At 41.3% G+C, this 72,089-nt stretch overlaps 1 protein-coding gene and 1 pseudogene across 4 annotated transcripts; both read right to left on the bottom strand.

Annotated features, from left to right (window-relative positions):
• Nucleotides 1–24,627: 24,627 nt before the first annotated feature.
• LOC308253586 (ribonuclease 4-like) lies at nucleotides 24,628–46,002 on the bottom strand. Of its 3 annotated transcripts, none has more exons than XM_080679204.1 (2): nucleotides 42,294–42,376; nucleotides 24,628–26,136 (listed from the first exon to the last, which is right to left on the bottom strand). In XM_080679204.1, exon 2 carries the CDS (start codon nucleotides 26,117–26,119, stop codon nucleotides 25,682–25,684), a length of 438 nt encoding a protein of 145 aa, XP_080535330.1. In that variant the 5' UTR covers nucleotides 26,120–26,136; nucleotides 42,294–42,376; the 3' UTR covers nucleotides 24,628–25,681. The 3 variants fall into 3 exon arrangements, with proteins under 3 accessions (XP_080535330.1, XP_080535331.1, XP_080535332.1); XM_080679205.1 differs by having other exon boundaries at nucleotides 25,468–26,136; nucleotides 42,275–42,363; XM_080679206.1 differs by lacking the exon at nucleotides 42,294–42,376 and adding an exon at nucleotides 45,971–46,002 and having other exon boundaries at nucleotides 25,469–26,136.
• A 4,075-nt stretch (nucleotides 46,003–50,077) lies between these two features.
• Nucleotides 50,078–50,847, bottom strand: LOC308253605 (UBX domain-containing protein 2A-like; annotated as a pseudogene). The gene has a single exon. The product of its transcript is annotated as a UBX domain-containing protein 2A-like (transcript).
• Between the last annotated feature and the right edge of the window lie 21,242 nt (nucleotides 50,848–72,089).

Raw genomic sequence — 72,089 nt, 5'->3', positions numbered from 1 at the left:
TTTGCATGTTGACCTTTCTCTCTGTAAATGAAGGCCTGCTCCCAATCCCCACACTTGCCTCCTTAGTCTGAGTCAGACCTCATAGAGCAAGTGGGATCACTAGGGGCTCTGAACCTAGTCAGTCATGCCAGAAAGCACTTTAATATTGTTTTTGGGAATTGATCATGAATGTGAGACAGCTCTCCACATGCACAACTCGTGATTTATGATGCTGGTCCTACCTAGAAGATATGTTATCAGTACAAGGTATGTGTTCCCAATACTTTAAAAAAAAAAAAAGACCAATATTTAAAACTTTCATTTAAAGTAAGTGAAAGATTCATTGACCAAGAAGATCCAGTTCAAGAAGATAGGGTGGTGAAGGGATGTTGAAGAGTGCCTTATAGCTTCTGTGAATCCATGTTAAGAGAACCCAGAATTCAGATGTCTATGTCAAGGAAAGGGAAGAATGGCAGTTGGGTGAGGGTCTTAGACAGTTAGGCATGACAGGGATCCAAGAAAAAGCAAGAACTTTCTAAATTCTTTTGTTCCCATCAGTCCGCTGACCCCCAGCTGAACTGAGCCTGGCCTGGAGATTCCTGTAAATCTTTGATAAACTGTCATTACTTTGTATATATTTCCTCTCCTCTTTGAAAAAGTCTCCTTCTGACAAGTGGCTGCTCTTATAAAAACTCAAACCTTAAGCAGAATTCCTCCAGTTAATTAGCATATCTATAGTGGGAGATATTAGCCTGAAGGCCATGGGAGAAATGCAGATTAGAATTAAGATAGAGAGAGAGCAAGCATTTCACTGTTTCAGGTACAAAATGGAAGTGTATCTCTTGAAGACTAGACAGTGGCACACTGGCAGCATATCAGCACTGTTTCCTAGGAGCCACTTCCTGGGGTACACTTCTTGGGGGACAAATCCCAGAAGGTCTGCAAATCATTCAGTGAATTCACATGTACTTTGGGTTTCTTTGTGGTTTGCTGGTTTGCAGTAAGTATAGGTAGTAAGGTGTTTTTTCACCTTCCCCCCTCCATGCTTATCTTCTTTCTCATTCCCTTAAGGTCTTCTTAATTAACAATTAACAACAAATAAGGCATCATTCATCTGAATGATCATACCTTAAACACCAGGTCCTTGAGTCTCCATGTCATAGAAATAAGCACTGTATTCTGTACAAGATCAGGCATATTGATTTTTTGCAGACAGTTTGTATACAAGGGAGGGACCAGTAAAGAGAAGTTGAGCTCTCTGAGGGGTTCTTGTGGATGGCTTATATAGGGGCCTTGGTGTGGATATAGGACTTGGGAATGAGGATGAGATCAGTTATCCCATGATCAATAGTCACTTGGTAGTAGTTGATCCCGGGAACCACAAAAAGTTTTCCATGGTCAGTGGCCACTTGGAGGGCCTGTAAAATAATGTTTGCACAAATATTCTAGTTACTGATGCAGGTTTTGGGTCCAAGGACCTGAGAGTCCGAGACCCACTGTGGGTTCTTGACTTCACACAAGAAAGAATTCAAATACAAGCCAGCACAGAGTTTAAAGTGAAAGTGAGTTTACTGGTGAAGCCTAGAGACAGAATGAGTACTCCACAGACAGAACAGCTTCCTTTAGAAGAATTGCTTCCTGTATTGATGTTCATTTAATCAGGGATTGGGTATTCAATAAGAGAGGGAATATTGCCAAAACCGGTTTGGCTCAGTGGATAGAGCGTCGGCCTGCGGACTGAGGGGTCCTGGGTTCGATTCCGGTCAAGGGCATGTACCTTGGTTGCGGGCACATCCCCAGTGGGAGGTGTGCAGGAGGCAGCTGATCGATGTTTCTCTCTCATTGATGTTTCTAGCTCTCTATCCCTCTCCCTTCCTCTCTGCAAAATATCAATAAAATATATTAAAAAAAAAAAAAAAAAGAGAGAGAGAGAGAGGGAATATTCAGGATCTTCCAGGGAAAGGGGTGGAAATTTCTCAGAGGAGCTTTGTCTGACATTTTGTGTTCTTTTATGGAATGATCAGGGCAGCTCAGGTGTGTTGTTTAGTATGCTAATGTGTTTTTTTAATATATTTTATTGATTTTTTTATAGAGAGGAAGGGAGAGGAATAGAGAGCTAGAAACATCGATGAGAGAGAAACATCGATCAGCTGCCTCCTACACACCTCCTACTGGAGATGTGCCCACAACCAAGGTACCTGTCCTTGACCGGAATTGAACCTGGGACCTTTCAGTCCGCAGGCTGATGCTCTATCCACTGAGCCAAACCAGTTAGGACAAGTATGCTAATGTATTAAAATGATTGCATTATGAGGGTAGGGATTACCCTTAGGTGAAACTAATCACCATGTTGTGATACCCTTGTCATAATCTGGTTATTAGGTAATAGAAAAGGAGTAAAGGGAAGACTAGATAATGTAGGCATGCCCTTTATACAGCCTTACTAAATAGCTGTAATTTAACATTCTCCAAGTCTGTTCCCAAAAGATCAATGGGGGAAGGGACTGGACAAAGGCAGTTTGGACACATGCCCAGTAAGGTCTGAGTGACATGGGAAGGTGCTTATCTGTCAGTCACACCTGGGAACAAGTTAGTGGCCAGAACAGGTTTGGCCACTGCAAATTTGAGAAACCTGAATATTTAAACTCCTGGACAAAGAAGCCCTCTCTCTTGGCCCTTGGTCCTTGGCCCTTGGCACTCGAGCTTTCTTGGGACTCCTGTTGCACGGGGTGCATTCTCCTGCATTCCCCCATGTGGTCATGGCCATGTTGTCTCTACACATTAGATTAATAGACTGAATCTGCTTGATCCTGAACTGTGCCTGGCTGCAACATGGAACAGAGGCTCTGGACACTGGCCCTGCTTTTGGCTCTGCTGGACCCCCAGCTACACCTCTTTCAGGACTGTGTTAAGTACTTTCATGGTACTTTGCAACCTGAGACATATAATTCCAATAAAAACAACTCATTCTTCTGTGGGAGTTTTAGAAAATTCATTTTCTGAAGTTGTAGTAAGAACCACACCATACCCACTAGTGTCGGGGAAAACTTACTCACTCATTTCTCCCACAACAGTTGGAATAAGCTGTTCTCTGCTGGTTTTAAGCCATAAATCTGATGGAAGGTGGTCTTACTATCTTCTTGACAGTTCCTGTAGCTTTTATCAATTATAGTTATTTTGCCACAAACTCTATCTTATTACCATTTAATTTTGTAGAACATGACATTAAAAAAGAATGTATAGTTTTTGTACATTCTTTCTTTTTGTTATAGAGCCAAAGTTCATGTACTTGATGCTTCAAAAGAAAAGCCAATATTCAAGACTTCAGAGTTTGGAGTGAGGAAAGATTTATTGATCAAGAAAGTCTACCTCCAGAACTTACTATCAAATTCATCTTAAAAGAGTCTGAAATCCAGGCGGCTTTTACTGTCAAGGTAAGGAAGGAAGGGTGACACAAGGGTGGGTGCTGGTCTTAGACAGGTAGCCATCTAAAAGGATTCTAGGAGGAATGTGAAATTTCTCAGTCCCTTTGTTCCTGGTCCCTCTGCTGACCCACTGATCTGAGTCTAGTTATGGATACTCCTGTGAATCTCTGAAAAACAGTCATTACTTTGTGCATATTTCCTCACCTCTACTGACAAAGGGATTATTTAAACCTCAAGCAGAATTCCTCTAATCAATTGAGATATCTATAGAGGGAGCTATCAGCCTGCAGACCATCAGAGAGAAGCAGCATTTCATTCTGTTACTTGGTAAGGATGTGGTTAGGTTAATTTCAACTGTGGAATTTTACTGAAAGCAAGGAGTTACAGTCAGGCCTCTCAGTGGGAGTCCTTTCAGTCAAGATGGAGCCTAGATGTTACTCCTATACTGTCTCATCACTAGGCATGTTTTACAAGTGAGTGTGGTGACTGCCCTTTAAAGCTCATTACTTCTATGGTCATTCTCTAGTTTCTTCTTGTTATATGTCTGGGCAAAGTGACTCTGAAGGCCAATTTCCTTCCTCTTCTGCATTCCCTGACTATGTGGCTGGGTAGATTATTGTTCAATATTTTTATTGTGGTGATTGTTTTTATGAGTGTTTATATATGTGGATGAAAGGGCCACATGCAGCCCTACCCGGTTTGGTTCAGTGGATAGAGAGTCGGCCTGCGGACTGAAGGGTCCCAGGTTTGATTCCGATCAAGGGTATGTACCTTGGTTGCGGGTACATCCCCAGTAGGAGGTGTGCAGGAGGCAGCTGATCGATGTTTCTCTCTCATCGATGTTTCTAACTCTCTATCCCTCTCCCTTCCTCTCTGTAAGAAATCAATAAAATATATTTTTTTAAAAAAAAGAAAGGGCCACATGCTAACCTGACAAGCTCAGGGAAGGCGTGCATGGCGGTCTTGCAAACTCATAGACCTAAAGTAACCACAAAGGATTGTCTGAAATCAAACTTTAACTAAAAGCAGTTATCGTTGTCAATTGTGAATTTGGTTGACACTTCTATTATAGAGAAAGGGCAAATAGTGATATTAAAATATTTCTTCTAATTAATTTCCTTTCAATGTGCACAAATCTGTGCACCAGGCCACTAGTGTATAAATATAGATGTAACCAGCCATTCTCCAGAACATCTTCTCAGTTCGTTGAGGTTCTACTTCCTGCCATTTGTCGACAGTTTGGCTCAAATAAACTCACAAAAATTCTTTACAGGTTTGAATGTCTTTATGTTAACATATATATGTCAAAACTCATCAGATTGCTCAATTTAAATATGTATGTTTTAAAATATGCAATTATATCTCAATAAATCTATTTGTGAAATGTGCTTTTGATACCACCATCCCATCCCCTCCTCCACCAAGGAAAAAATAGTTTCCTCTATGCATATCTAGACTTTTCATAGTTGCCCAGAATGCAAGATTAGGCTTGGTAATAAATAAGAGAAAACCAAGAGAAAAAAATTACTTAGAGGAACTTATTAAACACCCTTGGTTACCACAGCAGTTTTTGTAAAGGCAAACTTGCTCAATCCCTGGGGGACAGAGGGATCCATGACTACAGACTGTAGGGAAAACCCTGAGTCTCTCCACTTCCCTCCTTCCAGATGATTTTGGCTGGCTCCTCACTCAGGCTCCTTGCCTGCCACACCAGAATCCAGTGTTGTCATCCTTCAACTCTCAGTCTGAATACAGTGCAGCAATGGCTGTGGCACTGCCCACATGCCACAAAGCACACTGGCTCCAGGCCAGCCCCAGGGCTCTGACTGCTCTCTGATCCCTTTAGAGGGGTGTTAAGCAATGTTTGCAACATTAATATTTAACACAATCTACAAAATGACTGCTGTTGCAAGTCACTGTCCCAGGGTGAAAGACAGGAAATTGGGAGCTGGCTAGAAAGTGAGCTATTTGAGAATGTCTTGTTTTAGAGGAATAAAATAACTCCCCTCAAAGTTTATAATCATTCAAGGGGACATGGAACTAACTTTATGCTGTATCCGGAATTTTATTAAGCCCATTTTATATCTATATTTGTTTATTTAGGTCTATGAGAGCTGCATCTTTTGTACTCTCTTTGGGTAAGCCTTTCTGCTTCCTTGGTTAAGCTGTAAAAGACTTACTGCTATTAAAATCCTACTATCATTGAGTAGATGTTGATGTTTTGAATTGAAGAACTTTTAAATGAAAAATTTTAGAGAGCTCTCATATTGGTATAATAACTAGCGATTAAGAGACCCTTAATAAGATGGAAGAACAGAAATTAGAATAAAATTCAAATTCCACTCAGATCCCTTTCTAATTACTTCCAGAAATTTGTAGATATTATAAAAATTAGGTCACTGGAAGCACAATTGCCTAGCACTTTAGAAGAAAAAAGATTGATACACAGAAATATAACTTGAGACTTTTGAATTAGCTATTTAGCTTTTTGGGTGTTACAGGTGCTAATTAGGTTAATTAACAAGATCGTTTTTTTTTTTTTTCAAATGTAGAAGGAAAAGTTAGAGACTGCCCAATAAGGTGGAAATTTTTAAAAGGTTATTGAGATAAAAAGATTATGAGAATATATTGAACAGGTTTTAAAGGATTCAATAACTGACCAGAAACTTAACAAAGTTGGAAGCTAATTTTTCAAAGACTAATAGGAATATTTTGAAAGTTTCAACAGGTCTTCCTGCTGGGTAATCAGAAATGTGAACACAGCTCACTAGGGCCTGAGGCTGAGGTAACCAAAGTGGGGGGAAAAAACGGGCACTTTTAAAAACAAGTGGCATTTGACATGGTGCAATATAGAGATCTTGTAACATAGAAACCTACATGTTCATGCTGACCAAGGTCACCTCAATAAATTTAAGAAAGATAAAAAGTAAACACAAGTGGCTAAAGTTACCATACCTGATACTCCCCCTCCCATGTCCAGGTTCTTTAAAAGTTATCGAGGGCAAATGAGAAATCTTGTCTTCTTACAGTTATTCGTAATTCTGTTTATGTGTATGATCTGTTGGTGATATTTGTGTTTATATATGGTGTACTTTCTGTCTTCAGCTGATATTATTAGGTTGTAATAATTTATTGGCTTAAAGGAATTAAATACTTACCTAAATTAAGAAATAGAAGTGCCCTAATAGGTTTGTCTCAGTGGATAGAGGTAGGCCCATGGACTGAAGGTCCCAGGTTCCATTCCAATCTTGGGCATGTACCTTGGTTGCAGGCTCAATCTCAGGCCCCGGTCTGGGCACCTGGGGGAGGTAACCAATGGATGTGTTTCTCTCACATGAATGTTTCTTTCTCATTGTCTCTTCTCCACCATCCCACTATTTATAAAAATCAATGGAGAAAAAGGAACCCTCAGGCACTGTTGGTGGGAATGCAGACTGGTGCAGCCTCTGTGGAGAACAGTATGGAATTTCCTCAAAAAACTAAAAATGGAGTTCCCATTTGACTCCGTGATTCCACTTCTAGGAATATATCCCAAGCTAGAAACACCAGTCAGAAAGGATATATGCACCCCTATGTTCATAGCGGCACAATTCACCATAACTAAGATTTGGAAACAGCCTAAGTGCCCGTCAGCAGATGAGTAGATTAAAAAACTGTGGTACATATACACAATGGAATACTATGCTACTGTAAAAAAGAAGGAATTCTTACCATTTGCAGCAGCATGGATGGAACTGGAGAGCATTATTGCTAAGTGAAATAAGCCAGTCAGTGAAAGAAAAATACCACATGATCTCTATCATTTATGGATAATAAAGAACATTATAATCTGATGAACAAAAAGATAGATACAGAGGCAGAGAAGCATCGAACAGACTGTCAAATTACAGCAGGAAGGTTGGGGAGGGGGTGAGGAGGTAAGAGATCAACCAAAAGACTTGTATGCATGCATATAACATAACCAATGGACGCAAGACACTGGGGAGTGAGGGCATGTATGGGAGTGGGGTGGGGGGGCAGGCAATGGGGAGATATGGACACATGTAGTACCTTAATCAATAAAAAAAATTGAAAAAAAAATCAATGGAAAAATATCCTGGGGAGAGGAATAACAACAACAAAAAATAAAAAATAAATTAAAAAAAAATAGAAGCCATCCCACGTATTTTTTAGAATCTTGTAATCTAAAAAGAAGTATTTGGAGACACAGGGAGAGTGAAAGGGTAAGAGAGAGTCCTGCCGGGTCTGCTCCAAAGGGAGGGTTATCCTCAAAAGGGGGGCGTTTTGAATCCTGGTTTCTTAAATTCTACCTTCACCTCTGACTGAGGACCCCTGGACTTTGAAGAAACTCTTTGCTCTTAATTTCCACACTGATTTGTCAACAGTGGAAAATCTGAAGAGATGCGAGCAGGAAGAAGAAACTAAACCAGAGTAACAGTGTGGACAACTGCGGCACCCCAGGAACAGCTGCGAGCCCCAGAACAACGCTCCCCAACTGGCGCAAGCACACGGGTTCAGAGGAGCTCTACACTCCACCACGGAAAGGTCAGATTTCGCCTGGGATAAGGAGAGAGAGAACTACATAACCAGACACCCAGAGAAGAGAGACCATGGGGAGACAAAGAAGCAGCCCGCATATGAAAGAAAAGCAGGCATCACCAGAAAAGGAAGTAAACGAAATGGAGGCAAGCAACCTTCCAGAAAAAGAATTCAGAGAAATGGTCATAAGGTGGCTGAAAAGAATGGAAGACAAATTCGACAATATGAGCAAGAACCAAGAGGAAATGAAGAAGAACCAAGAAGAAATGAAAAATGACATCGCTGCTGTAAAGAACTCAATAGAAAGCATCAAGAGTAGACTAGAAGAAGCAGAGGACCGCATCAGTGAGCTAGAAGACAAGATGGAAAAAAATACCCAAGAAAAGCAACTTCTAGAAAAAAAAATTAAAAGGCAGGAGGAGAGTCTAAGGGAACTTTGGGACAACACGAAACAAAACAACATCCGCATAATAGGGGTTCCAGAAGGAAAGGAAGCTGAGCAAGGAATAGAAAACCTCTTTGAAGAAATAATGACAGAAAATTTCCCAGATATAGGGAAGAAAAAACCCACACAAATCCAAGAAGCTCACAGAGTCCCAAGCAAAATGAACCCCAAAAGACCGACGCCAAGGCACATTATAATTAAATTGGCAAACACCAACGACAAAGTAAGAATCTTAAAAGCAGCAAGAGAGAGACAGAAAGTTACATACAAAGGAACCCCCATCAGACTAGCAACTGATTTCTCAACAGAAACTCATCAGGCCAGAAGGGAATGGAATGAAATATACAAAGTCATGCAAAGGAAGGGGCTGAATCCAAGAATACTGTACCCAGCAAGGCTGTCAATCAAAATTGAAGGTGAAATCAGGAGCTTCACAGACAAAAAAGGACTAAGGGAATTTATTACCACCAAACCAGCAATGCAAGAAATGCTAAAGGGTCTACTGTAAAAAAAAAAAAAAGAAAGAAAGAAACAGGAAGCGAAGAAGTAACACAGGGGTAAAGAATAGGAATGGCGACAAATAAGTACCTATCAATAATAACTTTAAATGTAAATGGATTAAATGCCCCAATCAAAAGACATAGGGTAACAGATTGGATAAGAAAACACGACCCATATATCTGCTGTCTACAAGAAACCCACCTCAGAAAAAAAGACGCACACAGACTGAGGGTGAAGGGATGGAAAAAGGTTTTCCAGGCAAATGGAACTGAAAAAAAAGCTGGGGTAGCAATACTTATTTCTGACAAATTAGATCTCAAACTGAAGGACATAACAAGAGATAAGGAAGGCCATTTCATAATACTAAAGGGAGCAATCCAACAAGAAGAAATAACTCTGGTAAACATATATGCACCCAATACAGGAGCACCCAAATACATAAAAAAACTCCTGGAGGACATTAAGGGAGACATTGACAGCAATACAATCATAGTAGGAGACTTTAATACCCCACTATCACCATTGGACAAATCCTCTAAACAAAACATCAGCAAAGAAACATCAATCCTAAATGACTCACTAGACCAGATGGAATTAATTGACATCTTCAGAACATTTCACCCCAAAGCCACAGAATATACATTCTTCTCAAGCGCACATGGGTCATTTTCAAAGATAGACCATATGTTGGGACATAGGCAAAGTCTCTTCAAATTCAAGAAGATAGAAATCATATCAAGCATCTTCTCAGACCACAGTGGCATAAAACTGGAAATCAACTACAATAAAAACAACCCAAAGAAATCAAACACATGGAGACTAAACAGCATGCTATTAAACCATGACTGGGTTACCAGAGAGATCAAAGAAGAAATAAAAAACATCATGACAACAAATGACAATGAAAACACTACAATCCAAAATCTATGGGACACAGCGAAAGCAGTCTTGAGAGGGAAGTTCATAGCTCTACAAGCCTACTGCAAAAAACAAGAAACAGGGGTAATAAATTACCTAACCCAACAACTCAAAGAGTTAGAAAAAGAGCAACAAGAAAAGCCCAGTGTAAGCAGAAGGAAGGAAATAATAAAGATCAGAGCACAGATAAACGACATAGAGACCAAAGAAACAATACAAAAGATCAACAAAACCAAGAGCTGGTTCTTTGAAAGGATAAACAAGATTGATGAACCTCTAGCCAGGCTCACCAAGAAGCAAAGGGAGAGGACCCAAATAAACAAGATCAGAAATGAAAGAGGTGAAATAACAACAGATCCCGCCGAAATACAAAGGATTGTTAAAAAATACTACGAACAACTCTATTCCAACAAACTGGACAACCTGGAGGAAATGGACATATTCCTAGAAAAATATAACCTTCCAAAACTCAATCAGGAAGAATCTAAACAGCTCAACATGCCAGTAACTATGGAAGAAATTGAAGCAGTCATCAAAGAGCTTCCGGCAAACAAAAGCCTGGGGCCAGACGGCTTCACAGGAGAGTTCTACCAAACATTCAAGGAAGAACTAAAACCTATCCTCCTCAGACTATTCCAAAAAATTCAAGAGGAAGGAACACTTCCCAGCTCCTTCTATGAAGCCAGCATCACCCTAATACAAAAACCAGATAAAGACAACACAATGAAGGAGAATTACAGGCCAATATCCCTCATGAATGTAGATGCCAAAATCCTCAATAAAATTCTAGCAAATAGGATCCAGCAGTACATCAGAAAGATCATACACCATGACCAAGTAGGATTTATCCCAGGAATGCAAGGATGGTTCAATATCCGCAAATCAATAAATGTGATACATCACATAAACAAATTGAGAGATAAAAATCACATAGTCATATCAATTGATGCAGAAAAAGCATTTGACAAAATCCAACACCCTTTCTTGATAAAAACTCTCAACAAGGTGGGAATAGAAGGATCATACCTCAACATCATAAAAGCTATATATGATAAACCCACAGCTAACATCATACTCAATGGGCAAAAACTAAAACCATTTCCCCTAAGAACAGGAACAAGACAGGGATGCCCACTCTCACCACTCCTGTTTGACATAGTACTGGAAGTATTAGCCACTGCAATTAGACAAGAAGAAGAAATAAAAGGCATCCAAATTGGAAAAGAAGAAGTAAAGCTGTCCTTATTTGCAGATGACATGATATTGTACATAAAAAACCCGAAAGACTCCATCAAAAAACTAACAGACTTAATAAATGAATTCGGCAATGTAGCAGGATACAAAATTAACACCAAGAAATCTATGGCATTTCTATACACCAACAATGAACTTACAGAAAGAGAGACTAAAAAAGCAATCCCATTTTCCATCGCACCAAAAAAATTAAGATACTTAGGAATAAACCTAACCAAGGAGGTAAAAGACCTATATGCGGAAAACTACAGGACACTGAAAAAAGAGATAGAGGAAGATGTAAACAGATGGAAGAACATACCATGTTCATGGATTGGTAGAATCAACATCATTAAAATGTCCATACTACCCAAAGCAATCTATAGATTCAATGCACTCCCCATTAAAATACCAACGGCGTATTTCACAGACCTAGAAAGAACTCTCCAAAAATTCATCTGGAATAAAAAAAGACCCCGAATAGCCACAGCAATCCTGAGAAAGAAGAATAAAGTAGGAGGGATCTCAATACCAGATTTCAAGCTGTATTACAAAGCCACTGTCATCAAAACAGCCTGGTACTGGCACAAGAACAGACATATAGATCAATGGAACAGAATAGAGAATCCAGATATCGACCCAAACCAATATGCGCATTTAATATTTGACAAAGGAGGCATGAGCATACAATGGAGTCAAGACAGTCTCTTTAATAAATGGTGTTGGGAAAATTGGACAGATACATGCAAAAAAATGAAACTAGATCACCAACTTACACCATACACAAAAATAAACTCAAAATGGGTACAGGACTTAAATATAAGACGGGAAACCATAAAAATACTAGAGGAATCCACAGGCAGCAAAATCTCAGACGTATGCCAAAAGAACTTTTTCAGTGATACTGCCCCTAGGGTAATGGAAGCCAAACAGAAAATAAACAAATGGGACTACATCAAAATAAAAAGCTTTTGCACAGCAAAAGAAACCATCAACAAAACAACAAGAAACCCCACTGTATGGGAGAACATATTTGCAAATGGTATCACTGATAAAGGTTTAATTTCCAACATCTACAGGCAGCTTATACAACTTAATAAAAGGAAGATAAATGATCCAATAAAAAAATGGGCAACGGACCTAAATAGAAGCTTTTCGAAAGAAGACAGAAGGAAGGCCAAGAGACACATGAAAACATGCTCAAAGTCACTAATTATCCGAGAGATGCAAATCAAAACAACAATGCGATACCATCTCACACCTGTCAGAATGGCTATCATCAACAAATCAACAAACGACAAGTGTTGGCGAGGATGCGGAGAAAAAGGAACCCTCGTGCACTGCTGGTGGGAATGCAGACTGGTGCAGCCACTGTGGAGAACAGTATGGAGTTTCCTCAAAAAACTGAAAATGGAACTCCCATTTGACCCAGTAATCCCACTCCTAGGAATATATCCTAAGAAACCAGAAACACCAATCAGAAAGGATATATGCACCCCTATGTTCATAGCAGCACAATTTACAATAGCTAAGATTTGGAAACAGCCTAAATGCCCATCAGCAGATGACTGGATCAGAAAACTATGGTACATCTACACAATGGAATACTATGCTGCCGTAAAAAAGAAGGAATTACTACCATTTGTAGGCACTTGGATGGAATTAGAGAACATTATGCTAAGTGAAATAAGCCAGTCAATGAAAGAAAAATACCACATGATCCCACTCATTTGGGGATAATGAAAAACATTATAAACTGATGAACAAAAAGATAGTTACAGAGGCAGTAAAGCATCAAACAGACTGTCAAATTACAGTGGTAAGGTTAGGGAGAGGTGGGGGAAATAAGAGATCAACTGAAGGACTTATATGCATGTATATAAGAGTAACCAACGGATGCAAAACATTGGGGGGTGAGGGCATATATGGGAGTGGGGTGGGGGTCGGGGGCAATGATAAGATATGTACACATATAATACCTTAATAAAAATTTGAAAAATAAATAAATAAATAAATAAATAAAAAAAAAATAAAAATAAAAAAAAAAAAAAAAAAAGAAGTATTTGATATTAAAGCTAATTTAAGGTTGGTTTAATTAAATAGACATGTATTTTAGTTATTAATATTGAATACGGTATTTTTGTTTTACCTGGGTTTACAAAAATAAGTTCATATTTGTTACATAATTTGTCAAGAAAATAGCTTGGGTGATAATTAATTTTGAAATCACATAGGGTTGTTAAGAACTAATAAGTAGATATAAATAAAATAAAAATATTTTAGGTAAAACGTTTTAGTAATAATGTATACTTATGTAAAAATAGTGTTCTAGCTCTGGCTGGTGTGGCTCAGTTGGTTAGCCTGTTGTCCCATGCACTGAAGGGTCATTGGTTTGATTATTTAAGGGAGGATTAAAAATAATAATAATAGGAAAGGATCCAAGATGGCGGCATAGGTAAACACCTAAACTGCTGCCTCGCACAACAATTTCAAAACTACAACTAAAAGACAAAACGTCTATCACCCAGAACCAAGGGAAAGCTGGCTGAGTGGAACTTCTACAACTAGAAGGAAAGAGAAAACAGCATTGAGAGGTGCACAAGCGCTGCAAAACTGAGGTACGGAGGCACGCGAATCAGGCTGGCAATGGGCGACTGGGAGCCCTGCTTTTTTCAACCTGAAGGGAGACAAGCTCTCAATTACTCTGAACTCCAGTTTCTGGGGAGACACGGGGGACCCAAACTCCTATGGGGAGAAGCTGGACTGTCTGCCATCGGGTCGGAAAGTGAGGGAGGCTTGCTTGCAGGGCTGCACACAGGAATAATTGTTTACTGTGCTGGGGCGTGGGCGGGGGGTTGCGGTTGGAGACACAGAGCTGGCTAACTGGCAGCCATCGCTGTTTGCCACGCCCTAGCCTAGTGATGCCCTGAGACCCCGCCCCGCACAATCTACAAACCCACCCAAGCTCCAAGCAGTGGCTTTAGCATATGAATGGCCTGCCCTATCGCAGCTTAACCTAGCAAACTTGCAGCCTGGGTCAGACAGTTCCAAAACCTCCAAACCCCAAGCAAAGAGGAGAAAACTGTAGATCTCGCTGTAGCTCCTGCTGGGTGACCTCAGAGAGTAGCTGACCTGCACCCCATTGGAGATCCAGAAGCCAGTGTACCTAATGGTCAGTGTGAGACACCAGATTTCAACTCTCACATCCATAAGTGACACATTCAAGAGGCAGACTCAGTGAGCACCAAAGCCCCACTGAAACAAGTCCTGCACCATAAGCGTGTCTCCAGCGTAGCAGTTCTTCCATTATAGACACAGCGGGTCCTCACAGCCAATTGGCCTGGAGGTCAATTCCTCCCAGTGTACCAACGGCAATCAAGGCTTAACTACACCAAGACTTTGCACTCAGCCCACAAAGGGGTATACCAAGAGCGTCCACCTCAGGTGATTGGGGAGGCTGAGCTACTGGCCCATATAGGTCACCTACCACACAAAGCCACTCCATCAACACAGGGAAGCAGCAAAATGAGGAGACAAAGAAACATGTCACTAATGAAAGAAATGGAGGAAAGCAAACTACTGGACGACATAGAGTTCAGAACCACATTTATAAGGTTACTCAAGAATCTTCTAAAAACCGCCGAGAAACTTGATGAGACCTCCGAGGAGCTTAGTGAGACCTTCAAGGACCTTAATGAGAATGCCAAAAAAATGGAAAAGGACCTGTCAGAAATTAAGCATACACTGTCTAAAATAATGAATATACAGAAACTCAACTGTAGATCAACGTACCCCAAGAATCAAACCAAAGATCTGAAATATGAGAAAACAAAAAACACCCAACCAGAAAAACAAAAAGAAAAAAGAATCCAAAAATATGAAGATAGTGTAAGGAGCCTCTGGGACAACTTTAAGCGTACCAACATCCAAATTTTTGGGGTGCCAGAAGAAGACAGAGAGCAAAATATTGAAAACCTATTAGAAGAAATAATGTCAGAAAACTTTCCCTACCTGGTGAAAGAAATAGACTTACAAGTTCAGGAAGCACACAGAACCCCGTACAAGAGGAATCCAAAGAGGACCACACCAAGACACATCATAATTAAAATGCCAAGGGCAAAAGACAAAGAGAGAATCTTGAAAGCAGCAAGAGAAAAATGGTTAGTTACCTACAAGGGAGCACCCATATGACTGTCAGATGATTTCTCGGCAGAAACTATGCAGGCCAGAAGGGAGTGGCAAGAAATATTCAAAGTGATGAACAGCAAGAACCTACAACCAAGATTACTCTACCCAGCAAAGCTATCATTCAGAGATGACAGTCAGATAAAGAGCTTCACAGACAAGAAAAAGCTAAAGAAGTTCATCACCACCAAACCAGTATTATATGAAATGCTGAAGGGTGTTCTTTAAGAAGAGGAAGAAGAAGACAAAGGTAAAGATAAAAATTATGAACAACAAAATGACATCAAATACATACCTACCAACAAGTGAATCTAAAAATCAAGTGAATAAAAAATCTGAAGAATAGAATGGACTGGTGAATATAACAGAATCAGGGACATAGAAAGGGAGTGGACTGACAATTCTCAGGGGGAAGGGGGTGTTAGGGGTGCAGGAAGAGATTGGACAAAAATCTTACACCTATGGATGAAGACAGTGAAGGAGGGTAAGGGCATGGGGTGGGGTGGGGAATCAGGTGGAGGGGAGCTATGGGGGGGAAAAAAGAGGAACACCTGTAATAATCTGAACAATAAAGATTTATTTTAAAAAAATAAAATAAAATAAAAATAATAACAATAGCTCTGGCCTGTTTGGCTTGATGGATATAGTGTCAGCCCATGGAATGAAGGGTACTGTGTTCCATCCTCATCTAAGGATTTTTTTTCCATTGAGTCTAGAGAGAGAAGGGGAGGGAGAGCAAGAGAAACATCTATCAGTCGCCTACCATACATGCCCCAACCAGGGATTGAACCCAAAACCTGGCTATGTGCCCTGATCAGGAATCAAACCCAAGAGATTCAGGCAGAGAAAGCTACTTCAGGAAGGAGATCTTAGGATGTTCACCCTAGCCTAATTTGAATTAAAGATGATAAACAAGAGGGCTTCAGGCAGGTGCTCTAGTCACTTAGGACTTTTTAAGGCTTTTAGGAGCCTTGTGCCAGAAATGGGGATGGGGGCAGAAACCAATATATATATATATATATTTATCTCACAGGGATCTAGTCATTGATGTTTTTCTAAAAGCCCCCAGGTGAATTTAATATGAAAGCAGAGTTGAGAGCTGCTGGAACATTTGCTGAATTTGTTCCTAAGCTTTCCCTACTTTTGGGATTATTCTATAATGTATGTCAGTTTATTTAATCTGCTTTATGGATACAGCTAAATGAACTTCAAATTTAGTCAATTATCTTGACTCTCCCACAATGCATAATTGCATGTAGAAAAGAAAACAAATCTGGGAGAGTCTCCATCTCAGTCTGGTTCATTTTTCTAAAACTAACACCTTCTAAGAGTTTGGCATGAAAGATAGTCTCAGTTACCCTCATTCTTACTCCCTCCCTTATCAGAAACAAAAAGTGACTACAACAGTGGGAGGAGGGAGAAGTTGGAGAAGAGTATTAGGTATTGTTGAAGTGTCTAAAAGATGGCACTCATATTTTTGTTTTTAATTTTTTCTTGGAAAATATTTGCAGTGATTTTTAAGGACACATAAAAAGATGAAATAGAATGTAAATCTCACACTTAATTTTGCTATTTTAAAGTAATATTTTATGTTCTTTAATGTTGTTAACAATTCAAAACTTCTATAGTACATATTTCTTCAATCCTTTTAATGTATAAGTAACAAGAATCTGATTGAATTGTTTGATTAAAGGAAATTCGGTCTTTCACCAGATTACTTTCTCTAAGAATGTCAGGAAATGTCCAATGCTTATATAGTACACGAGAGGCCTGATGCACGAAATTCATGCAAGGGGCTCGGCCCTCACAGCTGCAGTGGCTTGCCCCAGCCCTCACATTTGTATACCTTTTATTTCTTCTTCTTGTCTGATTGTTATGGTAAACACTTCCAATACTATGTCAAACAGGAATGGTGAAAGTGGGCATCCATATTTTTTTCCTGTTCTTAGGGGAAATGGTTTTAGAATTTGCCCATTGAGTGTGATGTTGGCTGTTGATTTGTCAGATAAGGATTTTATTATGTTGAGGTATGATCCCTCTATTTCCACTTTGCTGAGAGTTTTTATCAAAAAGGGGTGTTAGGAAGAAACCAAGATGGCGGCATAGGTAAACACCTAAACGGCTGCCTCGCACAACAATTTCAAAACTACAACTAAAAGACAAAACAGACATCATCCAGAACCACAGGAAGGCTGGCTGAGTTGAAATTCTACAACTAGAAGGAAAGAGAAAAGCACACTGAGACTCAGAGGAGCTGCAGGAGGCAGAGGTGCTGAGATGCACATGTGGAGGGGACTGGCAACTGAGTGCGCGGCTGGCTTTCTCAAGCGGGTGGGAGACAAAAGCTCCCAATTGCGCTGAACTCCAATTCGGGTGAGACTCTGGGGACCCCAACTCATACGGGGTGAAACTGGACTGTCAGGAAAGAGAAAAGCACACTGAGACTCAGAGGAACTGCGGAAGGCAGAGGTACCGAGGCGCGCACCCGAAGAGGGCAGGCAACTAAGTGCGTGGCTGGCTTTCTCAAGCGGGAGCGAGTAAATAGCTCCAGACTGCACTGAACTCCAGTTCTGGGCGAGACACTGGGGACCCAGACTCATTCGGGGAGAAACTGGACTATCTGGCAGCTGGCGAAACTTGAGGGCAGCTTTCTCTCAGAGGTGTTTGCAGCGATTACCACGGGACACTGAGACACAGGGGCCTATTAGGGCAGGGCTGATGGGAAACCAATGCTGTCTGCTCAGCCCTGAGTCTTCGCCCCATCCAAGTTGAGCACAGAGGCTTTTGCAAGTCATCTCCCATAAGGGTGTCTCCAGCACAGAAGTTCTCCCAGCGTAGACACAGCTGATCCTCACAGCCAGTTGGCCTGGAGGTCAATTCCTCCCAGTGATACCAACAACAATCAAGGCTTAACTACAACAAGACTGTGCACACAGCCCACAAAAGGGTGCACCAAGAGTGTCCACCTCAGGTAAATGGGGAGGCTGAGCCACTGGGCCTTATAGGACACCTAGCACACAAAGCCACTCTATTAACACAGGGAAGCAGCCAAAATGCAGAGACAAAGAAACAGATCACAAAAGAAAGAAATGGAGGAAAGCAAATGACTGGATATAGAGTGCAAAACCACAGTTATAAGGTTTTTCAAGAATTTTCTAGAAAAAGCCGATAAATTTAGTGAGACCCTCAAGGATATGAAAAAGAACCAACTAGAAATTAAGCACACACTGACTGAAATAAAAAATAGTATACAGAGATCTAAGAGCAAACTAGAGGATTGCAAGAATCAAGTCAAAGATTTGAAATACAAAGAAGCAAAAAACACTCAACCGGAAAAGCAAAAAGGAAAAAGAATCCAAAAATATGAAGATAGTGTAAGGAGCCTCTGGGACAACTTCAAGCATACCAACATCAGAAATATGGGGGTGCCAGAAGAAGAGAGAGAGCAAGATACTGAAAACCTTTTGAAGAAATAATGACCGAAAACTTCCCCCACCTGGTGAAAGAAATAGACCTGCAAGTCCAGGAAGTGTAGAGAACCCCAAACAAAAGGAATCCAAAGAGGACCACACCAAGACACATCATAATTAAAATGCCAAGAGCAAAAGACAAAGAGAGAATACTAAAAGCAGCAAGAGAAAAACAGTTAGTTACCTACAAGGGAGCACCCATATGACTGTCAGATGATTTCTCAACAGAAACTATGCAGGTCAGACGGGAGTGGCAAGAAATATTCAAAGTGATGAATAGCAAGAACCTACAACCAAGATTACTCTACCCAGCAAAGCTATCATTTAGAATTGAAGGTCAGATAAAGAGCTTCACAGATAAGAAAAAGCTGAAGGAGTTCATCACCACCAAACCAGTATTATATGAAATGCTGTAAGGTATTCTTTAAGAAGAGGAAGAAGAAAAAGGTAGATAAAAATTATGAACAACAAATACATATCTATCAACAAGTGAATCTAAAAATCAAGTGAATAAAAAAATCTGATGAACAGAATAAACTGGTGAATATAATAGAATCAGGGGCATAGAAAGGGAATGGACTGACAATTCTTGGGGGGGAAGGTGTGTGGGGGGTGTGGGAAGAGACTGGACAAAAATCGTACACCTATGGATGAGGACAGTGGGGGGCAGTAAGGGCAGAGGATGGGGTGGAGGGGAGCTATGGGGGGAAAAAAGGGAACAATTGTAATAATCTGAACAATAAAGATTTATTAAATAAAACAAGGGGGTGTTAGATTTTATCAAATGCTTTTCCTGCATCAATTGATGTGATCATGTGGTTTTTGTCTTTCAATTTGTTTGTGTGATGTATCAATTTATTGATTTGCGGATATTGTGTCAGCTTTGCATCCCCAGAATAAATTCCACTTGGTCATGGTCTTTTTAATGTATTGCTGGATGCAATTTGCTAATATTGTGTTGAGATTTTTAGCATCTAGGTTCATCAGGGATATTGGCCTGTAATTCTCTTTCTTTGTAGTGTCATTATCTGGTTTTGGGATTAGGGTAATGCTGGCATCATAGAAGGAGCTTGGAAGTGTTCCTTCCTCTTAAATTTTTTGGAATAGTCTGAGGAGGATCAGTATTAGTTCTTCTTTAAATGTTTGGTGAAACTCCAGTGTTAAGCTGTCCGGACCAGGACTTTAGTTTGCTGAAAGTTTTTTTTATTACTGCTTCAATTTCATCAGTAGTTATTGGCCTATTCAGGTTTTCTGATTCATCCTGATTGAGTTTGGGAATACTATATTTTTCTAGGAAAATGTCCATGTGGTCAAGGTTGTCCAGTTTGTTGGAATAGAGTTGTTTATAGTGTTTTTTTTTTTACAATCAGTTGTATTTCTGTGGGGTCGGTTGTTACTTCATCGGTTTCCTTTCTGATTTTGTTTATTTGGGTCCTCTCTCTTTGTTTCTTGGTGAGCCGGGCTAGAGGTTCATCATTCTTGTTTATCCTTTCAAAGGACCAGCTCTTGGTCTCATTGATCTTTTGTATTGTTTTTTATGGTCTCAATATCATTTATTCTCTCTCTGATCTTCATTATTTCCTTCCTTCAACTTACTCTGGGTTTTTCTTCTTGCTCTCTTTCTAGTTCTTTAAGTTGTAGAGTTAGATATCTTATTAGCAGTTTTTCTTGTGTTGTTTTGTTTGTTTGTTTGTTTATTTGTTTGTTTGTTTGTTTTTGGTAGGCCTGTAGTGCTATGAACTTCCCTCTCAGGACTGCTTTCATTGTGTCTCATAGATTTTGGATTGTTGTGTTTTTATTTTCATTTGTTTCCAGGTTATTTTTTATTTCTTCTTTCATCTCTTTGGTAACCCATTCATTGTTTAATAGCATGCTATTTACCCTCCATGTGTTTGATTGTTTTTATTGTAGTTGATTTCTAATTTTATGCCACTGTGTTCTGAGAAGATGCTTGATATGATTTCAACCTTCTTGCATTTGTAGACACTTAGACTGTGTCCTAATATGTGTTCTATCTTTGAAAATATCCTATGTGCACTTGAGAAGAATGTATACTCTGTAGCTTTGGAGTACATGTTCTGAAGATGTCAATTAGTTACATCTGATCTAGTGAGTTGTTTATGATTGCTGTTTCTTTGTTGAATTTTTTGTCTAGAAGATTTATCCAGTGATGTCCATGGGGTATTAAAGTCCCGTACAATTATTGTGTTGCTGTTGATCTCTCCCTTAATATCTTTCAGAAGTTTTTTTATGTATTGGTTGCATATATGTTTATCAGGATTATAGCCTCATGTTGAATCGATGCCTTTCATATTATGAAGTGGCCTTCCTTATCTCTCATTATGGCCTTCACTTTGAGGTCAAGTTTGTCAGATATAAGTATTGCTACCCCAGGTTTTTTGTTTTTTGTTTTTCACTTCCATATGCCTGAAAAAATATTTTTCCATTTCTTCACTTTCATTCTATGTGAGTCCTTTGTTCTGAGGTGGGTGTCTTATAGATAGCATATACATGGGTAATGTTTTCTTATCCATTCGGCTACCCTATGTCTTTTGATTGGAACATTTAATCCATTTACATTTAAGGTTATTATTGATAGGTTCTTGTTGGTATCTATTTTTACTCTTTATGCTTGTGTTCCTTCCTCCCTTTCTATTTCTTCTTTTTACAACAGTCCTGTTAGCATTTCTGGCACTGCTGGCTTGGTGGTAATAAACTTCCTTAGTCTTTTTTCATCTGCGAAGCTCCTGATTTCACCTGCATTTTTTAATGATAGCCTTGCTGGACAGAGTATTCTAGGATTCAGTCCCTTGCTTTTCATCACTTTGTATACTTCTTTATATTACCTTCTGGCCTAATGTGTTTCTGTTGAGAAATCAGTTTATAGTCTTATGGGAGATCTCTGGTAGGTAACTCTCTGTCTCTCTCTGGCAGCCTTTAAGATTCTTACTTTGTTATTGACATGTGCCAATATAATTATGATATGTCTTGGTGTGTGTGTTTTTGGATTCATCGTTTTTGGAACTCTCTGTGGTTCTTGGACGTGTGTGACTTTTTTCCTCCCAAAGTCATGGAAGTTTTCTGTTATTATTTCTTCAAACAAGTTTTCTATTCCTTGCTCAGCTTCTTCCCCTTCTGGCATGCCTGTTATGTGGACGTTTGTTTTTTGTTTGTTTGTTTGTTTGTTTTCTCAAGAAAAATGATTTTTTTTTATTAAGGTATTATATGTGTACATATCTTACCATTGCCCCCCCACCCCATTCCCATACATGCCCTCACCCCCCAATGTTTTGCATCCGTTGGTTACTCTTATATGCATGCATATAAGTGGACGTTGTTTTGTTTCATGTTGTCCCAGAACTCCCTTAGACTCTTCTCCTGCTTTTTAATTTTTTCCCCATTTGTTCAGTTTTGGTGTTTTTTCTACCTTATCTTCTAACTAGTCTACTGTTAAAACTTTCCATTATGTTCTTTATTGCTGCTATGTCATTCTTTCATCTTAATTCTTATACATCTTGGTGAATTTCTGATCCAGACGTTTGAGCATCCTTATAGCCATTACTCTGAATTCTTTCTTTGACAAATTGCTTGCCTCCATTGCATTTCATTTCTTTTCTGGTGATTCCTCCTTTTCTTTCATTTGGGAGTGTTTCTTTGTCAACCTATTTTTGCTATTGCTTTGTAATTGCTTCCATGTATTAGATCAAACTGCTATGCCACCCAGATTTTTTCAATTGGTTTTATGTAGTAGATATTTTTGGGGACCCAGTGGTTCAGTGTCTCAGGCCTCCTGGGCTGGGATTTGTAGGGAGGCCCTCTACTTGAAATATTTGAGTTCTCATGATGAAGTTGGGTCTTTAATGTTATCATCCCACTCATGGATGGAGTCGCCTCTCAAGGTGTCTGATCATGTGGCTCACATCCTACCACATCATGCCAATGTTTTGGAGGTGCTGACTGAATGGCATATAATACAATATGACAAGACACAACACAGAAGGAAGAGAACATGAATGTACACAAGACACCTATAACCTTAATAAAAGTGACAGCTAGAGAAAAGAGATTTAGAAAATAGAAAAGAGAACAAGAATGATAGTGAGAAAGAAAAAAGAAAGAAAGGAAGTCTATGGGGAGAAAACACAACAAAGAAAACGAATAAACAACAACAACAAAAAACACACCAAAAAAAACACCCAGAAAAAAAAGGGAAGAGCAGAATCTATAGATGCAGAGCTTAAATAGAAAATATAAGGTTGAGGAATTGGATGAATAGGGGAAGGATCATGGTTCGGAATAGAGGCGGGAGAAAATAAATATTGAAAAAAGTTTTTTGAAACAGAGAGTATAGGAGAGAGCAGATAGGAATTTAGGAAGTGAAACAAGTTTAAAAAATTAAGAGAAGAAAAGAGCAAGAGAAGAAAGAGAAAAAAGATAAAATTGAGAAGGAGGAGAAAGAAAAGAGAAGGAGAAATGGAATAGGAGCAGGTAAGAGGAAATTAGATATATGAATAAACCAACAGAGACACATCAATAAAGCAGATAAAGAAGATCCATTTTTTAAAAGGATAAAAAAGAAAGGAAAGAAAAAAAACTAACACAGATATAGGAGAAGAGAAATGGGAGGAAAGAAAGTGAGGAAGAAAAAGGTGCAAAGAAAAATAAAATAAGGTAAAATGAAGAGCCTGGAGCAAAGGGGTCATACATCAAAGACAGTTTTCTGGGTACAAAGGCATGACAAGGCCCTGGGGGCAGGAGTTTAAGCACAAAATTCAGCCAAGTAAGTTTGAAGATCTAATTGGCTTTATTAAGCAATTCAGGAATTGGGCAGCATGTCATCTAGGAACTAGAAAGATGCTTTGGTGAATTGTACAAAATGGAGGGTTTTTACAGGCAGAAAGAGGGTAGGACTACATAGTTAGAAGACTGGATTATTTTAAGCAAGGGCACCTTCATTCAGGGGAAGGTAGAGGGTCTTATCAGCCACATTACCTCACCAGTGCTGATCAGGTAATTCTAAATTGATTGGTTTAAAATTTCACCTGTGGAAGAGGCTGAAATTTGGTTAGTTGTTAAGTTTTAGTTTGGTGACATGGATTAGCAAAAATGATGCACAATTTTATTTATGTACACAAAATCCATGCACTGGTAGGGTCGTTATCAGCTGCAGGCTGCCAGTTACCAACCAGGTACTCTCTCCCTTCCCCCAGTTGCCTGCTTCTGCAGGCCAGGGCCTCCTTCTCTTGCCCCAGCTGGCCCCACCCCCTGGTCGAACTCCCTGTTGAGGGGACAATTTGCATACTGCTCTTTTATTATATAGGATTTTCATTCCTAGGATTTTTTAATTTTACAATGGTGTGAAAGCAATATGTAGTCAGAAGAAACTGGTGGGCTAAGCTATGATGTTCAGTAGTATTGAAAAGAATTGAGTAGAAAGCAGTCCAAAATGGGGTCACTTTTGGTAATCATGTGAAGTAACAAATACGTGAATTACATTGATTGTAGTGATTCTTTCACAATGCATCTGAATACTGGATGAGGTTGCACACCTTAAATATAAACAATGTGTATTTGCTTTAATTCAAATATTTTTAGTTTAGTCCTTTCACGTGCACACAGCACACACACACAAACACACACACACACTCATATACATACTTCCATTTTTAGCTGCTAGTGTCTTCATACATCTCTGTTCACCAATTTGTTTCAAAATAATCAAAGGGAAAAGGGAAGGGTGTAAGAATTGTCTTTAGTAAAATGACACAAATGGTTCTGTGTCATGGTCATTGATCCTACAGGTTTTAATCATGGACCAGTTTATGAGGGTATTAAGGTGTTGGTACATGTTTATAAACTAGAAAATAATTAAAAGAGGATAAAAGAAAAGAAATCCCACACAAGAACCATAGAACCATCTTCACAGATATCTGTAGTTTGAGTTCTTTATTACAAAGAAAATATAAAAAATCTTCCAAGTCAGGAAGAGAGAATGAGTCTTAATGATCTAGTACATTGTTAATACTCTGACTTACTACTATGATTCAAAAGTTTGTGAAAAGCCAAAACCGGTTTGGCTCAGTGGATAGAGCGTCAGCCTGCGGACTGAAGGGTCCCAGGTTCGATTCTGGTCAAGGGCATGTAACTTGGTTGCGGGCACATCCCCAGTAGGAGGTGTGCAAGAGGCAGCTGATCGATGTTTCTCTCTCATCGATGTTTCTGACTATCTATCACTCTTCCTTCCTCTCTGTAAAAAATCAATAAAATATTAAAAAAAAAAAAGTTTGTGAAGAGAAAAAGGAAATTCCTATATAATTTCTTAATCTTATTAGATACAAACATAACAAGGTTGCCAAATTATACAGACAGAGCTCTCATTTTGCCTGTTCATATTTCTAAATGTTTAATGCTTCCCCCAACAGCTGACTTTTGAGAATATCAAAAAGCAGTTACTTTTAAAGTACTCCCTGTGATGAAGTAGGAAAAGGCCTGGATTAATAGCCAGTTGAAATGGATTTTTTTTTTTGAAATGGATTTTTTTTTGTATCAGCTTTTGCACTATCTTCATGTTCTTCAGCAAATCCTTTAACTTTGGGCCCCTTTTGTAGCAACATGAGCATCACAGGGGTGCAGTGGTATTAAAATGAGATAACTGAGATGGAAATACCTTAAAATATGTGGAATGCTATCTCATACATATAATGATGAAATTCCAGAGGATAGGATTTGAGAGAGCTAAACTGATCAGTATTATAAAAGGAAGCAGAAGAGTTCATAGAAAATTTTATTACAGAAAGCCCAGTCACATTATACGTTTATGTCTCCATTTCTTTTTAATGCATTTAACAGAATGGATTATATAGAGAAAAAGAAGTAGGCATAAGCAGAAGAGGCAGAGCCTGAGATAGCTCAAATGCATTACTCATTGCTATTCAAGGAATAAGTAAAAGGTCAACCACAGGGCCATAATCCCTTCAGGGTAGCATCTATCCGTCAAAGTGCACAGGCACCAGGGGGTTACCATCACAGGCAATGACAACACGCCTAGAGCTGGCCCTGCCCTGATATCTGCAGTTTCGCGGGGAACTTGCTGTAAGCTTGCAGTCTGTGACTCTCACTACACCCTCATGGCAGTTCATCTTGCCATTCTTGCACCGGATATTGGGGGTTCTGCAGATGTTATTAATGGTTCCGATGTCTGCATGGATGAAGGTGTTGAATTGCTTGCACCTAGGCCTAGTCATCCCCCGTGTTTGCATCATCTTGTTGCAGTACAAGCTGGTGCCACCTCTCTGTGTAGAGTCCACATGTTGCCGCTGGAATCGTAGGTACATGGACTGGCCATAGGAGGGCTGGACCAGCCCCAACCCCAGCAGAGTCAGCAGCAAGAGCAGGAGCAATGAAAGGGTCTTCTGGAGAGCCATCACTACCTTGGAGGTGCCTGGAGAGAAACGAAAGGGAAGGAGAAAGGAAGGTAACAAATGGGCACCAGAGAGAAGTGTTGAGAATGGCAAGTTGATATATGTCAACTCTGTAATCTACTCTTTCCTCCTCACTTCTCTGCTCACAACTTTTCTCATCATTGCTTCCCAAAGAGTAAAAAGTTTGCAAACATGATCTTCTCTGAAAGCAAAAGTTTTTCTCTTATAGAGAGAGACACTGCTGTAGCCAGTACAATGACTCAGGGCAGAGACTGAACAGGTGGAAGCCCAGGTGTATATGTCCTGTATGGCCAAGGTGTGAAAAGGCAGATCTAAATGACACTGGAGTTGTCTGTCTATTGAGGAAATTCTCTAGTCATGTGATCTTTGGAGAATGTTCCGTTCCCTGGAGACTCTGATTCCCAAAGGTTTGGATAGACAGGATATGCCAATGAGTTTGAGAACTGATTTTAATTCCTGACATCTGGGAGTTGAGGAAGGTATAGGAAAAAGGATAGAGTAACCTTTAGGGTTAGCCTTTCCTCTCATGTGTCTATTCTTTTTTTTAATTAAAAAAATCAATTACAGTTGACATGCTGTACTACAGGTATACTACATACTGATTTATATAGCTTAAGAAGTGATCACCACATAAGTCTAGCACCCATCTGACACCATTCATCATTATTACAACATTATTGACTGTATTTCCTATGCTGACTTGGCATCCCCACGGTTATTTCTAAAACTGGCCATTTGTACTTGTTAATTCCTTCACCTTTTCACCCAGTTGGCATTATTTTAATGATATTAAATCAAGTCTTTTTTGAAATCTTGCTAATCATATTTAAAAAAGAAGTAAAGAGAGGGAATAATGGCGGCAGAATAGACAGACGTGTTCCGAGCCTTGTCCCGGAGCAGAAAGAAAGAACAGCTGAGGGTCGCGCAAGGAGTGTTTGTTGGCTGGTTGGGAGACAGCTGAATTCCAGAAGGAGGTGGGGGACTGCTGAACGGGGTTCCCCTGACCTGGCAGCACGAACTGCGAACTGCGGCTGGGTCCCCTCCCGGAGCTGCGGGCTTGGACGCGGAGTCTGCGCCATCTTGATCCGGAAAGTGGAGCTTATCTGAAGCCTGAGAATCCACAACGGCGGCACCCCAGGAACAGCTGCGAGCCCCAGAACAACGCTCCCCAACTGGCGCAAGCACACGGGTTCAGAGAAGCTCTACACTCCACTACGGAAAGGTCAGATTTCGCCTGGGATAAGGTGAGGTCTCTGGTCCCGGCGGGAGAGAGGAACGCGCGTTTTGCGGGAGCTGGAGGACCAGGGAAGTCTGTGCCTAGAAAAATCCGTGGCTGTAGGGGCTGGCGTGATCTGTGACTGTGGAAAGGGGTCCTCAGAGCTGCTAAGAGAAGGGCACTCTAAAAAGCAACCCATTTTGATCTGAAGTGCAGGGACACCCTAAGAATTTCAGGCAGTCCAGACTTACGCGCAGCCCGTGCGCTCCCTGGGTGCCTGGGCTTACTCGCAGTCCCGGAATTCGCACACTTGGGCTTTTTCCTCTTCAAATCCTTGCATCTGATTACTAAGCCCAATACATAGGATCACCCAGTTGGGGACACCCTGGGAGACTGCAGGGGAAGGTTGTTTTTCTGGAACCTGGGGATCGGAGCGGGGAGTGACCATCAGAGAGCCAGCTCTGAGGCAGCCCACTCCCACAGGCCCGTGGCGAGTGCCACAGGGAAAGAAGGCTCTAACACTGCCTAGAGAGGCCATAGATAGACCCGGAAGTCAATCCAGAAACACTGCCACCCAGGGGCTGAATTACAAATTGACTCTTGTGTAATCAAAAATAAAGGAATACGAGAAATTAAGACACACCGCCTGCTTAAAATCAGGACTGGCTTACAACACCGAAGAGCAGTGGATCGCAGGGAACTGCAATACTGCCTGGACTGAGAAACAGGCGTGCCAAACAGAAAAACAGAGGAAGTGAATGACCTTCACTACTCCACATTTTATTTTTACCTTTTATTTTATTTATTTTTTTATTTTTTTTAAATTTTCATTTTTTGCATCTTTTAATCAAGAAACTTTTTTTTCTTTTTTCATCACTTGATTTTACCTTTTTAATGATTACATTTTTATTTTCAATCCGTATTATTACTACTGCTATTTTATCTTTTTTTTTTTTTTTAAAGTGTCATTTTATTTTCTCTTCATTTTATTTTGGGATTAGGGTTCTACATTCTATTTTTTATCTTTCCTTTAGCATCGTTTTACTCTATCTCAACTCTACCTTTAGGCCATCACTCTCTTCCTAACCTCCCCCTTTTCAGTGTCCTGTTTGTCTTACCCTTTTACTGCTTTAGATTTTCCCTATTCTTTCTGTTTACCCCTTGTTAAAATTTCACCCTACTTATATATCTAATCTCCAATCCCCTGCTCCAAGTCCACATACACCTCTCCCTTCGCTGTCTGAGTTATCCATAAACTTGTCCTTATCTCTGTCCTTTTGTTGTTGTTTGCTTGAATGTAGATTATATCCAATTTTTATGCTTTTTTTGTGAGATTGTTTTGCTTATTCTTCTTTTATTTATTTTTTTGTTTGTTTTGTGCTTCAGCTTTCCCTTGCCTCACTCCATATTAATTGGTGTTGTAGTTTGTACTAATCCCCAGGCACTTGTTGCTGGCATTTGCTGGGATTAGTGATTGTTCTATTGGAGTTTTATCCCCAATATATATAGTCTGTTCCCCTTTCTCTCTTAGTCAATTTCTTGTCTCTCTTACTTTTTTTTTTTTCTCTTTACTTTCCCTTTTCCCAATTTCATTTTCACACTCCTTTTTTCTTTTTTTTTTCTTTCTTTCTTTTTTCCTCTTCTTCTTTCTCTTCTATCACCTAATTTGCCTTTCTCCGGTGGTCACCTTTATTGGAGGTTATTAATATCGTGAATACATTCCTGTTCAGTGCCTTGTGAGTTGTACCTGGTAGTGCTGTATTTTGTGCCTTTAAATCAACCCAGGAGAGAGAGAACTACATAACCAGACACCCAGAGAAGAGAGACCATGGGGAGACAAAGAAGCAGCCCGCATATGAAAGAAAAGCAGGCATCACCAGAAAAGGAAGTAAACGAAATGGAGGCAAGCAACCTTCCAGAAAAAGAATTCAGAGAAATGGTCATAAGGTGGCTGAAAAGAATGGAAGACAAATTCGACAATATGAGCAAGAACCAAGAGGAAATGAAGAAGAACCAAGAAGAAATGAAAAATGACATCGCTGCTGTAAAGAACTCAATAGAAAGCATCAAGAGTAGACTAGAAGAAGCAGAGGACCACATCAGTGAGCTAGAAGACAAGATGGAAAAAAATACCCAAGAAAAGCAACTTCTAGAAAAAAAAATTAAAAGGCAGGAGGAGAGTCTAAGGGAACTTTGGGACAACACGAAACAAAACAACATCCGCATAATAGGGGTTCCAGAAGGAAAGGAAGCTGAGCAAGGAATAGAAAACCTCTTTGAAGAAATAATGACAGAAAATTTCCCAGATATAGGGAAGAAAAAACCCACACAAATCCAAGAAGCTCACAGAGTCCCAAGCAAAATGAACCCCAAAAGACCGACGCCAAGGCACATTATAATTAAATTGGCAAACACCAACGACAAAGTAAGAATCTTAAAAGCAGCAAGAGAGAGACAGAAAGTTACATACAAAGGAACCCCCATCAGACTAGCAACTGATTTCTCAACAGAAACTCATCAGGCCAGAAGGGAATGGAATGAAATATACAAAGTCATGCAAAGGAAGGGGCTGAATCCAAGAATACTGTACCCAGCAAGGCTGTCAATCAAAATTGAAGGTGAAATCAGGAGCTTCACAGACAAAAAAGGACTAAGGGAATTTATTACCACCAAACCAGCAATGCAAGAAATGCTAAAGGGTCTACTGTAAAAAAAAAAAAAAAGAAAAAAGAAAGAAAGAAAGAAAGAAACAGGAAGCGAAGAAGTAACACAGGGGTAAAGAATAGGAATGGCGACAAATAAGTACCTATCAATAATAACTTTAAATGTAAATGGATTAAATGCCCCAATCAAAAGACATAGGGTAACAGATTGGATAAGAAAACACGACCCATATATCTGCTGTCTACAAGAAACCCACCTCAGAAAAAAAGACGCACACAGACTGAGGGTGAAGGGATGGAAAAAGGTTTTCCAGGCAAATGGAACTGAAAAAAAAGCTGGGGTAGCAATACTTATTTCTGACAAATTAGATCTCAAACTGAAGGACATAACAAGAGATAAGGAAGGCCATTTCATAATACTAAAGGGAGCAATCCAACAAGAAGAAATAACTCTGGTAAACATATATGCACCCAATACAGGAGCACCCAAATACATAAAAAAACTCCTGGAAGATATCAAGGGAGACATTGACAGCAATACAATCATAGTAGGAGACTTTAATACCCCACTATCACCATTGGACAAATCCTCTAAACAAAACATCAGCAAAGAAACATCAATCCTAAATGACTCACTAGACCAGATGGAATTAATTGACATCTTCAGAACATTTCACCCCAAAGCCACAGAATATACATTCTTCTCAAGCGCACATGGGTCATTTTCAAAGATAGACCATATGTTGGGACATAGGCAAAGTCTCTTCAAATTCAAGAAGATAGAAATCATATCAAGCATCTTCTCAGACCACAGTGGCATAAAACTGGAAATCAACTACAATAAAAACAACCCAAAGAAATCAAACACATGGAGACTAAACAGCATGCTATTAAACCATGACTGGGTTACCAGAGAGATCAAAGAAGAAATAAAAAACATCATGGCAACAAATGACAATGAAAACACTACAATCCAAAATTTATGGGACACAGCGAAAGCAGTCTTGAGAGGGAAGTTCATAGCTCTACAAGCCTACTGCAAAAAACAAGAAACAGGGGTAATAAATTACCTAACCCAACAACTCAAAGAGTTAGAAAAAGAGCAACAAGAAAAGCCCAGTGTAAGCAGAAGGAAGGAAATAATAAAGATCAGAGCACAGATAAACGACATAGAGACCAAAGAAACAATACAAAAGATCAACAAAACCAAGAGCTGGTTCTTTGAAAGGATAAACAAGATTGATGAACCTCTAGCCAGGCTCACCAAGAAGCAAAGGGAGAGGACCCAAATAAACAAGATCAGAAATGAAAGAGGTGAAATAACAACAGATCCCGCCGAAATACAAAGGATTGTTAAAAAATACTACGAACAACTCTATTCCAACAAACTGGACAACCTGGAGGAAATGGACATATTCCTAGAAAAATATAACCTTCCAAAACTCAATCAGGAAGAATCTAAACAGCTCAACATGCCAGTAACTATGGAAGAAATTGAAGCAGTCATCAAAGAGCTTCCGGCAAACAAAAGCCCGGGGCCAGACGGCTTCACTGGAGAGTTCTACCAAACATTCAAGGAAGAACTAAAACCTATCCTCCTCAGACTATTCCAAAAAATTCAAGAGGAAGGAACACTTCCAAGCTCCTTCTATGAAGCCAGCATCACCCTAATACCAAAACCAGATAAAGACAACACAATGAAAGAGAATTACAGGCCAATATCCCTCATGAATGTAGATGCCAAAATCCTCAACAAAATTCTAGCAAATAGGATCCAGCAGTACATCAGAAAGATCATACACCATGACCAAGTAGGGTTTATCCCAGGAATGCAAGGATGGTTCAATATCCGCAAATCAATAAATGTGATACATCACATAAACAAATTGAGAGATAAAAATCACATAGTCATATCAATTGATGCAGAAAAAGCATTTGACAAAATCCAACACCCTTTCTTGATAAAAACTCTCAACAAGGTGGGAATAGAAGGATCATACCTCAACATCATAAAAGCTATATATGATAAACCCACAGCTAACATCATACTCAATGGGCAAAAACTAAAACCATTTCCCCTAAGAACAGGAACAAGACAGGGATGCCCACTCTCACCACTCCTGTTTGACATAGTACTGGAAGTATTAGCCACTGCAATTAGACAAGAAGAAGAAATAAAAGGCATCCAAATTGGAAAAGAAGAAGTAAAGCTGTCCTTATTTGCAGATGACATGATATTGTACATAAAAAACCCGAAAGACTCCATCAAAAAACTAACAGACTTAATAAATGAATTCGGCAATGTAGCAGGATACAAAATTAACACCAAGAAATCTATGGCATTTCTATACACCAACAATGAACTTACAGAAAGAGAGACTAAAAAAGCAATCCCATTTTCCATCGCACCAAAAAAATTAAGATACTTAGGAATAAACCTAACCAAGGAGGTAAAAGACCTATATGCGGAAAACTACAGGACACTGAAAAAAGAGATAGAGGAAGATGTAAACAGATGGAAGAACATACCATGTTCATGGATTGGTAGAATCAACATCATTAAAATGTCCATACTACCCAAAGCAATCTATAGATTCAATGCACTCCCCATTAAAATACCAACGGCGTATTTCACAGACCTAGAAAGAACTCTCCAAAAATTCATCTGGAATAAAAAAAGACCCCGAATAGCCACAGCAATCCTGAGAAAGAAGAATAAAGTAGGAGGGATCTCAATACCAGATTTCAAGCTGTATTACAAAGCCACTGTCATCAAAACAGCCTGGTACTGGCACAAGAACAGACATATAGATCAATGGAACAGAATAGAGAATCCAGATATCGACCCAAACCAATATGCGCATTTAATATTTGACAAAGGAGGCATGAGCATACAATGGAGTCAAGACAGTCTCTTTAATAAATGGTGTTGGGAAAATTGGACAGATACATGCAAAAAAATGAAACTAGATCACCAACTTACACCATACACAAAAATAAACTCAAAATGGGTACAGGACTTAAATATAAGACGGGAAACCATAAAAATACTAGAGGAATCCACAGGCAGCAAAATCTCAGACATATGCCAAAAGAAATTTTTCAGTGATACTGCCCCTAGGGCAATGGAAGCCAAACAGAAAATAAACAAATGGGACTACATCAAAATAAAAAGCTTTTGCACAGCAAAAGAAACCATCAACAAAACAACAAGAAACCCCACTGTATGGGAGAACATATTTGCAAATGGTATCACTGATAAAGGTTTAATTTCCAACATCTACAGGCAGCTTATACAACTTAATAAAAGGAAGATAAATGATCCAATAAAAAAATGGGCAACGGACCTAAATAGAAGCTTTTCGAAAGAAGACAGAAGGAAGGCCAAGAGACACATGAAAACATGCTCAAAGTCACTAATTATCCGAGAGATGCAAATCAAAACAACAATGCGATACCATCTCACACCTGTCAGAATGGCTATCATCAACAAATCAACAAACGACAAGTGTTGGCGAGGATGCGGAGAAAAAGGAACCCTCGTGCACTGCTGGTGGGAATGCAGACTGGTGCAGCCACGGTGGAGAACAGTATGGAGTTTCCTCAAAAAACTGAAAATGGAACTCCCATTTGACCCAGTAATCCCACTCCTAGGAATATATCCTAAGAAACCAGAAACACCAATCAGAAAGGATATATGCACCCCTATGTTCATAGCAGCACAATTTACAATAGCTAAGATTTGGAAACAGCCTAGGTGCCCATCAGCAGATGACTGGATCAGAAAACTATGGTACATCTACACAATGGAATACTATGCTGCCGTAAAAAAGAAGGAATTACTACCATTTGTAGGCACTTGGATGGAATTAGAGAACATTATGCTAAGTGAAATAAGCCAGTCAATGAAAGAAAAATACCACATGATCCCACTCATTTGGGGATAATGAAAAACATTATAAACTGATGAACAAAAAGATAGTTACAGAGGCAGTAAAGCATCAAACAGACTGTCAAATTACAGTGGTAAGGTTAGGGAGAGGTGGGGGAAATAAGAGATCAACTAAAGGACTTATATGCATGTATATAAGAGTAACCAACGGATGCAAAACATTGGGGGGTGAGGGCATGTATGGGAGTGGGGTGGGGGTGGGGGGCAATGGTAAGATATGTACACATATAATACCTTAATAAAAATTTGAAAAAAAAAACAAAAAAAAAACAAACACACAAAAAAAAAAATAAAAATAAAAAAAATAAAAAAAATAAAAAAGAAGTAAAAAAAACAGAGTATCCAGCCAAAGTGCTCTGAAGATAGTAAATACTGGTTGAGTGAACTAATAAAGAAAACGCGGGAACTAGTGAATGAATGAAACAAAATGACTTGTAGAACTGACTGATAAAAGAAATTTTAAAAATAAATCTCAACAACACAATTGCCACAAAAGAGGACTTAGACTGTCTTTTTTCCTTGCTGCTATGCACAACCAAACACTATGGCCCTGGTGATATATTTCATCATCATGCATGTGTCCTTGATGCTGTCTCTGTCTTGTCAATACCTATTGCTAGTTTTCTGTTGTCTCTACTTGCAGAATCCTTTTGTTGGCACTTTTGGCAGTAGAAAACAACATATGTTTAATAGAGTTTAAAAACAACACAAACACTAAACAAAAACTTTCAAAGCCACAACAAAGAAAGCATTGCCATATAGTGTCAGAACATTGCTTCTGTCGACCAAGTAGAGAAAGGAACCCAGACTTATCTGACTCTAAAACCAGTGCTTTTCCCACATCTTCTGCTGCCTTTCTGTTTCCACTCCCCAAATATTTAGGATATTCAAGACATTTATGTTCAGAGTTGCTTTTCTCTAGCAACAGAGTTTAATCAGGGGTGGAATAGGGTAAGAGTGTAAGTGGGAATCCCTCACCAACACCAATTAGATAGATGCTGCCATCTGACACTCACTCCTGGGATTGGCATGAACTCATGAACTGTGAATCTCCTTGACCCTGACTCACTAGAACAGTGATTTTCAACCTTTTTCATCTCATGGCACACATAAACTAATTATTAAATTCTGTATCACTCCAAAAAATATATTATTTGTCAACCTGACAAAATAAATAGGTATAATTTTGATTCATTCACACCAGGCAGTTATTGTGTTGGTTGTCATTTTTTAATTTGACAATCTAAGAGAAAAGAGGTCAGTGCTCCTGACTAAATAGTCAGGTTATTGCAGGTTTTAAAAATTATTGAGGCATACCAGTTGAAAATCACTGTACTGGAGCAAATAAAATTAATCTCTGACTCAACAGGAAGTGAGCAACCCCAAACAGAAAGGACAGTTTTTTGAGGGTCATACAGGCCCATTTCTACATATGCATATGGGAAATGTATATGGGTCCTACTGTCCTTTTGATGTATATGGGTACTACTGTCCTTTGTTTTCAAACATGTTGCTTCATGATGGCAGGTCACACTGTCTGGGTGACTGAAATGGCTGATGAGAGACCTGCATACCAGTTTCAAACGTAACTTCATTATTTAAAATACTTTCTCCTATAGTCACAGTCACCATTTGCTTGTATAAAAAAAGCTAGAAAACTCTAGGTCACATTTGAGTGCCTACAGCTATAGATATGAGATATGGACTTAGGAAGAGAGAGAAGGGAACAGTTGTGGGAACAAGAGTAGCAGGGAGAAATGATGCTTGATTAACTCCTCATCCTTAGACTAATGGATAGAATTTCTGAAGGTACACTTAGCACTTAGCACTTGGGTAATAGCTTCATCACAACAATGCAGTTTGGGTTATTTTCCCCAAATCTAATCTTGCATGGTTAATCTTGCACTTCTTATTTTGCCTGGTACTGTCTAACTTTTTCTCATCCTGCTTCTTTGTGTCCAAGATATGATTTAGAATGATAACTGGCTACAGAGAAGACTTAAACTATTCATCAAGAGCAAACCCACAGCCTCAGACACAATAACCAACTGATTTAATAAGACATCAACAAATATTTGCCAACAAGTCCAATGTAGCCATCAATGGGTGTATCTCAAGACTCTAGCTACAACAGAAAACGAAATGATCCCCAAACCATCCCAACACATACTTTTTGGTCAGAGCTTGCCCCAAAGGTTTTCTCCACTCTACCACATTGATTCTCAATAAGAACTTCTTTTGATACTGTGACCCCAAAGAACTAGCTCTGCCACTTTAACTACATGATCTTGGGAAAATTACTTAACCTCCCTCAGCGTTATTCCTCATTAGTAAGTGAGTATAATAATATCTACCTCTTAGGGATGTTATGAGGAATAAATGATAAAATCAATGTTAACTGCTTATCATAATGCCAGGTACACAGTAAGTGCTCAGTAAGTGTTGGTAATGATCACTTTTGCAATTTCCATTTTTCTTGGTTTCCTTTGCTTCCTTCAATCTGGGTAAAATAATGAATGACTACACCAAGTTGTGTATATTATTATTCCCCTCTCTCTTATTGTGTAGAGTATATGTACTCCTTCTAAATTAGAAGGCTGTTTTTAAGTTGAAATATCTCAGCTAATAGAATTTATGCTGTGTCCCTACAGAAAATTTTCCTTGGCACATTGAGTGGAATTTTCTTCCTTGCATATCACCATTCTTCAAAGCGCTTGGGTATTTTTAGGTTTTTGTTTTCTTTTCCCTGCAAAGTTAACAAAAACAGTTGACCAGGATTTCAATTCCTCAAATGATTCACTTGAGATACAGACTGACTTGCCTGTCACATGACATTTCATTTTAAGCAGCTTTAGGTTGTGAGAGAACAAGAGACCCAGAGCAAAAAGTGCTAGGATTGGCTACCCAGCTGCTACTTCCATCGGCAGGTCAGCAAGCAGCTCCATCCCATTGCCATGTGATTTCCTAGGAAACAGTCATTTGCCCTAACACCAGAGCAGAGAATGCAATGATAATACTCTAAGCAGATTTTTGGAGAAGATATGTATTTTCACAGCTATGGCACACTCAATATAATAATGGTCCATACATTTGGCCTTTCCTATCAAGGCCTGGAGTAGGTCAATGATCTCTATGGAGGTCATTTTGCATCGTATCAGGGTGAAGGGACTGGTTGGAGAACCTGAGAAAAGGGTCTAAATATTCTACCAACATCTGGACCTTTCTGACTTCCTAAGGGTTTTTGGGGATTTTAAATAAGACATATTTTCTATTAGGAGAGGTTTGGAAAACTCTTCTTCCTACTTTCTTAGGAAATGACAGTGATATCAAGTTTGAAATAGGTTAACTCAAGGAAGAAAGATTCATGTGCTGAGTGTGCACCAGTAATTTACTTCCCCATTTCCTCCTGCCTAAGTTTAAATACTTTCAGTGAGTCTGGGCTCTCCCAGGTGGCACCTGGACACTGATGTATAACCTGGGTATTGAAAAACAAGGCTTTTGGCCCATTTCAGGGCAATGTAGGCAGCAGGAGAGGGCACCATTGTGAATACCGTGACCAACACAGTAATATATTCACAAGACAGCAAAACTAGTGATTCATAACTTTAATTTATTAATAACCACTTTATAAATAAAATATTCAGGCACCTCTTGATAGAAATTAGGTAAGGGGAAGTTAACCATTAAATCTGTGAGTTGATTAGTATATTTTTTAAAGAAATTGTCTATTCAACTAAGTATGTGTTTCATTGAAAACAAATCTAGATGAAGAAGAATAAGGGATAAGCTTGGAATCTTTCTATAAATTCCCAAAGACCTCACAGTTGCCTGACATCTGTTGATAAAGTAAAAGATTCAGGAGAAAATAATGGAAAGTAATCAAATTTTTAATCTTTATATGAAATAACCAGGAGAATACCCTGGGAACACTCTAGTCACAGCAACTCAAAATTACCTCCTGCCTAAGATAAAAGGTGGGTACCAGGAGTGAATTTTGGTATTCATGCAGGAGTGTGTGTGTGTGTGTGTGTGTGTGTGTGTGTGTGTGTGTGTGTGTCGGTGTGTTGGTGTGTTGGTGTATGTGTTGGAGAGGAGAGAGAGAAAGAGAGAGAGAAACAGAGAGAAACAGAGAGGAAAAAGAAAGTTTAAGAGAGAGGTAGATAGAAAGTTTAATTAATCTGTTGGTATTTAGTTCTAAACACTACTCCTTCCAGTTTAACTTTTGTAAAAGTAATATTGGCTTATTTGACAGCAAGAACAACTTGCCCCTCCTGAAAATTTTGCTTAGCAGCCATGAGCCCTGGAATTTCCCAGCGCTCTGTAAGATTAATTTACAACCATCTTTCCACTCACAGGAAGGGGAAGTCTACCTCCCTATTGACTGAGAAGGCACTAACTGACAGGGAAAAGGGCATTTGTATTCCATGCCATCCTCTCTGGGGGCAGCTGAGTAGAGAAAATGGGGGAAAATCAATAGGCCAAGAATTAATGAGAAGACGTTGATTCTTACTGACTTCAGAGACATTTTTATTTATTAACATATTGTAAAACAGAAAACAAAAGATCCAGGCAGCTCATTTTCTGGGCCCCTGTCAATGAATGTAGTCACCACTGTTTTGGAGTGTGTGGGGAAGTGCCAGGAATGGAGAGCAGGGCCAACTCTGGGGCAGAGGCTTGATGGTTATGGGCAGTAATAGGACTAATCAAAGGGACAGGCAAGCCATGTTCACAGGCAACAACTATGTCTCTGGACCCTGATGTGGCTCTGTACCAGCAGGGAGGCCAGGGGGACCCTCTTTATGCCTGCAAGTAGGACCTGGAAAGGAGACCTGCTGATTCGGAAATTTTTTCTGTAAGTCATTCCATTCTAATCTTCACAGATGACCTTGATGTTGTCACTGGTGTCTTTGCAGAGTGAAGTCAGCCCTCATCTCCTCATTATGGTTTCACAGTATCTGTTATTGTGTCCACTTGGATTGTCATCATAGTGCTGGGCCACGAAGTGTCTGTACCTGCTATCATTCTGAGCCAGGATCAGTGGGGTCTGACCTAGACCCAGCATGAAGACTAGCAACAGGGGACCCAGGCCTATCATCATCTTTACTAACAAAGGCTCCTGCCAAGGGAAAAAGGTATGCTGAAGCAAATTATGCTAAAAAGGCAAATTAGGCATCATGAGTCAGGTACCCTCTGTCACCTAAATTGCATATTTTCTTTTCCTCATTAATTTCACATTTCTTGTCAAGCCATTCCTTTGGAAAATCAATCTAAAATTTCCTAAACACAACTTCCAGTCCCAAACATTCTTTCCTATCCCTTAAGACTCACTGAGTACTTACCTTTCTATCAGTCATAGCATTGCAATATTCATTCACACTCTAATTCATTTATTAATTAGTTGAATAACAAACATTACATAAGCTCCTCTGGGTACAAGGCACTGTGCTAAGTCCTGGCACACAGAGACCATTAAGACAGACCCAAGTCCTCCCTAAAAGGAGATGTAGCATCCATGGGGAAGGAATGGGAGCTCCAGTTCACTGAGATGAGACAGTAAGATAGGAGACCTATCAAAAAGATGGACTTTGGAGAAACCGAGATGCAGTATAGGTAAATACCTAAACTGCTGCCTCGCACAACAATTTCAAAACTACAACTAAAAGACAAAATAGACATCATCCAGAACCACAGGAAGGCTGGCTGAGTGGAAATTCTACAACTAGAAAGAAAGAGAAAAGCACACTGAGACTCAGAGGAGCTCCTGGAGGCAGAGGTACTGAGGTGTGCATGCGAAGAGGACTGGCAACTGAGTGCATGGCTGGCTTTCTCAAGTGGGACGGAGACAAAAGCTCCCGACTGTGCTGAACTCCAGTTCCAGGTGAGACTCTGGGGACCCCGACTCATACAGGGTGAAACTGGACTGTCAAGAAAGAGAAAAGCACACTGAGACTCAGAGGAACTGCAGAAGGCAGAGGTACCAAGGCTCACACGCGGAATGGATGGGCAACAGAGTACGCGCCTGGCTTTCTCAAGTGGGAGGGAGACAAAAGCTCCTGACTGCACTGAACTCCAGTTCTGGGTGAGACTATGGGGATCCAGACTCATTCGGGGAGAAATTGGACTGTCTGGCAGCGGGCAGAACTTGAGGGCGGCTTTCTCTCAGAAGTGTCTGCCATACTCCCCATTTGCCAAGCTCTTTACATTTACACTGTGCTTTTTAGTCTTCTGGGTGTGTTTTCTTTTTCTAGTTTTGTGGAAGACCTCATCAAAGGTTTATTGATTTGAATTCATTTAGGTCTCTTGTTCTTCAATAGACAAATATTGTCTTCTAAGGTTCCCAAGATAGAACAGAACGTTAGGGTCACCAAGTCAACACCTCTCTGCCTGGGGCCAGAAACCCAGAGTTCAAAATCAGGAAGTAGAGCCAGAGCTGTAGTATCTAAAAGAGTCATTAGGTGGCAGTGGTGGATAGAAATCTTGCCAACATCTTCTGTACAGTAGTGGAGACCATGGGTTCTTGTAAGATGTACCAGTGGTCTACAGGTTGTGGGGATATCTTTGTTCAAAAAAGGTAGTGTGAGCTGCTGAGCCTGTCTAGAGTCTGTCCAAACACTCTGTGCTTAGTTATTGAGACCAAGGATACCTCATTAGATACAAGTTTCAAATCAAAAGTCACAAAGCTCAGGATCTGCTCGCAAGGATATTACAAAATAAAGATATGTTTATTGCAAATTTCCACGGGTGCCATTTCTAAGCTGTTATCCAATCACCTGTCTCCTTGTCAGTGTTTCCTACTGGGGAACACTCTACAGGAGGGCAGAGCCCATGTTATTCTCCTTGAATCACAGTGCTTGCCTCACAGTAGACCCTCAATTTAAAAAAAAAAAAAATTTAGTGATTGACTTCATTTTCCTCTCCAGACTTAAGTTTGTTCATCTATAGAATGAGAGAGTTCTCAACTCTAAAATATGAAATTCTATGGTTCTCTTTAAGCATAAGAGAATATTTTCCTGTTTTACTAGCAAAAGTCTAGTGGAATTACAGAGACAAGTTTGTATAAGTTTAGTTGATAGTAGAAGGCACCTTGAGAAAGAAATAGATGATAAGAAGACCTGAGACTTAATCTCATTCAGATGTATCATTTCTTAGGGTTCAGCATATGAGGAAAACCCACAGACCACCTCTAATTAAGGGCCTGGACTGATGCCACACAGGGGCTTCACATCCTACAAAGCCACTTGCTGGTGGAGATTGAAGGCCTCCCATCCCAGTCTGGAGAGGTAAAGGAAAATCTTTGCTTCGAACTTGCAGAACTTGCACATTAATTCTGTAAGAACTTAGCTAAATTTTGCTCAAGCTTATTGTAATCTTGAATCCCTAAGACATCCAGAAACCAAAGCCCAGCCAGTACACACCATGGCCACCAGTTTCTAATATCTGCTCCCGCACTCACAACTTACTCACTCAAATATTCAATCCCAAATTTCCCCAAAAGAGGTAAAATGAGTTTGGGAAAAAACAAGTATGAGCTTTTTGTCAGTGAAATATGTCCTCACTGTTCTTCAGACTAACTTTATCATCTGTCTCAAACCCATCCTTTAATCTTCACAAGAATTAATATTCTCTTCCTCTCTCCACAGGCAATGTTTTGTAGTCAAGAGATTTGTCCAACTTTACACACAGGGACTTAACTTACAGTTTATGATAAGTAACTATGATTTTATTTTCTATACATGTAGCTTCACACTTTTATGTATTCTAGGACAATATCCCTCAAAGCGGAAAGCATAACACCCAATGCATACTCCTTCCTTTATCTCTTTTCCTTCTTCCCTTCAACCTGCCAGTGTACCTTCTTTTGATCTTGGATGTGTTCCACTTGGCTCTTAAAGAGCAAGCAAAACTTTTTTTAAGTAAACAAAAATTAGTAGAGAAGATTAGAAGAAAAGGGCTAAAAGCACTCTTTGTTTCTTGCTCTGCCACATTTAATGCCTGTTCCCTGGTGGCATCCAGATGCCCTTCAACAAATGACTTCCCCAGGTCTTTGGGGATTTTATCACAATTCAGGAATCCCTTCTAACCCTTCACTTACTCCCAGTCTCACTAATCTCCCTTCATCCACACACATATAGACAATCCCAAAAGAAATCTGCTTTCATTTTAAACTTTAGAATCTGGTTCATTTTTTCTTAGTTCATAAGTTGGGCCCATAGGCTTTAAAGGGGGGGGGGGGGAATTGTTTCATTGAAATAGCTAAATGCCTAGAAATAGTATGTATATATTAAAAAAATACAGCTATAGATTACCCAGGGGTAAGAATCTTACAAAAATCTGGAAGAGTCCCTCCAACTGAAGATGGTTTCCAGCTCTTTGTTCCTGGAGATGGGTTCCAGCTGTGTGCACTGGACCCCTCTGGTTCTCATTATATAGCGATCAAATGAACTGGGTGGGGACACTAGTTCCAAAGAACCCTTATCCTGGCAGAGATAAGGAAACCAAAGACCCTGCCCTTGGCAAACAAGGAAATTCACCTTTTTCTTGGAAATGACTAGATCAAATATTTACCCACTGGAGTGGATTAAAGAGTTGTTCCGAGAGGCAATTTTTGATGTTGGTAAGCTTTGTCCCAAAGCTGCCCTTTTTCTGATGCCTGTGGTTCTTATTCTTGCCCATGACAGGACCAAGGTTTCATTGCTCACATACATGATCTGGATCCAGATGACGCTGTTTCTGATCTATGGGCCAACTCCAAGAACTGCCTTGGAAGAATACCGCAGAGTAAATGTGGTCTCACAGCAGAATGCTGTTCCCCTGCACTGTCTATTTACCCACATAATTTGGTTTTATGAAAGGAAGCCATGCCAATAAGTATGTTTTTCATAGACTTCACAGAACCAGGAAAGCACTTGTAGAGAAGTGCTGTTAGTACCCACTTACTTGACCTCAACCTCCCAGCTACTAAGCCTCAGAAATATCTTTGCCATATTTCCTGGGCTTCTCCTTACTTCATCCTCAGCTGTTCACAAAAGACTAACCAGGAGCCCCCAATATTCTGTTCCTTGTGGCACAGCTGCAAAACTGATTATCTCCACTGATAACCACCACTCCTTTAATGGTTAATTGATCTCATTGTCTCTTCATTTGGTAGAACCCCTTGAGAGAAGAATAACTGTCTTATCATCTCTACAGTCATAGTTTCTACAACAGTGGCTGACACCTAGGCCCAAAGTTATTTTATTATCCCTCTTGGTCTAAAAATGCATTCTGTGATCTCACTTTGGGGACTCCAACCATGCAAACTCTCCTGGCTTCTCTCAGGGCTCACCAGCACAACTGGGTTTGGTAGTGGTTACCAAACAAGGCAGGTAGAGTAGAAAGGCTTCCAAGAGTCCCAGGAAAGCCTTGCTTCTAGCTTACTGATAAATCCTAAAAACCCATGAATGTGCCTTCACTTTGGAGGTATGGTCCCTGTTCCAAAGCACTCTCTCCTAGAGAGATTAACTCTTTAAACAGCTGCCAGTGGGTTACACATGCTTGGGTACCTGCTCTAGAGCCTATCTTAGGAACAGTTTTGGTAACCGGAAGGGCCTGAGGATTTAAGAAGGAAGAAAAGTGGATGAGGCAGGTTAATAAAAGAACTAGGGAAGTTCCCTGGCAAGTAGGATAAGGGAAATGGAGACAAAATATTTAAACAAAGGGCCACGCTATCAACAGCCAGCTCATAAAACATTAGAGGAATGGGAGGGTAGTGGAGGGATAAGGACACATATGTAATACCTTAATCAATAAAGAAATAAAAAAATAATATTCTTGAATAAATGGATCAATAAAGGGAAAAAACACACACACATTTGACTCTATCTTCCCTAACCAGGACACTTAGGAGCAGGTGTCCTTGGTTAGGGAAGGACACATAACCAACCAGAGAGTGAGTAGCTAAAATCACCCTAGTCAGGGAGATAGATAACAGAGACCCCGTGGTGCCATTAGTGCTAAACCCAAGTATGAATGAGGTCAGGGGAATAAATAACAAAACACCCAATTAGAGCCAGACAAATCCAAGATAGAGATAAAGATGACAAGAGAATGATCCCAAACCCCACTATATGCTCATTTGATACATAAGCATGTTAAAATACATGCCTAAAAAGCTGATGACTATTCTGATGGAGACCTCCCCTAAAATTCCCTTCTAGGGAAAACAGATAAATCTTCAAGACATGCTCTTCCCTGAGCACACCAATGCCTCCCTTTTCTCAGGTGTGTCATTTTACTTTCTTTCTCCTAAATTCCCAGGGTCCTCCTCTTGTCTAACTTTTCAGTGAGCCAAAAGCAGTCCCCACTTGGCTCACTTTTGTCTCTCACACTTTTACTTCTCAGTGATCTAGCAGCAAAGTCTAGGCTCACATCTGTTGCTGTGTCTTCCTTTTCTGAGTTTACCCAGCCCAGTCTAGGGTCACTTCTGTTACTGTGATCTTGCTTCTTCTATCCAAAGCTCTTCCTTTGTGTCACTCTCCCAACCTTTAATAAACATATTCTCAAAATCAGCTGGGCTTGTGACTTGAATTCTTTGCTGCAGAAGGAAAAAACCCACACATCCCAGACCTGATGGCCTAGTCCTGTCCCTTTCTGGTGACATGGGCAGCATGGAGAACCCAAAAAGGACAAATGTCATCTGCTTTTCGTTGTGTTGGGACACAGTCCTGCCTGAGCTTCACTTTCCCCCCGTCCTCTCCCTGCTTGCCTGCATCCCCAACCAAATCCTGAGCTAAAAGGAAAAAAGTTGAAGGTAGTGAGAAGAGGACCAAGCAAACTGCCATAAACACTTTCCCTCAGTAGTTGGTGCCTCAGGGTTACTGAAGCCTCTGGAGAGGGAGGGACAGGCATGACTCTGACCAGAACATTTGTTCTGCCAAACACCAAAGTTCAATGTCTTTTAGGAGCAAAGAGAAGTAACAGGATATGGGGTCCTTAGAGTGGGGTCTCTACTAGCACCTAGCAGAGTCCCCAAATCTTCACTGTCCTTTGTGGGCAGACAAGCTATTTGGGAGTGGGACCTATTTTAAATTAATCACATATCACCTTTTCAAGAGACACTGAGAAGTGAGTTCTAAACAGTTATCAACCAGTCACTTGTTAGGGAAGAAGGCTGCCAGGCCCATTCCAACACCCTGAGTGCCTCAGCAGTCCCAGGAGACTGAGGCAGCAGCCACCTCCCACAGCCTTGGGGACAAGACGACTTGATCAACACAACCCTTCTCTGATGAATCGCCTAACAACAGAGACAAGGGGACTCCACTCCTATGTCACATTCACACACAAACAGTCCCATGGCCTGAAACACCAGTTCCAGCCCAGCTCACACTGACAGATCAGCCTCTGGGTTTAGTTTGGCAGTGATGGCGGGGAGCAGCCTCCAGCCTCTGACCACAGCCACATCCCTTCTCTGCCTGAGGATTTCACTGAGCAGCCTTGGGGAGATCCACAACCTGCCTACATGGTTGACAGTGCAGAATCAGGTGAATGGTGAATGGTTGCTTTCATTCTAATTGTTTTCTTTTCAGCTTGGCACAATGAGGTTATGAGGAAACAGAAAATTAGGTTTTTGAGAAAAAAGTTTTACAATTTTATTAAAGTGCATTTAAGTGCTTATTCATTTGTGTTTCAAAATATAACAGGAAATTATAGTCTCTGATTAATAAACACTGTATCTTTGTCAGTGATTGTAATAGATGTGAAATAATTGCCAATTGAAAAATCTACACTAATAAAAGAGAAACATGCAAATTGACCATCACTCCACTACACCCACCAGCCAATCAGGAGCGAGTATGCAAATTAGCCCAACAAAGATGGCGGCGGCCACAAAGCTGGAGCGAGCAGGAGGCTTGGGTTGCCCCTGGCAATGGAGGAAGCCAAGCTTCCCACCTGCCCTGGCCGGCCCTGGCCTCGGCTCAAGGCTACAAAGTTTCAATTATAGAACATAAATAAATCCCAGATACCTGCTTCCAAACGGCCCTGGCCTCTGCTCAAGGAGGTGCTGAAAAAAAGAAAAGAAAAGAAAAAAAGGAGGGGCTGGGAGCCTGGATCGCCAGGAGGCATGGTCAGCCTGAAAACAGCCCTCAGATCCTCACCCAGGCTGGCCACACTCCCATGGGGTGAGGGTCCCCGCTGGGGGGCTTGGCCAGCCTTCAAACAGCCATCAGCCCCTCACCCAGGCTGGCCAGGCACCCTAGCGGGGACTCCCACCCTGAAGGGGGTGTGGCCAGCCTGAAAAAGGCCCTCAGCCCCTCACCCAGGCTGGCCAGCACCCCACCAGGACCCTCACCCTGAAGTGGCTGTGGCCAGCTTGAAAACAGCCCTCAGCCCCTCACCCAGGCTAGCCACGCCCCCGCAGCAGGTACCCTCACCCCATGGGAGCATGGCCAGCCTGCAAACTACAACAGGCCCCTCGCCCAGGCTGCCCCATGCCCCAAGGGAACCCCCACCCTGATCCGGGACACCCTTCAGGGCAAACCAGCTGGCCCCCACCCATGCATCAGGTCTCTATCTATACCAATAAAAGGGTAATATGCTAATTAGACTGGGAGACCTTCCAGGAGACCTTCCAGATGTTCTTCTGGACAAAGCCATGGTGGTGGGGCCGAGGTAGAGGCGGTTGGAGGCCAAGAGGGGAGGGCAGCTGTGGGTGATCAGGCTGGTGGGGGGGCAGGGCAGTTGGGGGTAAGCAGACCAGCAGGGGGGCCAGTTGGGGGTGAGCAGGCCGTCAATGGGGGTCAGTTGGAGGTGATCAGGACAGTGAGGGAGGGAGGCAGTTTGGAGTGAGCAGGCCAGCAGGGGGGCAGTTGAGGGTGAGCAGGCCAGTGGGGAAGGAAGGTGGGGGCAAGCAGGCCAGTAGGGGGGGCAGTTGGGGGTGATCAGGCTGGCGGGCGGGGGGGATTTGGGGGCGATCAGGCCAGCAGCGGGGGGCAGTTGTGGGCAAGCAGGCTGGCAGGCAGAGTGGTTAGGGGCAATCAGACAGGCAGGCAGGCAGGTGAGCAGAGTTAGGAGCCAGCAGTACTGGATTGCAAGAGGGATATCCGACTTCCAGTTTAGGCCAGATCCCTGTAAACCAGCAGTAGGACATCCTTTAAGGGGTCCCAGATTGGAGAGGGTGCAGGCCAGGCTGAGGGACACCCCCCCCCCATCCCCCACCCAACCCAACTCCTCCCTGCCCCCCCCCAGGCACAAATTTTGTGCACCGGGCCTCTAGTATATTCATATATTTTTAAAATGTTCTGACAGCTTGAACTTGAAAGTTATTCTCCTTTTTCTGAAATGTTTTTCTGTCTCTTCTTCAAGCCAATAGTTTTTCTATACGAACAGGGGAAGGTTGGGTTCTCCTTCTAAGAACTCTGGTGCTGGTGTACTTTCCCCCTTTATACAGAGTACATATGTTTAATTCTGTCCTTAAGACTAATAGTAAATTGTGTGATGGAGGGAAGAGGTTAACCTCCACATTTCTTTATAACTCTTACATAGTTTGAGTCTATAGGCATGAAACTTACTTAAGAGGAGAAGTAATGGTTAAAAGAGGATGATGCTCATGTGAAAAGAAGGATCATGCCTCCACTTCCAGGAAGGGGAGACAGTTCTGATAGAGGGAGAATGGGACACAGGCCTGCTGACATGGCTCTATTTCCAAACAGAAAATAATTAATCATTCACTTTTCAACAAACTCTGGGCTTTATGCCCATTCTCTCTTTCCCAAATATTTCAAGGTGTTCTTCTGAGAATAACTATTTACACAGATTGCTTTTCTCTCAAATACAGTATGAAGTAAACTCCTAAAGAGGGGTTTTGCCAGCCTGCTTTGGTCCACTTTCTTAGCCATCTACTTTCATTTGTGAATCACACTGGTAAATGCTTCCAACAATAACTTGACCAGCCTCTTACCTCTGCCTGCTTATAACCTGACATCTGCACTTTTGACAAAAGCCAGAGTCCTTCCTCTTTCCCTGGAATGGCTTTTCCTATCCTCTTTGCCAAATGATAGTTTTTCTCCTCATGACTGGAGTACCTTCTTTTTCTTTTCTTCTTTTGTTAAATATTTACATGTTTTTTATTTATAAGAATAAATATGTGTAACTTTTAACATATTTATAACCCACATAAACAAAAGGTCTTGAGACCAAACAGTTTAAGACCAGTTCCTTCCAGCAGACGTCCAGTGCCCTGTGAACATTACTGTGGATGGGCATGCCTGCTTAGTTCCTTGCACACTCAATGTATATTTCACTTTGAATATGATTCCACAGATCATTTTCAAAAAGGCTTCCTAAACTTATTTTTGGGCAAGGGGCTGCAATCGGACAGTGAATATTAAAGTCTAACTGGTTTTAAAGTCTAAGAAACAAAGCAAGTCTTCCTTGGTGACATCAGAATATAATAAATAACCTTTGAATGTGTACACAGGTTGACTCTAATGTATGGAGTAGAAAACCATACATTACATAAGGCATTTTTAAAATATTAATTAGCAATGTGACAACACAACATTAGATTCTAAGTAAGCAGTCTCAAATGAATGACTCACTGCAAATGTTAGCTAAGAATAAGTCCCTAATTTTTGAAAGAAAAGAAAATAGGGGGTTAATTGAGGTTCCCGGAGAGAACATAGTTTTTTTTTTTAATTATACTTCTGGCCTGGCTTAGTGGTTGAGCATCAATCTGTGAACCAGGAGGTCACAGTTCAATTCATGGTCAGGGCACATGCCTGAGTTGCAGGCTTGATCCTCAGTAGGGGGCCTGCAGGAGGCAGCCAATCAATGATTCTCTCTCATCATTGCATTGATATTTCTATCTCTCTTTTCCTCTCTGAAATCTATAAAAAAAATTTTTTTTAAATTATACTTCTCAAAAATGTAGAAATGCAAGTAGACAGATTAATGCTGACATTATACTAAGCTACAGAATTTTATTCTTACATGAAAATTCTAGATACTATTGCCAACTTAATATCTGAGTGTACCTTGCCATTAGAGAATACAGATGAGAACACTTCCAGGGTTAGGCATAGCCATGGTAGAAGCAGTTCCTTCTAGCATTTTGATTGTATCTCAGGTATAAAATAAGGACACTGATGCTTTTAACCTGTCATGTATAATTTTTAATGTATTGCTATTTAAAAATTCCGAGCCAAGCTAACATTTAAATAAATCACTGCTGTTTGGGAATGATGTTTAAATGAATGATGCTGTGAACATATTTGCTAATTTATACTGATAACTGGAAACGGTGAGCCGAGATGGTTTCCCGGGGTTGTGTTTCACAATGCCAAAGAATGAGCTACGCGGACCAGAAGGTTTAAGCAAAAGTGTGGAAATTTTATTATAAGCACATTCAGACTCCCTGCAAGGGGAGGGTGACCCATTAATGGGCTGTCCATTGAAGCCTTGTAGCCCAGGGGTATATATTTGCTATAAGCCTGCTCTATGTCTACTGTGTTGTCACCTGATTAATTCCCTCAGTTGTTCTTGCCCAGCAACGGACCTAAACCTTCCCTGTTTCTATGTTCTTTCTCTGTCCCTATGCTGAACTTTTTCTGTTTCTATGCATTCATACATCTTGTTGCTACAGGCCCTCCCTTGTTTTCCCATGCCTCCGTTTTGAGTCCAGAAACATTTTATTATTTCTGCTTGGTTGGTTCCTGTGGTTAGGCTGCTAAAACTGCCGTGTCTGCCCCTGCCTATGTTTCACCTGCCTTTGTTTTCCACTGGACCCATGCCCTATCTGCCTGCTTTTCAAGCTAACTTCTCTCAATACCACATTAAGACACTAAATGATATAGTCCTTTAATATATCTTACGTTGAATTATTGGTAATTGAAAAGAAGCATATTTTTCTGAGTAGCCTTTGGGAGACAGTGCACTGAATATAGTTTCCAGTCATAGTTTCCTCTCCTAACTTGTACTTACTTAAAAGTCTTCCCATTTGGAGGAAGTTAAATAGGTCTTGAACCAAAAGTTCAGCGAACCTGACTCCCCGCGTCCCCCATTTTGGTTTGCATGTTCACTTATAAACCATCACTTCTCTGCAAACTTTCCACTTAGTGTGTCAAAGATCAATGTTATGAAAGTTCTCGAAAAGGTTCCGTGGTTTTGTGGAGTCTCTGAATGAGAGCATTCGGTAAGTCTGCCTCTTCCAGCTGAATACTTCATCTAGCAACCTGGGGTAAGGAAGAGCTGTGGCCAGCGAAAAAGGAAGACTTCTTTGAGATCCTTGGTATTTTTCAATGGAGTCTTTGATGTGGCCTAACCCTATGAGACATATTACATTTCTGAACAACCCTTTTCCCACTGGCTAACCGGATCTGCATATTAGTGATGGGTTCCAGGTTGTTTAGTGGGACAGTAGACAAATTATTTTTCATCTCAACTTCAATACTTTTTGTTTTAGAAATAATTTTTGGTGTGGCACTTCCCAGTCAGTGACCCTGTCCAGAGAATGGCTGGAACACGGGTTTCGTTGCCACACATACTTCGTGTTTCTTACATCTACCTCCTCCTTATCAGATGTTCTCTGTAATCCCAATGGCAAGTCCCCTTTCTTGATGAAGTTCAGAAACTGCTGACTTGCACCATCTGAATAACTTCTGAAATCATCATTAACCGTGAGCCCATTTTTCCATAATTTTATATTTATATCTACCTGTTTCTTCTGTTCAGTGGGAGACAAGCATTTGGCACCAACTTTCTGCGCTTCCTCAAAAAGACTGTCGACAAAATATTCACAAGTTGTTAGTTGACTATCACTAAGAGGTTGGTTGTCAGATCCTGTTTCACAAACCCATTTTTCTTTGATAATTTCAAGATTATCTACTTCTTTCATTCTCCTCTGCCTTACGTGGCTTTCTGTGCTGTGCTTTGGCAGCGGCCGCCTCAGGGCGTGGCCGCTGGAGCGGAACCCGCTGTGCAGCGCCAGCTGCAGCCCCGGGCGCAGCGGGAGAGTCCCTGCCGGGCCCTCGAGCGAACCCTGGAGATCTGTGTCGGAGACACGCGGTCCGCGAAATCAGGACTCCGGACACACACGAACTGCTGCTCCCAGGAGCAATGGGGCACCTAGAGTCCAAGCAGCCAGGCAGTGCGGTCTCTAATACAGGTCATCAGCCAGCATTTGCTTCGCGTTAGTTCAGTGCACCTCTGGTTTGTAGACCATCTAATAACAAGAGTTGGCACGGAACAGAATTTTATGTATTATCTCCTAAATGAGTGAAAAGCAAAGTTTGGGCTCGTCCGGGATTTGAACCCGGGACCTCTCGCACCCAAAGCGAGAATCATACCCCTAGACCAACGAGCCACAATGCTTGTAGCTCTGCTGTGTTTCCTCTGAATTTCACTTTTCTACCAGGCTGGTTAGTTTTGTTCTTTGTGGCTGTTACTTTTTGCCCGGCTTAATTTTTCTCTCCATCTTTGTGACGTCTCATATCTGACTCTGGACCTAGCATTGATTATTCTCCCCAAACCACGACCCTTCCAGATGCCAAGTGGAGGGAGGAGAGGCAGCCTTGGAGACTTCAGGCCACATTTCCGAGTTCCACCGAGTCCCGCCGGGATGGGTCTAGCCGCGAGCTCGAATCTAAAGGGAAACAGGTTGGAGACCGAAGGTCCAAGCCGCACTGGGTTGCAAGGCTGTAGGGTCCCCAGCCCCAGGACAGACGCGCGGGAAGTGTATCTATCGCGTTGCTACCACCCCGCGGGAGCATAAAATCTAGGGACGAGACTGTTGGGCATCAAAGTATCGGGAGCTGGAGCTGGTTGGTGGTAAGCCAGTCTGGCGCGTGTTGGCATATTCCAGACCCTTGCAGTTTTCCTAAATGAGAGTCAAGTTTTCCCTACCTTTGCATAAATTGTTTTCTCGCTTTGGAATTCTCTCTCCCAGTCTCATCCCGGTTCACTTCAAATCCTATTCCCCCTTTCCTGCTACGGCTCAAAAATCTTTTAATGGAATTATGAAATATATAAAAAGCTAAGTAAATTAAAAGGCCCTCTTTCTGCATGGATGTATTTATAGATTGGGGTCAGACCCTCGGGCTGAAGGTCACAGTTAAGGGGTTTGTTCCTCAAATTAATGTCGCGAAGGCCGCAGAGCACAAACGTACATTTATACAATACTCTGTACCAACGAATGTCGCCGACATTTGGGCCTCAGAGAGCAACCTAGGAATAACCTAGAGCCAAAAAAAAAAAAAAAATAGCACATCTTAATGCAATAACTAGGAACTTTTCCAGTTGGTTAGTTGAACCGGTGCTAACTCCTATTTCTCACTGTTTAACAAGCCTATCAGACAAGATTTGTAGATGTGATACACCGTGAATAAGCCAAAATGTCAACCTCTCCTTCGAGCCGGAATCGAACCAGCGACCTAAGGATAGCTAGACAGGAAATGACTACAGTCCTCCGCTCTACCAGCTGAGCTATCGAAGGGAGCACGTGAGCTCGCGTTCTAGAATTCCCTATTCAGGATAGAGATAAACCTAGTGGGTATGACATGGTTTCTGATTGCTAGTGAACAGACATCATGTAGTAAGCGTCTTGTGAGAACGTCCCTACACCCACGGTTTTGGAGACAACCCTTCTAGAGCTGAATTCTCTGCTTTAGAAACAGGGCCAACCCGTGATTTTAGCAGGCGCTGCTAGTCCCGGTGCATGCTGAGGCCTCGGGCGGAACGGGGGCCACTCCCCCGGGTTGGGAGTGGGGGTGGGCGTTGTTTTCACGTAGTGCGCGGGCCCCGAGCCTCCCTTGCTCGGTATGTGTCTAGCCTGGGAGCAGCCATCCGGGCAACAGAGAACTAGGGACTGAGGCGGTGGGACACGTAATTCTTACCGCGCCATTCCGAGCCGGAGAGAGGGTGCGAGCCTGTTCATTTCCTCACTTCCTGTGCTCCCCGCACCCCCAGGCGCGTGGGCCCCGGCCAGCTGAAGCTCTTGTCCACTCACACGTCGGCAGACTCGGGGACTCAGTGGGTGTGGAAGAGAGAATATAAGCCCCGTGTTTCTGTGAGAACTGACTTTTGGTGAAAATATTTTGAGGTTTTCTAAAGAGAAAGCCACAATTTCTTTGAATCAAATTTGGGGGTCCAAGTCTCCACCTGCATTTCCCCCGGCTGGGACACGGAAGTGTTGGAAAACCCACTGAAACATGAAACCTTGCAGGACTGCCCGCCTGGGAAGGCTGGCGCCGGCCGGAGGACCTGGTTCTGGGATCCAAGCCTGCCAAGGGCGACTAGCCGAGGCTCGATCCCATTCTCTTCTCTACCACGTCCTCCCGGCTCGGGTTAGGCCACTCTCGCCACGCGCGTCCGTAGAGGCTTCCGTCAGCTTAGAATGGATTCCGCGACAACCTCGGTAGCAAAAGCAGCATTTGCGCACTGGCACAGGAACCTGAGCGGAAGCCGTTCGGCCGGGCGATGTTTATGCCGGAGATCTGGACGACTGTGGCCGAATTTGTGGTGGGGTCAAGGTTATCGGAACGTGAGGGAGTGGGGTGAGATGAATTAAAAAGGGTAAACATACTTATTAGGCCCCAGCGAGATTTGAACTCGCGACCCCTGGTTTACAAGACCAGTGCTCTAACCCCTGAGCTATAGGGCCTTACAGTTTTGTACTCCTGTTCTTTCTAATAAAGGAAGATATTTATGCTAGGCGTTTGTTAGAGTATCAGTGTTGGAAGTAAACAAAACCCGAATGTTGCTTCAATTTGTTTCCCAACTACATACAGGAATTCAGTCTGCAGGCTCTTACTGGGGTTAGCACAACATGGGAGTCAGTGACAGAGACCGCTAGAAAAATATACCCAATCCAATACAGTGAAATACTTTTTTTCCCACCCCCTCAGCTGCAGATTGTCAAAATTAAGAATGTAAACCCTGCATAGAGGAAAAGTTGCCTGCCTACCACAGTTCTCTCAGCTGAAACTAGGACATCTGCATTGGGTTTTCTACTTGACTCAAGACATCCACCAACCTGCAACCGCCTGCCTTAAGTTCCTTAGACATAGGGACCTTTCTCACAGCTGAGTCTCAGCGCCAGAGTAGGCATTCATTAACTCGCTATTCATTACTCGCTATTCATTAAATTCATCCCTTTATTCAACAAACACTGAATTCCGATTTTGTGCTAGGCTCGCCCTAGGAACAAGGCATCCACATATGTTCTTTGCCTTGAAGACACTGTCATAGTTTTGTGGAATAAAATAACTTTGATGTTTATAAAAGAGAACAATAAAAAGTAGCTGTGCCTAAGATGGGTATGGGGGTGGAGGTGTTCAATGGGGAAAGAAGGGAGGCATATGTAATACTCTCAACAATAAAGATTATATATATATAAAGATAAATATATTTATAAAGATATATATTTTTTTTCTTTTTTTAATGAAGCTGTGCCTGTTGAGAGGGGGCAGTTGAGACAGCCAAGGTTCACAAATTTACACAGTGAGCCATCACAAATGCAGACCCACTGGAGGGATGGACTTGAGCAACACTTTGTAGGGAGATTAAGACACAAATCTGGGGGCGGGGTGATCTCTGGTAAAAGAAAAGTTAGGAGAAAAGTCTGAGAGAAAGACTGAGGTGAAAACGTGCCTTGTGGAGAAACCAAGATGGCAGCATAGGTAAACACCTAAACTGCTGCCTTACACAACAATTTCAAAACTACAACTAAAAGACAGAACGGACACCATCCAGAACCACAGGAAAGCTGGCTGAGTGAAAATTCTACAACTAGAAGGAAAGAGGAAAGCTCACAGAGAATTGGAGGTACGGCAAAGGGGCTTTGTGCGCGCAGAGAGGAAGGGCGGCTGAGAGCCTGGCTGACTTTCTCTGGCGGAAGGGGAAAGGAAGCCCCTGACTGCACTGAGCCCCAGTTCGGACTGCAGTGAACCCCAGTTCCAGGCGAGCCCCTGGGGAACCACGCTCTTGTGGGGGGAGTCTGGACTCTCGGGCGGAGACTCGGGAGCAGGGGAAGGCGGAGGACTGAAAGCGCGCACGCACGTGCCAGTGCGCACAAAGGCTGTGGAGGTTGCCACAGGCTTTCCCTAGTGAAAGGGAGACAGAGGCTCCTGACGGCACTCAGCCCCAGTTCTGACTGCAGTGAACCCCAGTTCCAGGCGAGCCCCTGGGGACCCACGCTCTTGTGGAAGGAGTCTGGACTCTCAGGCGGAGACTGGAGCTGGGGAAGGCGGAGGACTGAAAGCGCACATGCACGCAAGGGCAAGGCTGACAGGAAGCCAAGACTGAGACTCCACCCCATCCAAGCTGAGCACAGAGGCTATTGCAATTTGGCAAGTCTAATCCTATAAGGCTGTCTCCAGCACCGAACTTCTCCCAGCATAGACACAGCTGATCCTTACAGCCAACTGGCCCGGAGGTCAATTCTTCCCAGTGATACCAACAACAATCAAGACTTAATTACAACAAGGCTGTACACACAGTCCACAAAGGGGTGCACCAAGAGTGTCCACCTCAGGTTAACTGGGGAAGCAGACCCACTGGGCCATATTGGAAACCTAGCACAAATATCTACCTTACCAACTCAGGGAATCAATGAAAATGCGGGGTCAAAGAATCAGATCACAAACGAAAGAAATGGAGGAAAACAAACGACTGGATATAGAATTCAAAACCACGCTTATAAGACTTTTTAAGAATATCCTAGAAAAGGCCGATAAATATAACGAGACCCTCGAAGATATGAAAAAGGACCAACTAGAAATTAAACATACACTGACTGAAATAAAAAATATTATACAGAGACCCAGAAACAGAATAGAGGAACCCAAGAATCAAGTCAAAGAATTGAAATACAAAGAAGCAAAAACACTCAACCGAAAAAGCAAAAAGCAAAAAAAAAAAATCCAAAAAGTTGAAGATAATGTAAGAAGACTCTGGGACAACTTCAAGCGTACCAACATCAGAATTATGGGGGTGCCAGAAGAAGAGAGAGAGCAAGATACTGAAAACCTATTTGAAGAAATAATGACCGAAAACTTCCCCCACCTGGTGAAAGAAATAGACTTACAAGCCCAGGAAGCCCACAGAACCCCAAACAAAAGGAATCCAAAGAGGACCACACCAAGACACATCATAATTAAAATGCCAAGAGCAAAAGACAAAGAGAGAATATTAAAAGCAGCAAGAGAAAAACAGTTAATTACCTACAAGGGAGCACACATACGACTGTCAGCTGACTTCTCAACAGAAACTATGCAGGCCAGACGGGAGTGGCAAGAAATTTTCAATGTGATGAATAGCAAGAACCTACAACCAAGATTACTCTACCCAGCAAAGCTATCATTCAGAATTGAAGGGCAGATAAAGAGCTTCACAGATAAGAAAAAGCTGAAGGAGTTCATCACCACCAAACCAGTATTACATGAAATGCTGAAAGGTATTCTTAAAGAAGAGGAAGAAGAAAAAAGTAAAGAGAAAAATTATGAACAACAAATACATATCTATCAACAAGCGAACCTAAAAATCAAGTGAATTAAAAACCTGAGGAACAGAATAATCTGGTGAATATAATAGAATCAGGGGCATAGAAAGGGAGTGGACTGATAATTCTCAGGGGGAAAGGGGCATGGGGGGTTCATGAAGAGAATGGACAAAAATCATACACCTATGGATGAGGACAGTGGGGGGGAGGTAAGGGCAGAAGGTGGGGTGGGAAATGGGTGGAGGGGAGCTATGGGGGGAAAAAGGAGAAATAATTGTAATAATCTGAATAAAGATTTATTTAAAAAATTAAAAAAAATTAAAAAAAATTAAAAAAAAAAGATCCATATGATTTCACTCATATATGGGATATAAATTCTGAAACTCATGAACACAAATAGCAGTGTGGTGGTTGCCAGAGGGAAGGGGGTGGGGTGCAAAGGGGAAAAAAAAAAAAAAAGAAAACGTGCCTTGTCTCCCCCCGATTGCTAGTGTGAGTGGAGTTCTTGGGGGTACCACTGGGATAAGCATATCTGGAAGACCCCATGGGAGGATGAGATGTGGTAGAAAGCTTTATTTCCTAGAATTACACCTCTGGCTTTCCCTTAGTCCCATTTCCCTTAGTCCAATCATAGAAGTGTAGCTGGGGTTTCACTAGGACTAAAATCAGAGCCAGTGCCCAGAGTTTCCTTTCCATGTGGAGCCAAGTCCAGTTCAGCATCAGGCTAGCTGCAGTCCATTAATCCATTGTGTGTGTGTGGGGGGGGGTGGGGGAGGGGCGGGGGGATCTGCATGGCCATGGGCCTCATGGGAGAATGCCAGGAAGCCAAGTGTGAGCCACCATTAGGTGCTTGAAGTGGCCATGCCCATTCTGGCCAATGATCTCTCTTCCTAGGTGTGACTGACAGACAAGCACCTTCCCTATGTCACTCCAACTCTACTGGGCATGGGTTTATCTTCCCTTTGTTGGATCCTTCCCCTAGTGTTTTACAGAGAACATGCCTATAAGTCTGGCCTTTCCTCTGCTCCTTTCCTGGCTAATTACAACAGTATCATCTGGGGCAGAGGCCCACCCTCCTGAAAATAAGGAAAGGTAAGAAGAAAAGTTAGTAGGAGACATATTTGTGAAATGAAGTTACACACTTTGAAAAATTGAAAATGGAAACCCACCAGGCATGGATAGGCAGAATGAATTGAAGGGAAAGGAAGAGAAACTAGAGAAACACCAAGGAAACACCAGAGCTTGGCCAGGTGCAGATGCTCAAACACAAAGCTGCAAAAAAGTAACAGTTATGGACTAGGAAGGGGGGGAAAATGAGTGAAAGAGAAACAGGGAAGACAGATTCTGCTGAAGTAAGATATGAATAAAGAGGTTATAAAAGACAATAAAGAGGAGAGAGTCAGGGAGAACTCTCAAATACACCTTGAAGAAGCAAGATGATAGTTGCTGAGGAAAAATAGTCTAGAGAGATGGGTATCTGGGGAGGGCAGAGGTGTGCTAGGATTTAGGTGGGCTGAATTTAAGATGAAGATGGAGGAGTTTATGGGAATTGTACAATAGCTAGAATACTCTTGTTGTGTCTAGAGTTATATAGATTGAGTAGAGGCCTGGCGCACAAAATTCGTGCACGGGTATGGTCCCTAGGCCTGGCCTGCGATCAGGGCCATCTCCCTAGCCAGGCCCACCCCACGCCGCCACCCACCCCTGGTTCCCCGTTCACCATCCAGTGATCGGTGCCTGACGGCCAAGGGAAGGGACTGAGAAGTCAGCTGTTCCTGCCTGCTTGCTGGCCCCGCCCCTGCAGTGGGTGGCCATCAGGTGATCAGAGCCTGCTGGCTGGGGAAAGAGACCAAGAGATAGTCAGTGCACCTCATAGTGACTGGTCCAGCAGTCGTTCTGCCATTAGAGTAAATTTGCATATTACCCTTTTATTATATAGGATAGAGGCCTGGTACACAGGTGGGGACCAGCTGGCCTGCCCTGAAGGGTGCCCTGGATCAGGGTTGGGGGTCCCCGCTGGGGGGCAGGGCGGCCTGGGCGAAGGGCCATGGGTGGTTTGCAGGCCGGCCATGCCCTGGCTTTGTCAGGAAGGACATCCAGAAGATGTCTGGTCTAATTAGCATATTACCCTTTTATTAGTATAGATAGGTCAAGGTTAGCTCAAAATATATAGATCGGTGATTTTCAACTTTTTTCATCTCATAGCACAGATAAACAAATTACTAAAATCCTGCGGCACACCAAAAAGTACAGTAACATTTTTTTCCCAATCTGACCAAAAAAAAAAAAAAAAAATAGGTATGAATTTGACCCATTCACACCGGACAGCTGTTGTGTTAGCTGTTGTCTTTTTTTTTTTTTTTTTTCAAGAATCTAAGAGAAAAGCAGTCAGTGCCCCTGACTAAATAGGTTTGCATGTTTTAAAAATTCTAGCGGCACATCAGTTTGAAAATCACTGACATACACTGAGTTGCCAAATTATTATGATCTCTGAATGCATAATAATCTGGCCACTCAGTATATATCCTATATAATAAAAGGCTAATATGCAAATTGTCCCCTCAACCAGGAGTTCGACCAGCAAGCAGGCCGGCCAACCACCCATGTCCCCTCCCCCTGGCTAGGCTGGCCAGACCCCACCCATGCACAAATTCATGTACTGGGTCTCTAATATATGTGTATGTGTGTGTATGTGTGCATATATATATTGAGTGGCCAGACTATTATGCTTTCAGAGATCATAATAATCTGGCCACTCAGTGTAGATCATCCATTGAGTTGGAGCTAAGACTTGTGTTCTTGAAGGAAAAATGTACAAAGAAAAAATAGCAGAGGCCTAAATAGGGACATTCTGAATAGCTTTGATTCATGCATTTGTCATATGAGTGGGTGTCTAACTTTTTTTTTTTTTAACATTCTCTTTACATTTGGTAATTTCACACATAAGTCTGTCCTAGAAAATTTGCTTTCCCAACTGGCAGCTGGGAGTGGGCATGTGACCTAGGTTCCACCAATCAGATGCATCCAGGGAAGATTTCAATTTAGAAGTGCAAAAAAGGACTAAATAATCCTATAAGGAAATACTAGTACCATGTCTTTCCAATAGTTAAGATGTTAGATTCTTGGCTATGGGATTTCTTAAATCTGTAGATTGTTGTCTTTCTCCAGTTCTGGAAAATTCTCCAACCATTATCTTTTCAAATGTTGTTTTTGCTCTATTATTTATGAAACTGAAATTAAACATATTAGACCTTCACAACATATCCTCTACTTTTAACCTTTCTCTATATTTTTTTCTTTTTATCTTTCCATTTTACATTCTGAATTATGTTTCCTTACTTATAATCTACTAATTCTCTCTACATCAGTGTTTAATCAGCTTTTAAATCTACTCACTGAGTCAATTGTTATTATAAATTACTAGAGGCCCGGTGCACGAAATTCGGGTGGGGGAGGGTGGGTGTCCCTCAGCCCAGCCTGAACCCTCTCCAATCTGGGATCCCTCTCACAATCCAGGACTCCTGGCTCCCAACTGCTTGCCTGCCTGCCTTCCTGATTGCCCCTAACCGCTTCTGCCTGCCAGCCTGATCACCCCCTAACCACTCCCCTGCCAGCCTGATTGATGCCTAACTGCTCCCCTGCCAGCCTGTCTGCCCCTAACTGCCCTCCCCTGCAGGTCTGGTCACCCCTAACTGCCCTCCCCTGCAGGCCTGGTCACCCCTAACTGCCCTCCCCTGCAGGCCTGGGTCCCCCACAATGCCCTCCCCTGAAGGCCTGGTCACCCCTAACTGCCCTCCCCTGCAGGCCTGATTGCCCCCAACTTCCCTCCTCTGCCAGCTTGGTCACCCCTAACTACTCTCCCCTGCAGGCTTGATCGCCCCCAACTGCCCTCCCTTGCAGGCCTGGTCCCTCCCAACTGCCCTCCCCGCTGGCCTGATCGCCCACAACTGCCCTCCCTTGCAGGCCATCTTGTGGCAGCCATCCTGTGTCCACATGGGGTCAGGATCTTTGACCACATGGGGGCAGCCATCTTGTATGTTGGAGTCATGGTCAATCTGCATATTACTCTTTTATTAGATAGGATAGAGGCCTGGTGCACGGGTGGGGGCCAGCTGGTTTGCCCTGAAGGGTGTCCCTGATCAGGGTGGGGGTTCCCTTGGGGCGTGGGGCGGCCTGGGCGAGGGGCCTGTGGTGGTTTGCAGGCCGGTCACGCCCCCTGGCGACCCAAGTGGAGGCCCTGGTACCTGGGGTTTATTTATCTTCTACAATTGAAACTTTGTCGCCTTGAGTGGAGGCCTAGGCTGGCAAGGGCAGACAGAAAGCTTGGCTTCCTCCATTGCCAGGGAAACCCAAGCCTCCCTCCTGCTCTCTGTGGCCATAGCCATCTTGGTTGGCTTTATTTGCATATTTGCTCCTGATTGGCTGGTGGGCGTGGCTTGTGGGCATGGTTTGTGGGTGTAGCTGAGTGATGGTTAATTTGCATATTACTATTTTATTATATAGGATAATTTTTAATTCTAGAGGTTCAATTTGATTCCTTTTCAAAATTACAAGGCCAATTTTCCCCAGTTTTATTGAGATGTTATTGACATACATCACCATATAAGTTTAAGGTATACAACATAATGGTTTGACTTACATACATTGTGAAATGATTACCACTGTAAGTTTAGCTAGCATCCATTATCTCATATCCTATATAATAAAAGCCTAATATGCTAAGTGCCTGGTCATCCAGTTGTCTGTTTAACCAATCAAAGCATAATATGCTAATGATATGCTAAGGCCACTCAACTGCTTGCTATGACATGCACTGACCACCAGTGGGCAGATGCTCTGACCAGTAGGTTAGCTTGCTGCTGGGGTCTGGCTGATCAGGACTGAATGAGATGGGCCAGACACACCCTGGAACCCTCCTGTGCCCCTCTCTGGCCCCAATTGTGCACCCATGAGGTCCCTCGGCCTGGCCTGTGCCCTCTCCCAATCCAGGACCCCTCAGGGGATGTCAGAGAGCTGGTTTTGGTCCAATCCTGCAGGCCAGGCCTAGGGACCCCACTGGTGCACAAATTCATGCACAGGGCCTCCAGTAGATACAATAAAAAGAGAAAGCAAAAAAATCTTTCTTCCTTGCGATAAAAACTCTTTGGATTTGTTCTCTTAACAATGTCTATATATCATGCAGTAGTGTTAACTATTTTCATAGTCATCAACTGTACATTACATGCCTGAAGAACTTATTTCTTATAAGTGGAAGTTTGTATCTTTTGACCACTTTTTTCCTATTCCCCTTCCCCCTTACCTTTGATAACCACAAATCTGATCCCTTTTCTTTTTCTTTTCTTTTAAATCTTTATTGTTGAAAGTATTACATATGTTCCCCATTTTCCCCCATTGATCCCCGCTCCTCACATACAAGGTCTTTGGTTGATTACCTCCCATCCACCTACCTTCCCTCTGAGATTCCGCACTCTGTTCCATGATTTCATGTCTCCGGATCCACTCCATTCATCAATTTATTTTGTTACTTAGATTCCACATATGAGTGAGATCATGTGATACTTGTCTTTTTCTGACTGACTTATTTCACTTAGCATGATACTCTCCAGGTCCCTCCATGCTGTTTCAAAGGGTAGGAGATTCCTCTTTTTTATTTCTGCATAGTATTCCATGGTATAAATGTACCACAGCTTTTTTATCCACTAAGCCAAACTGATAGGGCTGTATCACAACTTTTTTATCCATTCATCTACTGATGGGCACCTGGCTGTTTCCAGATCTTAGCTATTATAAATTGTGCTATTGTGGACATAGGGATGCATACATTCTTTCTTATTAGTGTTTCAGGTTTCTTAGGGTATATTCCTCTAAGTGGGATCACTGGGTCAAATGACAGTTCCATATTTAATTTTTTGAGGAAACCCCATACTGTTTTCCACGGTGGCTGCACCAGTCTGCATTCCCATCAGCAGTGTACTAGGGTTCCCTTTTCTCCACATCCTCCCCAGCGCTTCTCATTTGTTGATTTGTTGCTTGTAGCCATTCTGACAGGTGAGAGGTGATACCTCATTGTTGTTTTAATTTGCATCTCTCTGATGATCAGTGACTGAGCATTTTTTCATATGTTTCTTGGCCATCTGTATGTCCACTTTGAAGAAGTGTTTATTTAGGTCCTTTGCCCATTTTTTAATTGTTGTTTGTCTTCCTTTTGTTAAGTTGTATGAGTTCCTTATATATTTTGGATATTAGCCCTTTATCAGATGTATCGGTGCCATACAGTGGGCTCCCTTTTCATTTTTTTTAAATAAATCTTTATTCAGCTTATTACAATTATTTCTCCTTTTTCCCCCCATAGCTCCCCTCCACCCATTTCCCACCCCACCTTCTGCCCTTACCTCCCCCCCACTGTCCTCATCCATAGGTGTATGATTTTTGTCCAGTCTCTTCATGAACCCCCCATACCCCTTTCCCCCTGAGAATTATCAGTCCACTCCCTTTCTATGCCCCTGATTCTATTATATTCACCAGATTATTCTGTCCCTCAGGTTTTTAATTCACTTGATTTTTAGGTTCACTTGTTGATAGATATGTATTTGTTGTTCATAATTTTTATCTTTACTTTTTTCTTCTTCCTCTTCTTTAAGAATACCTTTCAGCATTTCATATAATACTGGTTTGGTGGTGATGAACTCCTTTAGCTTTTTCTTGTCTGTGAAACTCTTTATCTGCCCTTCAATTCTGAATGATAGCTTTGCTGGGTAGAGTAATCTTGGTTGTAGGTTCTTGCTATTCATCACATTGAAAATTTCTTGCCACTCCCGTCTGGCCTGCATAGTTTCTGTTGAAAAGTCAGCTGACAGTCGTATGGGTGCTCCCTTGTAGGTAACTAACTGTTTTTCTCTTGCTGCTTTTAATATTCTCTCTTTGTTTTTTGCTCTTGGTATTTTAATTATGATGTGTCTTGGTGTGGTCCTCTTTGGATTCCTTTTGTTTGGGGTTCTGTGCGCTTCCTGGACTTGTAAGTCTATTTCTTTCACCAGGTGGGGGAAGTTTTCGGTCATTATTTCTTCAAATAGGTTTTCAGTATCTTGCTCTCTCTCTTCTTCTGGCACCCCCATAATTCTGATGTTGGTACGCTTGAAGTTGTCCCAGAGTCTTCTTACATTATCTTCAACTTTTTGGATTTTTTTTTTTGCTTTTTGCTTTTTCGGTTGAGTGTTTTTTGCTTCTTTGTAATTCAATTCTTTGACTTGATTTTTGTGTTCCTCTTGTCTGTTTTTGGGTCTCTGTATAATATTTTTTATTTCAGTCAGTGTATGTTTAATTTCTAGTTGGTCCTTTTTCATATCTTCGAGGGTCTCGTTATATTTATCGGCCTTTTCTAGGATATTCTTAAAAAGCCTTATAACCGTGGTTTTGAATTCTATATCCAGTCGTTTGTTTTCCTCCATTTCTTTCATTTGTGATCTGATTCTTTGACGCCGCATTTTCACTGCTTCCCTGAGTTGGTAAGGTAGATTTGTGTGCTAGGTTTCCTATATGGCCCAGTGGGTCTGCCTCCCCAGTTAACCTGAGGTGGACACTCTTGGTGCACCCCTTTGTGGACTGTGTGTACAGCCTTGCTGTAATTAAGTCTTGATTTTTGTTGGTATCACTGGGAAGAATTGACCTCCAGGCCAGTTGGCTGTAAGGATCAGCTGTGTCTATGCTGGGAGAAGTTCGGTGCTGGAGACAGCCTTATAGGATTAGACTTTCCAAATTGCAATAGCCTCTGTGCTCAGCTTGGATGGGGTGGAGTCTCAATCTTGGCTTCCCCTCAGCCTTGCCCTTGCGCGCACATGCGTGCCTTCAGACCTCTCCCTTCCCGGCTCCCAAGTCTCCGCCCGAGAGTCCAGACTCCCCCCACAAGAGCATGGGTCCCCAGGGGCTCACCTGGAACTGGGGTTCACTGCAGTCAGAACTGGGGCTCAGTGCAGTCAGGAGCCTCTGACTCCCTTCCACTAGGGAAAGCCTGTGGCAACCTCCGCAGCCTTTGTGCGCACTGGCGCGCGCGCGCGCTTTCAATCCTCCGCCTTTCCTGGCTCCCGACTCTCCGCCCGAGAGTCCAGACTCCCCCCATAAAAGCGTGGGTCCCCAGGGGCTCGCCTGGAACTGGGGTTCAGTGCAGTCAGAACTGGGGTTCAGTGAGGTCGGGGGCTTCCTTCCCCCTTCCGCCAGAGAAAGTCAGCCAGGCTTTCAGCCACCCTTCCTCTCTGCGCGCACAAAGACCCTTTGCCGTACCTCCAATTCTCTGTGAGCTTTTCTCTTTCCTTCTAGTTGTAGAATTTTCACTCAGCCAGCTTTCCTGTGGTTCTGGATGGTGTCCGTTCTGTCTTTTAGTTGTAGTTTTGAAATTGTTGTGCGAGGCAGCAGTTTAGGTGTTTACCTATGCCGCCATCTTGGCTTCTCCTCCCTTTTCATTTTGTTAATGGTTTCTTTTACTGTGCAGAAGCTTTTTATTTTGATGTAGTCCCATTTGTTTATTTTCTCCTTAGTTTCCTTTGCCCTAGGACCGTGGTCGGCAAACTGCGGCTCGCGAGCCACATGCGGCTCTTCGGCTCCTTGAGTGTGGCTCTTCCACAAAATACCATGGCCTGGGCGAGTCTATTTTGAAGAAGTGGCATTAGAAGAAGTTTAAGTTTAAAAAATTTGGCTCTCAAAAGAAATGTCAATCGTACTTGTTGATATTTGGCTCAGTTGACTAATGAGTTTGCCGACCACTGCCCTAGGAGATGTATCCATAAATATACTGCTACGAGAGATGTCTGAGATTTTTCTGCTTGATCCCTTTTTCTATGAGGTTGGGTTTTGTTTTGCTTTGTTTTAAATTCCACATTTAAGTGATATCATACAGTATTTGTCTTTGTCTATCTGGCTTATTTCACTTAGAATGATGCCCATCAAGGTCCATCTATGTTGTTGCAAATGGCCGGATTTCCTCTTTTTTATGGTGAATAATAGTCCATTATACATCCATTTATTTGTTGATGGACACTTAGTTTTATGTTTTGGCTATTGTCAATAATGCTGCTTGTGAACATGGGAGTGCAGATAATCTTTTTTGAGTTCGTATTTTCATTTCCTTTGTTTTCATTTCATTTCAATTCCCAGAAGTAGAATTGCTGGATCATATGGTAGTTCTATTTTTAATATTTTGAGGATCCTTCACACTGTTTTCCATAGTGGCTATACCAGTTTGCTGTCCCATCAACAGGCTAAGTCTTATAATTTCCTATTTCCTACAAATATGTGCCAGCTTATCCTTTTTCTTTAAACATGGTAATTCTAGTTGTTTTAATATCTATAGCTGATAATCTCAATATTATTTCATCTGTTGTTCAGTTGATTCTTACTCATGTCACTTTGTTTCCTTATGTAATTGGTCCTCTTTGAATGTGTAGTGCTCAATGTCTTTGCAAAATTATATGCAGTGAATTTTTGAGGTCAAAATGAAGCTGTCTTGCTGAAATACATACACACACACACACACACACACACACACACACACACACACACACACATATATATATGGTTTTTCATAGGCACCTAGAGCACTATCAACTCAAAAAGAGCCTTAAAAAAGTTCATGGCTTGCCGAAACCGGTTTGGCTCAGTGGATAGAGCGTCAGCCTGCGGACTGAAGGGTCCCGGGTTCGATTCCGGTCAAGGGCATGTACCTTGGTTGCGGGCACATCCCCAGTAGGGGGTGTGCAGGAGGCAGCTGATCGATGTTTCTCTCTCATTGATGTTTCTAGCTCTCTATCCCTCTCTCCCTTCCTCTCTCTGTAAAATATCAATAAAATATATTAAAAAAAAAAAAAAAAAAGTTCATGGCTACATAGTCCCTGGGGAGAATGCAGACTATGCTTATAGTTTCTCAGGAAAAGTTGAAAGCTTATCTTTTCTATTTTCTCCTGCTAAACTCAGCTGATTTCTGCTGAGCTTCACAAGAATTACTGGAAATGGGAGGATAAAGGTAGGTTTACTTCTTGTTCATCCTTACCTTATGGGAATAGCTCTTTGGAGTAGAAACTTAATACTTGGGAGAGTGTCTTACTAGACTTTGTACCGTTGCCAGTTGCTGGGTGGTGACATCTGTCCCTCTTGTTTCTCCCACCCAAAGAGGCAGCCAAAACTATAGTCCAAGTTTGCAGTAATTAGCAAATGTTCTCAGAGCTAAATAGGTCAATGCTTCCCTTACCTCTTGGATTCCATATTTCCCTTAGATTATAGCCTATCAGTTGTTTACTACCATATTAGTACTTCAATGTTTTTAAGGAGATTTGGTAAAATATTATCCAATATTTTTACCATGTTTCCTCAAGGAGGTTGGTCCAAATTAATTAGCCCACAATTACTAGAAAGGAAATTGTCAGTATAGTAGCTATATCATCAGTAATATTCTACAGCATGGACTGAGAAGCAGAAGAAGCATTATAAGGAAGAGCACAGTGACAGAATGCCCAAGCACATAAAGGAGGAGAAGTGATAATGAGAAAGGGAGCCTGGGTATCTTCCAAGTCCCTATGTATGGCCCACTCCAGAGGCCTCATTGTATTCCACTCTTGGAATCTCTAAGACTTTCCTGAGTCCTTATAGAAATTCTCCCTTTTTATTTTAGCAAAATTTATTTTCAACTTAAAAATTCAAATAAAACTGAAGGTAGTCTCAGGATGTTCCTCTCTACATTACTGCTTTGTCTTCTAATATTCAAATCAGCATTTATCAAATGTCAGTTGAGGAAAGTGCCCTCCAGGTGGGATTAGCACCATAAAAAGAGACACCAGAGAGCTTGCTTTCTATTTCTCTCTCTGTGTCATGTGAGGACACAGTGAGAAAGTGGCTGTCTGCAAGCCAGGAAGAGAGCTTTCACCAGAACCCCACCATGTGGGCACCCTGATGTTGGACTTCCAGCTTTCAGTACGGTGAGAAAATAAATTTTTGTTGTTTAAGTCATCCAGTCTATGGTATTTTGTATGGCAGCCCCATCTGACCAAGACAGGAAACTTAAATGCATATTACTAACTAAGAGAAGATAATCTGTAAAACCTACATACATATGTATGATTCCAACTATATGACATTCTGGACAAATAAAGAACTATGGACACAGTAAAAGATCAGTAGTTGCCAAAAGTTAAGGGGGAGAGAGGGATGAATAGAAGTTTTTTAGAAGAGTAAAACTAGTCTATTTGATACAGTGACATTATACATTTGTCAAAACCCATAGAATGTGCAACACCAAGAGTGAACCTTAATGTAAATTATGATTTGAGGTGATAATAATGTATCAACTCTGGTGTGGGATGTTGATGGTGGAGGAGGCTGTCCGTAAGTGGGAGCAGGAGGTATATGGGAACTGTACTTTCGAATCAATTTTGTTGTGAACCTAAAATTGCTCTAAAAATAAATTATATTTTAAAATGCTATACTATTTCTGAATTTCTAAGTATCTAATAATGTAACTTCAAAATATAAGAAGTGAAACTTGACAGAACTAAGAAGAGAAATACACAATCATCATTGGATATTTGAAAAGTCCTCTCTCGGTAAGTGTTAAACAAGTAGACAAAATATCAGTAAAAACAGAGAAGATGTTACCAACACAGTATCCAGTCTCAGGTATTGAGAGATAATGGGATAGATTTATAGAAAAAGAAAATTTGCATAGAGTTTATTATGCAACCTTCCATAGCTCAATTGACAGAGTGGAGGATAGTAGGATGCATATCCTGGTAGACAATCTTAGGTCTCTTATTAAGGCTCAAAGGAGAATATAGGTCTTTTGCATCCTGCTTACTGTCAAGGGTATGGACTCCACCTTGTCTAAACCCATAAAATGGACATGATAAAAAATACACTTTGACTGCCCTGGCCGCTGTGGTTCACTTGTCCCTTACACTGAAGGGTTTTGGGTTTATTTCCTGGTTGGGGCACTAGGTTGCAGATTTGATCCTGGGCTCAGATTCTCTCTCTCTCTCTCTCTCTCTCTCTCTCTCTCTCTCTCTCTCTCCCTCTCTCTCTCTCTCTCTCTCTCATTTTCCCTCTTCCCCTCTCTCTAAAAATCAATAAAAATGTCCTCAGATGAAGATGAAAAAAATACACTTGGACTTAGAAGATCAAGTAAGACAGACTGTAAATATAAACAGTGTTTATAATTTGCTTGGTATTCTCTGAATACTGAGCACAGTTGCAGAATCTCTGCACACAGAGCCATAGAGAGGTCTATTCCAAGTCTCTGAAATTGAGAGAAGCTGATAAGAGCCTAATATCCAAAATAAATAAAGAACTCATACAATTCAATAGCAAAAAGACAACCATCTGATTAAAAATGGGCAAAAGATCTGCGGAAACATTTTTCAAAAGAAGATATATAGATGGCTAACATGTATATGAAAAGATGCTCTAAATGCCAGGTCTAGCAAACATAATGCTAGTCCTAGATTACTTACTGTTTTAAAAACAAACAAAAACCTCAAAAAAAAAGTAAAATATAAAAACAAATTAATGTTTTATAGACCCTGGGAATAAGAATTTTCAGCAAAGAATAAAAATTTAAAGCATTCCTTTCTTTAATTTTATAATTCTTTACCGTGAATAGCTCAGAATGTCACTTCTGTTTTAAATAACAGAATTGATAACTGAGTAAGGAAACAATTTGGATTATAAAATTCTTGCTTTAATAAAAATTCCTTAAACAGTAAAAAAAGAAAAGATGCTCTATATCAGTAATCATCTGAGAAATGCAAATGAAAACCAAAATGAGATATCACCTCATACCTGTTAGAATGAGTGTTATCAATAAAACAAGACCTGAAAAGTGTCGGTGAGGAGGTGGAGAAAAGAAAGCCCTGTGCACTGTTGGTGGGAGTGTAAGCTGAGGTAGCCATTCTTGACATTTTTAAAATAGAACTACCATATGATCCAGCAATTCTACTTCTGGCTATTTACCCAAAGAAAATGAAAACCTAACAAAAAAATATGTACGCACCCTATTTTTATTGCAGCATTTTTTAAATTGGCCAAGATATAGAAACAATGTACGGATCCATTGATGAATGAATTCATGAAGATGTGGTATATATGTATATGTGATATATACAATGGAATATTATTCAGCCACAAATCTTTCCATTTGTAACAATAAGGATGAAACTTAAGAGTGTTATATTAAGTGAAATAAGTCAGAAAAAGAGAGACAAATACCATATATTATTTCTTACATGTAAAAAAAAATAACTAAAGAACCTAGCTCATAGATACAGAGAATAGATTGGTGGTTACCAGAGGCATTGGTTGGAGGGGTGTGCGGGAAAAATGGGTGAAGTGTTTTTGTCTATAGTGCAAAGACATTTTAAAATAAAAATTATTTGTAAAATTTTTAATTGAACTATAAGGATTGAGGCTACAGCAGAAAGGGATGAGCTCAAAGTCAGGTGATTTTTTAAAATTACATAGTTATTTGTCCAATTGACATATTTTTAGGTATCAATTTATAACACATTCTAATAGATTTGGTCATAGAAATAGCCTAGGTTTTGTATAAAATAGAGCATGTTAGAAGAAAATATTTTATTTTCAAAATATAAAGACATACATGACTCAAAAATAAAAATATAAGAAGTTATAGATAAAAAAGTCTTAGTCCCCTATTCCTATCCATACCACATTTTCTTCCCTAATTATTTTCATTACTAGAGGCCCGGTGCACAAAATTTGTGCACTGGGGGGGGGGGGGCGGGGGGCAGGGCGGTGTGTTCCTCAGCCCAGCCTGCACCCTCTCCAATCTGGGACCCCTCAGGAACTGGAAAGCTACACAGTAAAATACCCTATATAATGAAGAGGTAATATGCAAATTGACCCTCAAATCCTCGCACAAGATGGCCACCCCCATGTGGTGGAAGATGGCCACCAAAGATGGCCACCAAAGATGACCTGTGGGATCGGGCCTAAACCGGCAGTTTGACATCCCTCTCACAATCCAGGACTGCTGGCTCCCAAACACTGGCCTGCCTGCCAACTTGATCACCACCTAATCACTCCATGCCTTCCTGATCAACGCCTAACTGCTCCCCTGCCAGCCCGATTGCCCCCAACTGCCCTCCCCTGCAGGCCTGGTCACCGCCAACTGCCCTACCCTGCAGGCCTGGTTCCCCCCAACTGCCATCCCTTGCTGGCCTGATCGCCCCTAACTGCCCTCCCTTGATGGCCTGGTCACCCCTAACTGCCCTCCCCTGCCGACTTGATCACCCCTAACTGCCCTCCCCTGTCGGCCATCTTGTGGCAGCCATCTTTGACCACATGGGGTGGCCATGTTGTGCGATGGTGTGAGGGTCAATATGCATATTACTTCTTCATTATATAGGATATTTTACTGTGTAGCTTTCCAGTGATTGTGTGTGTGTGTGTGTGTGTGTGTGTGTTTGTGTAAGTGCCAAAATGCTTACTTATTAACCTGTGACTTTATTATGCTATTCTGCACCTTGTTTCTTGCTTTCAGGATACCCTATAAAACTTTTCTTTTCTGTACATAGGGAGCAGAAGAAAAATATTTCAAGCAAGGAGACTACTAGCTTGACAAATCTGTTTAATGAATGGATTGTAACATTCTTGAATTATACTTCACCTTTAATCATTGTTGATATCTTTTTAACTTCAGAAATCCTCATCAATAAAAATTCAATTGTGGTAGAAATCACATCAAATTCTTAACGATCAATCTGTAATTAAAACAAGTTATAGGAAATGGTATGATATCTGGGAGTTGCTTCAAAATACAGCGAGTGAAGGTATAGATCAAATTAGCTTGGGTAGAAATTGGTAATTCATCGAACTATGCATCAATTATTCTGTGATTCATTGTACTATTGTATTTTTAGTATGTTCGTAATCTTTTCTAATGAAAAAGCCTCAGAAATATGTGGTCACAATCAGATATCTAATTAAAGACTAAGTTTTTAGCCTGACTGGCGTGGCTCAGTGGTTGAACAGTGACCTATGAACTAGGAGGTGCCTGGGTTGCCCAGCGTGGAGCCTGCAGGAGGCAGCCTATCGATGATTCTCTCTCATCATTAATGTTTCTATCTCTTTCCTTTCTCCCTCCCTCTCTGAAATAAATTTAAAAATATATTTTTTAAAAGACTCTAAATATATGATTTCTTCATTAAAATTTAATGAATGTCAGAATACTTCTCTAAGACTGGCAACTGTAATTCCACAAAATTAACTATTGAGCCACTGGGGAATGTTGAACACCATGTGAACTACTCAAAGCCAGGAAATGTAAAATAATGAACTACTAACTCCAAGAGGAATTCAGCCCTCCAGCAACAACCTACTTTCTGATTCTGAAGGAGTTGAGTCAATATAGAAATACATAGAAACAGAATCACAGTTCAAAATAAGGAAAGGCAATTAAAATAATACATTAAGAGCAAAAACCTATCTTTTTCATTATGACAAATTCCTTAAAATGAAAACATTTTCCTCATCTTTCCCCCCTTTTCATATTTTTTAAAAGAGTAAGGATATAAGAAAACAACACAGCGTGCCATTACCAAGTCTTTATATAAAAGGAACTTCCAGGAGGGGGGAAAAACAGATAGAATTGAATT

The sequence above is a fragment of the Plecotus auritus genome (assembly GCF_963455305.1).
Source record: "Plecotus auritus genome assembly, chromosome: 1".
NCBI lineage: Eukaryota > Metazoa > Chordata > Mammalia > Chiroptera > Vespertilionidae > Plecotus > Plecotus auritus.
This window is presented reverse-complemented; position numbering and strand designations above follow the sequence as displayed.

Coding starts and splice junctions, on each gene's coding strand:
- LOC308253586 (XM_080679206.1), bottom strand. CDS start 26,119: ATGGCTCTCCAGAAGACCCTTTCATTGCTCCTGCTCTTGCTGCTGACT.